The following is a 72,089-nucleotide window of genomic DNA, read 5'->3' on the forward strand; positions in this document are numbered from 1 at the left end:
TCCAGTGTTCTGAATCTAGGCAGTGGCTCCTGCCCCACCCAACAGGAAAAGTAGTTCCAAACAGAAGAGGATCAGAGGCTCAACTGGCAGGCAAGTAAGCAGCATGGTCTGCTGCAGGTAAGTCCACCCAAGCATTATGAGCCCGGCGCTTCCAGCGCTGGGACTGGGCATATTTATGAGCCTGGTGCCACTGGCGCCAGGACTGGGTCCAAAAGGTCCCAATTGGGACTGGTTGGCACTCGGAACCTGGGTTATGGATCTGCTTCCAAGGGAGTTGGGAAAACCCTGACCTTTTGGAAGCAGAGATCATGAAAGTACCCCCCTCAAGGCCCCTCCCAAACCGGGCTTCTCCGGGGGTTTTGGCTTGTCAGGAAATGTTCGGTGAAATCTTTTGATTAGGCGAGGAGCGTGGACATATTCAGCAGGTTCCCAGGATCTCTCTTGGGGGCCGTAGCCTTTCCAGTCAATTAGGTAAAATAGTTTAGATTTGGAGATCTTGGAGTCCAGAATGCTTTTGACTTCAAACTCGAGTTCTCCATCAACTAGGATAGGTTTTGGAGATTTAGTTAGTCGGGTTTGAGGTTGCACGGGTTTTAATAGAGAGACGTGGAAGACCGGATGTATCTTCATGTGCGGGGGCAAGTCCAACTTGACCGCTACTGGGTTTACTATGGTAGTGATGGAATAGGGACCAAGGTATCTTGGGTTGAATGTGCGTGGCCCTTTTAGAGGTAGATATTTGGTGGATAACCAGACTTGATCCCCTACTTGATATTGAGGGGCTTCCTTCCGATGTTGATCTGCTCCTTTCTTGTATTGTTCTTTAGCCCTTTGAAGGTGAGAAACAGCTTCCTTAAAGGCTTGGGTGATTGTAGAATGCAGGTAGTCTACTGCTGGTGTTTCAAGATCTTGGAGGGGATCCAACTCCGAGGTTCGAGGGTGACTGCCGTACAAAAGAAAAAACGGGGTTTTCCCAGTTCCCGAATGGACAGAGTTATTGTAGGCATATTCGGCTATCCAAAGGATGTCTTTCCAAGTTTTTTCAGTTTGTTGCAGCATGCAGCGTAAATACTGTTCCAGAGTTTGATTGGTCCTCTCGGTTTGTCCGTCGGTCTGAGGGTGGTGACTGGTCGATAGTCTCACATCAATTTGAGCCGACCGACAGCAACTTCGCCAAAAATGAGAAATAAATTGACTACCTCGATCCGAAATTAGAACCGAAGGAAAACCGTGCAGTCGGACGATGTTTTCGAGAAATTCTCAGGACAGAGTTGCTGCTGTTGGCAAGCCTTTGAGCGGAATGAAATGCGCCATCTTGGAGAATAAGTCCACGATTACTAGAATCGTACTGTATCCGGAGCATGGAGGTAGATCGGTGATGAAGTCCATAGAAAGCGTATGCCAAGGGCGAGGTGGGATGTCAATAGGGCGTAAGAGGCCTGCTGGTCTTTCCTTTTGACTCTTGTTTTGGGCGCATACTCCACAGGACATTATAAAGTCTCTGATATCTTTTTTCCAAGACGGCCACCAGAAGTAGCGCTTGATCTTTTCTGAGGTCTTGGCCATACCGGGATGTCCTTCCATTAAAGAATCGTGATAACAAGAGATTACTTTTTTCTGTAAATCTGTGCTGGGTAGGTATAATCGTTCTTGGAAATACAATAAGTTGTCCTTTACTGCAAAGTCCTTTCCCTGCAGATGCCAATTCTGTATGTCTGCTGGAGTTACAAGTTGCCTGGCCTTATCCTTAACTTCCTCTATGGATTCTGTGGCGATTACACCCAGAATTCTTTGTTCGGGAATGATTGGTACAGGTTTAGGGTTGATCAAGTGTTCTTCCACTCCCATCCGAGAAAGGGCATCAGCTTTACCGTTCTTTGTACCAGGTCGATAGGTAATTATGAAGTCAAACTCTGCAAAGAATAATGCCCAACGGAGTTGTCTAGAGGATTGGGCTTTTGCGGTTTTCAAATATTGCAGGTTTCGGTGATCCGTAATCACAGTAACGGTGTGTCGGGCCCCCAGCAGATAATGCCGCCAAGCCTTAAAGGCAGACTTGATAGCCAGAAGTTCCTTGTCAGTAATCGTGTAATTGATTTCAGGAGGCGAGAATTTGCGGGACCAAAATGCCACGGGATGCAACTGATTGGTTACCGGGTCCTTTTGTGATAGAACTGCCCCCATGGCAAGGCTTGAAGCATCAGTTTCCACGATGTAGGGGAGTTCGGGGCGAGGGTGTTTTAAGATTGGTGCAGAGATAAATTTAGTCTTCAAATCCTGGAAAGCTTGTTCCGCCTCGGTAGACCATTCAAAACGTTTGTTTTTCTTTAACAAGGCAGTGATGGGCTGGACTATTCGAGAGAATTCGGGGATAAACCTGCGGTAAAAGTTAGCGAAGCCTAACATGCTTTGCACACCTTTTACTGAGGATGGTGATGGCCATTTGAGAACTGCATCGACCTTCTTTGAATCCATACGCACTCCGCCAGGTGATAATATGAATCCCAAGAATTCAACTTCAGTTACGTTGAAAACACATTTTTCCAACTTAGCGAAAAGTTTGTGTGGACGCAATCTTTCGAGGACCATTTTCACGTGTTTCCGATGTTCAGATTCCGATGAAGAATAAACGAGGATGTCGTCAATGTAAACAACAACACACACATCTATGAGCTCTCTGAGGACATCGTTCATAAAATATTGAAAGGCGGCCGGGGCATTGCAAAGTCCGAAGGGCATGACCTGATATTCAAATAGTCCATACTTGGTGCGGAAGGCCGTCTTCCATTCATCGCCCTCTTTTACTCGTACCAAGTGGTAAGCTCCTCTAAGATCCAGCTTTGTATATATGCATGCTTTTCTGACTTGGTCCAGGAGTTCAGGGATCAAAGGTAACGGATATCTATTCTTAACGGTGATCTGGTTCAGGGAGCGATAATCTATACAAGTTCTAAGGTCTCCTTCCTTTTTTGGAACGAAGAACAAAGCTGAAGAAGCAGGGGACTTGGAAGGACGAATAAACCCATTTGCCAGGTATTGATCCAGGTATTGTCGAAGGTGAAGGTTCTCAGGCTCGGTGAGGGCATAAATTCTACTACAAGGAGGAGTAGATCCAGGTATCAGGTCTATCTGGCAGTCATAAGACCTATGAGGAGGTAGAGAGTTAGCCTGATCCTTCCGGAAAACATCTTGGTATTCTAGGTATTCGGGAGGTAACTGGGGAGTCTCTGAAGAAATTGCTGCCAGTGCAACACCAGGTGGAGGGTGACAAGTAGAGACACATTCTGGAAACTGGACCGTTCTTGCTCGCCAATCGATCAGAGGATTGTGTTTCTCTAACCAAGGTATTCCTAGAATAATCTGAAACTGAGGGGCCTTGATCACATCGAACACGATCTTCTCATGGTGTCCATCTTGACTTACTAGCGTCACCTCTTGAGTGGTATGCGTACCATCCACCGTAGTAATGACGTCCTTTACAGCCTTGGGACAAAGAGTTAGATTCATCCTCAAAACCATTTCATGATCCACATAATTGCCGATGGCACCGCTGTCGACGTAAGCTTCAATTGCATGTAATCGATCCGGATTATCAGGGCTAATGAGGACCATAGGTATCACGAAATGCGAGGTCACGGAACTGGTTTTCACGCTCGGCAAGAGGACCTCTATTCTTGTCGGGCGAGGTTGTTTCCCTGCTCAGAGTTTGTAACTCTGGTAACTGCAGCTCCTACTGCCTTCTTGGCAGGTTTCACCGGACAGTCTCGAAGAAAGTGCCCTGAGTTTCCGCAATAGAGGCATAATTGCAACTGTTTTCTCCTTTCCCGCTCCTTTTGTGTTGGAGGACCTTTCAGACCCCCTATTCGCATGGGTTCCCCGGGGTCTACTCCTTTGGAAGGAGTTGGCGGTTTGGAAAATACTCGAGCATCAAACTTGGAACGATCGGCCTTCCTGTTCTGCAGTCTGTGATCTATTTGAACGACTAAGTCTATATAGTCCGAACAATCTTGTGGGGGATTCACTACTTGGGCTAACACATCTTTGAGCTCTCCACGTAGACCTCTATAAAACAGCGTAATCCTTTTGTCCTCAGGCCATTGAGTTTCCACTATCAGTCTGTTGAAAGACGCAATATAAGCCAAAAGGTCTTGATTACCTTGTCGCAACGAAAGGAGCTCATTGTCCAAGGCCTGCCCCTGTGAATGTCTTGCGAACAGTTTTTCCATACTGAGCTGAAAAGCTTGAAAATCATGGAGGACCGGATCATCTTGATTTACTAGAGGGATCGACCAGTCTGCCGCATTGCCACTAAGGTACGAAAGCACGAAAGCTACTTTAGCTTGATCAGTTGGAAAGGCTGCTGGCCGGCATAAGAAATGCAACCGGCACTGATTGATAAATACTGCAAACCTCTTTGGGTCACCAGAAAATCGTTCGGGCGGAGCCAGAAGTACATTCCCAGGTAGGTTGATCTGCACTGGATTCATAGAGGATGTAGAAGGAAGATTTCCCCCAGATGCGGGTAACGGGGTCTGTCCGGCTTGTGACTGTAGCAATTGTCTAGCGAGATCATCTGTTCGCTCCTTGGAAATAATCAGTTCCCTTCTTAGAGCGTTCGTTTCCTGACGGGCTGCATGCACTTCTGCCCTTAGTTCCCCAAGTAACTGGGCTAGCTGGTCGGTATCCGAGGTTTCCATAGCGCCTGGACGGGAGTTTTGTGGTAGGCTTTGCGTTCTGTAACGCTCACCTGATTCCCGTAGAGGCGCCGGTCTTGACTGGGCGTATACCGTATCTGCAAAGGTGATGTGTAACACACGGCTGGCTCTTTGGGCTGGACCTCTGTGCACTGTATGTCTGACTTGAAGGGTAAGATGTCTGCAGATAGAAAATATGGGATTAAGGAACTGGGTTATTGAATGTCTCTCTCTTCTTCTCTTTCTCTTCTCCTGTAGAACCCCAAAGGTTAACGCTCTCACCTTAGGTAAGTGAACGCCGTGCTCTCCATCTGCCTCGGGGCAGGGTGCTGTAACCAGTTTCTTCACTGGATAAGGGGAGCAGGCCTCTTGACTTCAGAGGACTGCTGTCCGTCGTTTACTGCACGAACGGTAAGTTTCGAGTAATTCTAATGTCTTTAAAGTCTTTAGTAATGATGTTTCTTGTTTTGCAGGGTTCCGGCGATGGCGGATGACGGGCTGAAGTGAGTTGAAGATGGAGCCCGTGTGATGAATAGAAGCGCCTGGAAGCAGGTAAGTAAGCGCTTGTTGCCTGCTTCACGATGCGCTCTAACTGTCTTTTTATTTTGCAGGTACAAGTTCGGAGCGGCTGCAGGGTGCCGGAATACCCACTGGGTTAGATGTGGAAAGGAGTAATGGCACGTGAGTATTAAAGTTCCCCAATGTCTTTAAACGCACCTTGTTTTGTCTTTCAGATGCGGGATGCAGCGCCGAAGGCCTCCGGAGCGTGCGAAGAGTTGGTAAGCTTTTGTCTTTCAGATGCCGGAATGCAGTGTGAAGACCTCCGGAGCGCACGAAGAGTAGGTAAGCCTTTGTCTTTCAGATGCCGGAATGCAGCGCGAGGCGTTGGTGACAGCCGATGGACCAGGTAAGTGAAGAGCTGTCACTGAAGACCGTAATGCTAACCTGTTCTTTCTTGTCTTTATAGGTGTTGCTGAAGACTGGATTCAGGATGGTAAGCCTTTTTCCTTAGGCCCAGGATCAGATGCAGAAGACACGATGAGCGTTCTGCTGCAGAGGATGCAGAATAACGCAAAGCAAGATTCATCCATCGGGTGTGGTTTAAATAGCCTCCTGTAGTGCTTAGGTGTCTCCTTCCACAGCCACGCCTAGGTAAGAAAAGAGTTCCTGCTTTCCAGAAGAGTTCCAGTGTTCTGAATCTAGGGAGTGGCTCCTGCCCCATCCAACAGGAAAAGTAGTTCCAAACAGAAGAGGATCAGAGGCTCAACTGGCAGGCAAGTAAGCAGCATGGTCTGCTGCAGGTAAGTCCACCCAAGCATTATGAGCCCGGCGCTTCCAGCGCTGGGACTGGGCATATTTATGAGCCTGGTGCCACTGGCGCCAGGACTGGGTCCAAAAGGTCCCAATTGGGACTGGTTGGCACTCGGAACCTGGGTTATGGATCTGCTTCCAAGGGAGTTGGGAAAACCCTGACCTTTTGGAAGCAGAGATCATGACACACACACAGATACCTTAGGCCAGTTAATTTCCTTACCTGTCCCGGGCCTATGAAAGACAGGCAGAAGAGAGTACACATGCCCCCAGACATAGGCATATGCCCCTAGATATATTTTGCTGAGAAATAAATAAACCCTAGATCAAATTTAAAAGTATTCTGGAAGCCCTGTTTAAGAATTATATCCCTGAAAATGTGAATGTAGTGCAGGGTGTGTGTGCTTTGTCATTTATAATTAACAACTAAAAACCCTAGCTAGCACCATCATATTAGCACTTTAAACTGCAATTTAGGATCTCTGGAAGTTTGGACATCTCATATTGAATGTGGAATAAAATGTTCTATGATTGGTGTCTGCTGTAGTCAACAAAGTGATTGAAATCTATTTCTTAATGAACACATTTAACTGTGCGTTGTGAGGGTGATGCTAATCCATTGAAAAGTATTCCAAAAGTAACAGAAATCCTGAGAAACCCAAACCTTTACAATTGTTTGCAACCAGTCTGACAGCATAGAGGATAGTGGCTAAGCCCAAGCACATTTTATCAACTTTTTTGTACCTTAATAGTTTTCTCAAAAGAACATGATTTCCATTGAGACTTTCCTAGAAATAATTCACTCTGTTGCCCTCCATGTCTCATAATTGTACACTTTTGATTTCCAAAACCCTGTCACACACCTTGGCCTTATGCTGTATACATTTTAAAGATCGCAACATGTAACTGCAAGTGTTTCACTGTGTAAGGCTGAACGAATGTATTGACATGTTCATGAATGCGCAGTAGATGGCAGAGGGATGACCGAAATGAAACCGGTATCACTGAACTGACGCAAACATGGATCAAATGTTCAGCTAGATCAGCGGCTCAAAAGGAATGAAGTGACACACGTCTCAGCTCCTACAATCATCTGCAGCAGCCAACACATGCACACATGTACACGCATATATGCCATCACTGCACCACATCAGAGAAACAAATTACTGGCCGCCCTCTGTCCCATAGTCCCATCTCACCAGTGCATACAGAAAAACAAAAACATGTATAAACATTGTGAAAGCCAACATTCAAGTTTAACCTATGATGAAACAATTAACATAACAAAAAGCTAAGACTAAACATAACATAACAGCACATTAAAACCAATATTGTTAAAACTTGACTTACCATCACAAAAAACATGTAAAAAAAAATAACATTACCACATGAGTATACCTTTACAGCGCACACTGGCATGCACAGCTAACATAAACATATGTTCTAAAAACACCATTTAAACAACATGTACTGTTACAGATCCTCACACCACGGCACACAAAACAATAACAGTCACATGCTTAGTGCAAACGAGCACATATACAACAAACATGTATAAACAACACACTATTAGCACATTAACAACAATCCAAGGCAAAAGGGTGAGTTAAGGTTTCATCAATGTTGTTTTTATTTCATAGTATGTTTGGTGTTAACATTGATTTTATTTTGTTTAATAATTCATAATAACTTAAATTTTAATGTTACCATTCCCAACATTTATATATTTTAAGTTTTTTTTGTGTAGCTAGCAGCCTTAACTTTTATTCATATGTATATATGTTTTCAATTAAAAAATGAAATATATTCTTGCAGTTTCGAAATTGGTCTTTGCTCCAATATGAAAAGCGACATCATGATTTAAGACTTGAAAGCGTTTCTTGAAAAAAGAAGAAATAAGAAAGATATATTGGTGTTGCCTTGCACAGGACTGATGGTTACTTCCAAAGGGATGGATCAGAAACCTGTTTCCTATTCAGTCTTCAATTTAGGGTTCGATTACAAGTGAAGTGCCTGGAAAATGTCAAGCGGAACCTTTCCCACTCGCTTCAGTTTGCAAATCACCCGAAAGCTGTTTCCACTTGGGATCCACATGCAGGGCGCCAGAGTGCAGAGCCACGGGAAAGGGCACGCGGCAATATCTCGCAAGTCCAGAAGACAGAGCGCCCTGGCGCATGCGGCGAGCCAGCCACTCGCATCCGCCTGTCTGCTTGGCCGTTGCAAAACCCGGTGACTCCCGCCAGCCCAGGCGGCTGTGGCCTGTCGCTCGGGGCACGCGGCTGCGATGGGGCGCGTGCGTAAATCCCCCTGGTGAAAATTAGATGGTGTGGGATCCCTGACCTGCCGCATAGCCCCTGCCTGTCTTCCATAGAAGCCAGACTTGGCAAGGCTCAGGCTCTCTGGCCCTTTAACCTATTCGCTGCCAAGAGTTTCAGTTCTCAGCACTGGAAATTAGGATCTGCATATACATGTCGCAAGGGCAGTGCGAGGGTTAAAGACACTCCGTTGCAGTCACTTGGAGGCCAAAAGATGTTTTCGTTTTTAACTGAAAAGTTATACTTGCTTTGCATAGTTCCAAATGGATGCCGGCCGTGCAGCTCGTTTGCAGGGGCCACTCTGTGGAAAGTGCACTTGCAGTGCCCCCGGCGTTGGCACTCTGTGGGAAGTGCACTTGCAGAGCCCCCGGCGTTGGCACTCTGCGGGAAGTGCACTTGCAGTGCCTCTGGCCTTGCGGCCCGTTCTCTTCCACATCACAGAACACGGCGCAGCACTTTCTGTTCAATGCAATGTGAGTGCTTTGATTTGCTCACTCACCCAATGCTCCAGCATGAAATTGAGCTCATCCGGTGTCCCTCTTTCGTCTGCTGCATGTGCTCAGGATCCACGGACTTGATGTCCTTAGCAGTCGCTAAGGGATTCTGCCCTTCCCATGTTCATTTGCCGCATTCCTTTTGCCCCCCTATTCTGCCCGGGGGCCCTTTTAACCACAGTGCATTATTGGGCGAGCATGTCTTAGAGTCGTATGTAAGCTGTACTGTAACAATGTGGCTTGTAAGTGTTAGGTTGAGGTGCTTGGTGGTTTGCCTGGTCGGGGGGAGAGGGGGTTGTTCGGGGCTGTCGGTTGGCCCGTGTGTGCCTCTGCCTGTGTGTGCCCATCTTTTCTCGGTATGCAAGCCGGCAAAGAACCCCCATGGAGGAACGCTGAATCTGTTGTGCAGTGCAAGGCTCTTGAGGACCTTCCTCCTCACCCTACAGCCACAGAGTGCACCCGCACGCTGCGCCGGGTGTCACGCCACACATGCGTGCTCCCAGGGCAGTTTCTAGTCTATTTGTTGCCCAGGGCGAAACATTAGGAATGCGCCTCCCACACCCTATCCCGCGCGCCACTCCCAGCGCACCACTCCCACTTCACCCAGCGCACCACTCCCACTGCAAACTGCGTGCCACTCCCACTGCACCCCGCGCGCCTCTACCAAACTACACCGTTAAGGGACTCCTACCCAAAGTCAAACAGTCCGTCACATAAGGAATCCATTTCCATTTGCAACGGTGGGCCACTTTTTCATTGGTGCCCAAGACAATTGTATGCCCCAGTCCCACTTAGGTTGCAGATAATGAGGACTGGGCACACCAAGAGACCATGAATATGGCACAGGATGCAGTATATACAACCAACAAAGAACACAAGATGCTGAAGGGTGTTTGGAGGCAACCTAAGCCAAAAGGGCAATGACAAGGAGACACCTGAACCCAATAAACAATCACCTTAAAATGATTTCAATGGGAATCAAGTGTATGCTTTGATACAGTAAAGTCTGGCTGTTGACTTGTTATAAGGATACACGGACCCGGATTATTTATTTATTCATGCAATGTTTGTCACATGTATATTTATTTATTTATGCAATGTTTGTCGGATAAAAGTATCTGACAAACATTGGATAAATAAATAAATAAACCGGGTTGTGGCTTAAAGAATATTTACTCAGCAACACTGATCAAAACTATTATCACCATAATGAAGTAACTCATCACCAGTGCCATGGAAGTGTTTTAAAGTGTAATTGATATATAGTTTGGAAAAGAAGCAGTATGAAAGAAATAGCGCTGCTTTAAACTATTATGTTGGCCATTTTCTGGGCTTGAGGGACAGTCCATGGGCCCAAACGTGTCTCAGTTTGTACAGTGTGTTGGGGCCCACGGTGCATCCCTGCAAGCATGCCCACTGCCCACAGCTCTCTGCACCTCCCCTCCCATCACAATGCCAGCACGAAACCGTTCAGTGACTAATGGGCCACCATTAGCAGTTTCCTGCCGGTATTGTGATGGGAGAGGCTGATCCTAGCTGCAGGGGGACCTGAAATGTTTTAATTGGTGTGCTTATGCCCCCACCACCAGTGGAACGAAAGTGGTCAGAGGGAGCATCTGACTTCTGTAATGTCACGTAGTACTTTTGTACTATGTGACATTACAGTTGGAAGGGGCAGCGTGTTGGGTGTCCTGACCCACGTTTGAGCTATCATGCTGCAACATTTGGTGCTGTGGGCTTAGAAAATCCAGGTTGGCCAAAAAGCCCACATGTACGCCAGAATAGGAAAACTGTGCAGTACTGGCATGGAAAACATCATGATGGACAGAACTTCCCAGAAAATGCACAGGGAAATGGATGAAGAATAGGCTGCCACCCATTTTTGCCTATGTTGTGAGCACAGGAGGGCACTGCCTAAAACCACCATTGGGCTACCCACGCAATAGCCTGAAACCATTGGGAATGGAAATGCTGATTGCCAAAAGCAACCTAGAACTGTGGGGAATTCATTTTCTTAAATCCCAAAAATGGTTGCATTACCAGTACTCACCACTATCAGAAAGCCGGCGTTTTAAAACCACCAGACTTTTGTTGTGTAAAACTGAACAAATGAAACAAAACCAGACCAAGGAAAGACTTGCTAAGAGGTGGATACAATGTAAAACTATATTCTGAAATGACTTGAAGGAAGTAATTATTTAATGTGTATGTAAAAATCGTAAGTGATTTAAATTGGGAACAAAAAATTGACATGTAGCTAAAAACTGGCTTAAAGATATTCCAATTCTGCCTGACATCTACTCCCACAGGAGTTAAAACCTGCTCAGCCACTCTTCCCCTTGCCAAAAGGAGTTGTCACCTCACTAATTAGATTAGGGGTGGAGCAGCTACAGGGAGTTGAACAAAGGCCTGTCCTGGACTCAGGCAAATGTTATATTGGGGGCGTCGTAAAAGTGGCTTCCTCTTGGCAGAAAAGGGGAGGGTCAGCCCCCTCTGAGGACAGGCTGAGCTTAAAGAAAGTGGATAGACTGGTTTCTCCACCATGTGACCTGGGAAGACACATCCCTGTTGGCCAGAATATGATTTTAAGAAAGATGTATAACTCATGGTGCGGACTTGTCAAAATTATCTAAATGATACCATAATTCTTGTAATTTTTCTGTGAACATTTTGAGATGCGTTAGGACCCTGTGGTGTATTCTGGGGGGTTGCTAGCGGAAAATAGGGTCTCACTCCAAATGTCTGCATGTTAAAAATCTGACACTTCATCAATTAATGTCCATACTCCTTGCGCACATGTGTGTAAATTTGGGTAAATGTCCGATATTGCAAAACCAGTTAAAAAGCGCAAAATGTTGCCATTTCTGAATGCAAGTCCCCAGGAAGAGCAGCGTTTGAACAGAGTATACCTCATGTGATATGTGATGGGTGCATGTAATTTTAAACAACTGTGTATCTGTGCAATATGTATTTGAATCAAATATAGATTTGTGGGCAAACTGACCTTGGGAGGATCCTCTGACCCATAAAACCTACAGCATCACTCTGACTCACATTTCCTTCCCCCAATCATGGGAGAGGGGAGAATTGGGCCAATGACAAGTAGAGTGGGGCAGGCTTAGCTAGGCCCAGGCGCACACCCATTTGCAAAACACATAAAAAGAGACTGCTGGGACAGGAGTCATTCAAATCCAGCGTTTTGCTGGACCACACAACATCCAGAAGATACCAGTTCCAGACTGACTCCAGCTACATACTCCAGAACCTAGAACTTATACTTTAGAACCTAAATCAGAGGCCTAAAACCACAAGCTGAGTTCTCTGCAGCAGGCCTCAAATCATTGCAAGCTACTCACAGCCGGGCGAGCTGCTTGAATCCCTTGCCAAGAACTTTTGCCAGGACCAGTGCAGAGATCCAGGAGCCGTGCAGAGACCGCTGTATCCGGACAGACCAGACCAGTGCCAGACCGGACCAGACCAGACCGTGCAGAACCGCAGACCCAGAGACCAGATCGCTGTGAAGTGCCGCTAGCCTGATTGATCAGATCCGTGACGAGACCCAGTCCTTCCAAATATATTGTGAGTACAGCTAGGACGGGGCAAAAAACCAAATCTCTTAGTTTAAAGTAATATAATTCAATCTATTTAACCTAAGTAGAACTGCCTCCTAACTGTCACCTGTCATTTGTAAAGCTGCACCACTGTCACTTGTCAATTCTGCAGCTGCAAAGCTGTCACCTGTCATTTTGAGTTTACTTTAAATCCGAAAAAACGACCTTTACAAAATCACTCATATCTCTGGAACCGTTTGGGCTACGAACTGCATTTTATTCCTCATTGCTTTTCCCTTGAAATCATAAAAGTAGTTTTGCTACTTTATCCATCCTATACTAACTCCTCATTGATTGTAAAGAAGTGTGCTAGTGCCAGATTACCCATTGTTGATCAACATCATATGTCTAAGTGTACTATCAGATATTAATTTATTATAAAGTGTGATATATATATATTGTTTAAATTCTCAAATAAACCTTTTAAACTTGCAAAACATAACTACTTCTTGGCTCAGTGGGGTCAGGGGGATTCTAAGAGAGGGGTGTTATATAGGGATAGTCATCCAGAACTCATGAACTGGACATAAAGATATATCAATAAGGGTTTCCATTCAGTATCGCAGACTAGGCATTGACTTAGCTGTAGTGTTGAATTGAATCTTCTTACAAGCACCAGCACCTGACCTGCAGAACTTTCCCCACGGCAATGCGCCGCCCCACAAACTGGGGAATTTCATCCCCTCCAGAGGCTCCAGGGACCGGGGCAATTGCGCCCCCCCCGGGGCTATTGCAATATTTGGTTGGGTACAGCGAGTTTCTGCTTAGGAAATCCCAGCCTCACACACGATCAATAATAATACTGACCAAGATTCACCCCTGCCTATGCCCCCCCACTTAAACCCCATTGAGATGGGTGCCATCTCATGCAATGCATTTCATTGGCATCCCGGCTGGGAAGTGGTGTCCTCTCCTGGAGAGGGTTAGTCTCTCCAGGACAGAGCTCTGCATTCTTTTATGACGCTCATCTATGAGATCTTGTTGCTTCCGCAAGGCTTTGGTCATCACGGTGCACCGTGTTATCCACAAGGCTTTGGTCATCACAGTGCCCCGTGTTATCCACAAGGCTTTGGTCATCACGGTGCCCTGTGTTATCCACAAGGCTTTGGTCATAATCTCTGCCCGGTTCCACATTCCAGAACTGCACTCGTCAGAGTAGGGCAGGAGCCCTCTCCCCCTAGCATTGCCACTCTGCTGGGACACAGCACGACATCCTGCGTGACGACTAGGAGGCTCGGCTCGCTTTGTGCGCTCATCAGGTGAAGCTCGTTTGCCCTGCTTGTGCATGTATTTTGCAGCCATATCCACCATTTGCCCATTTATCCCTATTTCACCATCGTCTCTCACAGAGATAAGAGGAGCCTGCGGCTTCATTAAAATGGCCACTGCAACGCTGTTACTTGGTTGCTAGGCAACCCTGTATCTGATCACCCACCAGATTTGCTCCTGCGACCTTCTTCCCTACAACAGCCCACCGGAAGGCAAGAGCCGGCATCAGGAAGGGCCGCATAGAAAGGGTCAGGCCTGCCTGCACCTGTCCGCACCTGTCCGCGCAGGTACACGGTCGGTTGAGGGGGCCCCCCGCTCATCACTCATCTCTGTAAGTACTTCTAAGAAATTGTCCACGAAAGACTTATCTGTTTGTGGACAATCACCTTACGATTACCACGGACAGTATATTATGCCCTGCTCCTCTCCGCTCACGCCGATCCCGTATGACTTATGGACTCAAGCACATATGCAGCCGTACCACGGTACATGCAACCTGCGACTCCCTATGCATATATCCTTGTGCTATGAACTGTAAGCTCAATTGAAAGTTAAATACTCACGCCTCATACTAGTTCAGGGCTTTGTAATGAGCATATTGAATTTTGCACCCAGAATCTCCAAGTAATGAGAATTAGCCCACTTCTGATCTGCTGTACCCTGTGACTAGCCTGCAAATGATTTGTTTAACCCTGTGACTAGCCTACAACTGATTCTGCACCCTGTGACTAGCCCGCTACTGATCTGCTCTACCCTGTGACTAGCCTTCAGTTGATTTGTTTAACCCTGTGACTAGCCTGCAGTTGATTTGTTTAACCCTGTGACTAGCCTGCAAATGATTTGTTTAACCCTGTGACTAGCCTACAACTGATTCTACACCCCGTGACTAGCCCCCTACTGATCTGCTGTACCCCGTGATTAGCCTGCAGTTGATTTGTTTAACCCTGTGAATAGCCTGCAGTTGATTTGTTTAACTCTGTGACTAGCCTACAACTGATTCTGCACCCTGTGACTAGCCCGCTACTGATCTGCTGTACCCTGTGACTAGCCTGCAGTTGATTTGTTTAACCCTGTGACTAGCCTACAATTGATTTGTTTAACCCTGTGACTAGCCTACAACTGATTCTGCACCCTGTGACTAGCCCACTACTGCTCTGCTGCCCCTGTGACTAGCCTACAACTGATTCTGCACCCTGTGATTAGCCTGCAATTGATCTGCTGTACCCTGGGACTAGCCTACAATTGGTGTGTTGCACTGTGTACTCAATGCTTACTGCCTGAATCACCCACACAATCTAGAAACTCCCTCTCTAAAACATGGCATCTACACTCCCATGCCCCTACAATGTACCACCTACACCATTCCTACCTGCACTATCCATAGGCAGACCCAACCTAAGTCCTAACTTGGCCTGTCATCGCACCGTGCCTAAACCACTCCACAAACCACAAACTCACACACACCCCATGCCTCTCCACTTGAGAAATCAGAGGCTAGGCTGCCGCTCTCCCAGTTTCTTAGCCCCCACTAGGACTCTCTCTGAAAAGCAGTCCCCTTACCAACCATCACCGACTGCTACCTCTACGCCAAAAACGTCCAGCAAAACTGACACTGCCTGCAACAACCAAATCAGGGGACATCAAGAAGACACAGTTCCAATGTGCTCTTATCAACGCTCGCTCCCTGCCAGCACATGCCGTTGAGATTCATGATCTCATACGGATCTAGAACTAGCCGTACTAGCCATTACCGAGACCTTACATGAAGCTTCCGGTCCAGCCATCTGCCAAACCCTACCACCAGGGTACATCATCCTTCAGCAAAAGTCAGAACTTCTAGCAAAGGAGGAGGGGTTGCCTTAATTATCAAGAAAACCCTCAACAGTAGGCAACTAAAGACCACTGAGGCTGACAACTTTGACACACTATGAGCTAAATGATCTCCTTCACCAAACAACACCATAACAGTACACATTGTCTACCGCCCACCAGGCCCAACTCTCGACTTCCAAGCTAACATCACTCACATCTTAGGGGACAACCTTAAATCAAATTCAAGAGTCATTTTCCTAGGAGATCTCAACTTGTGTTTCAAGGATCCAAAAGACAAGAAAAGCAAAGCCCTCGCCAAAGCTCTCCAAGACCTAGCTAGGATTCACCCAACTAGTGAACGATCCGACCCACGCCAAAGGTCGTATATTAGAGCTGATGTCGGCCGCACAGTTGTGGTACGCAATTCAGTCTAACACCCCTCGCCCATGGGCTGACCACCATCTACTGCACTTCTTCATACCCTTAAAAACAGGACGGAACCCAAACCCACCTGTGCCAGCCACTATGACAAGATCCAAAAAACTGCCTACTGTGGACAGGATGCTACCCCTTCTCGAAACGTCTGCACTGGCCCATCCCACATCTAACGACCCTACTATACTAGTCGAGATGTACAACACCACTCTTAAAAATGTATTAGATGTTGTAGCTCCACTAGAAAGGAAAAAATCCAAACTTACACTCCATGCAAACTCCTGTATCACACAAGAACTCCAAGATGCCCAAACCGCAAAACGAGCAGCATTAACCTCTTGGCAAACTAAGCCCTCCACCACCACAAGAGACACCTACCTTACAGTCGCTAAACAGCTGCCACATACAACTCCAGAATTGAGAAAGCTAAATCTCAATCCAAAGAGCTATTTGCCATCTACAATGAGCTGACAATCCCCCCACCTCCACACAACCTACCGAGAAAAACGAAACATATAACAACATCCAACATGCCATGTTAGACAAAATTAAAACACTCCAGCACAAAATTAAAATTCAATTCAATAAACTGCCTAAAACCAACTCACCGCTATCTGAACCCCCAGTCAACCTGCTAGATGGAGGCACTCCTCACAGCAAAAACACACCCAAACCCTTCGCATTTAGGGATGTAACACTTCCTGAAGTCCTTCTTATCATGAAGCATTTAAAACCATCGTTATGCAAAGGAGACATCTGCCCAGCCAACCTAGTCAAAGACTATGCGACAGCCCTTACCCCTTTCGTCACCACCTTCATCAATGCCTCCTTCGCCACCAACACTTTCCCGCTCACCCTTAAGGAAGCTTTGGTTCGGCCTCTACTAAAAACACCTACCCTTGACCCTAACTACCCAAACAACTACCGTCCAATCGCCACTGTGCCATTCCTTTTGAAAATTCTGGACAAGGCTGCATATCTGCAGATTCAGGCCTACATATAAGCACACAACATCCTTGGAAAAAGGAAATCTGGCTTCCACCCTCGGCACTGCACAGAGTCAGCCCTCCTTGACCTCAAGAACCAACTACTCGAAGCCACGGACAAAGGCAAGTACTCACTCCTCCTACTGTTAGATCTCTCGGCGACCTTTGACTTGTTTGACCACAAGATCCTATTTAAACATCTTACTGATACAGCCCGTTTCTCCCAAGAAGCCACCGCTTGGATCACAGCCTTCCTGGATGGTCGAGATATGAGAGTCTTCTCTGACCAGGCTTCCACCTCTCCATCACCCATTGGTTGTGGAGCCCCAAGGGTTTGTGCACATCCCCCAACCTCTATAATCTATTCACTCTCCCCTTATTCAGCGAACTAGAAGATTTTGGCGTAGCCTTTACTAACTATGCCGACGACACACATTCTTCTCCCGCTAACAGGAAACCATGAGCAAGACCTTAACACCCTACAAGACACATATGCACGCATCCAGGGCTGGATGGCAGCCAATGGCTTATGTCTAAACGGGGAAAAAAAAGAAATACTACTGGTAGGCCCCAAAGAATCCCAAAAAAACTGACGACAAATACAGCTCCTTCAGCTTTGAGAACACTGTCATTACTACCTCTGCTGCAGTGAAAACGCTTGGTTTCTATCTGGACTCCACCCTGTCAATGGATAGGCAAGTCAGCGCCATATCATCATCATCAGCAGCACTCACCTCAAAAATGATAAATGCTGTGAACCCCTACCTATCACCAGAGAACTGCCTCAACATTGCTAGAGCCACTATTGATGCAATATCCTAGGCACCTCTGCAAATAACATCAACAGACTGCAAATTGCACAAAACAGCGCCCTTAGAGCTGCACTCAGCATCCCCAGGAGAGAGCAGATTTCCCAGGCAAGAAAGGATGCCCGCTGGTTCCCTGTCAAAGAGCACATAACATTCAAGGCCCTCACAATCACGCAGAGATGCCTTGCCCAGACCGCCCCAGCCTACCTAGCGGAAAGAATACACCAGGCTCCTGTCCATAGGCCAACATGTGACCAATACTCACACCGACTCTTAGTCCCAACGTTCAACAGAGCTAAAGTGGGCAGAATCTGCTTTGATGTACTATCCCCTAAAACTTGGAACTCGTTTCCTCTTAGCTTAAGAAATGAAGAATCCCTCACAACTTTCAGAAAAGTACTGAAAACAAAGTTGTTTAACTAAACCGTGACCATACTGCACTGCCTCCGTCATTGTTCCTCTGTAACCTCGGAACAACGCAACACTGTCATTGAATGTCTATAATTGCTTTTGTAACAAACATCATAACATGCATCAAGTGAATATTCTGTAACAACGCCACAATGCCTCTGGGCCGCTGGGTGCTTTATAAATCCAAATAAATAAAAATTCTGCTCACCCTGTTATCTCAGCAATGCATCTGGGCCACATACAAAACTATTCTGCAATACTCTAGCTAGTTATGTCCCTTTTGGACAAAGTGAACGTTCTAGTGGTCAGAACCAATCTAAGGACCATTGCTTACCAATACCTTGTTTGGCTTGTTTCCATGCCTTCCCGTACCATCAGTCTCTGGGAGAAGTGGGGAATAGGCATAGAGCAGTAAGAATTCCTGATGGGTACCCGCTGTCAGTAGAGTTTGGTGGACACTGGACAGGCACAACCGTGGTCCCTCGTGGTTCACTTCTTCTAAGGGAATAAGTGTCTGAATGGAAGAGAGAAGAATGAGCTCCCACATTGTTTTTTTTGCTACTGTACCCCATAGGCTAAGTCGCTGGTACCATAGTTGTGTTTTCAGTGTTCAGGGTGTGGCAACAGCTCCTAATGCTTATCTGATATGTTCTGTGCATGTTAGATCATCTTTCAATGCATATTTGAAGCAATATTTTGCCCATTTTGAAAATAGTTTTAAGGTTTGATTTGTGTAACTGCACAGTTGTGAGGGACCGCCCTATTCTTTTTGAATCAGTATGCTTTGGTTAAAAAATGAATTTTGATACCACAGGGCCACCGTACACACTTCATTAATCTGATGGTGGTATTTATGGACTTCTTTAGTGAAGAAAGATGATTGATTGTGCATATTCTTGGTAGATCACTTGCATTGCTATGTTGATAGTTGTGTGATGCAATCTATATGGAATGCATGCTTCCATGGTAGTATCCCTTAGGTCTATGTATGATGTGTCCTGCAGATACAAACAATAGAACCCTGCATGGACCTTCTATTTCTAAGCTGATATTTTAGTTGCAGGTATTTGGTGTTAAGGTCCACTGGTTTTTATAGATGAGCACATTTCATTTGTTAAAGATTGTGTGGGGTTCAATTGTGAGTGATTTTCTGTATTTTTTATTGTCTTTACATATATTTCTTTCTATTATGTGCTCATGTGAAGTGCTTCTATATTCCATCTGTATTGTCGGTGGTAGACCTACTGGATAACATGTTCCGTATTACAGACCAATTCTTGGCTGCCTGTGTGGACGGCATATTGTATTGTATTGTTTATTTATATAGCGCCTATACACAAGAAAGTGTTTCAAAGCGCTCATGTGGATAGAATGGGATTACAGCTGCCTGATTAACTGCCTGCCGGCTTCTTGGGCCTGGTTAGAAATGTCTATGCTGGGCATGGGTGCACTGTGGGGAAACCCTTATATGTAATGGGTCCTTTGTGGCCGACGCCAGGCAGTGGGAGCAGGGCCAGCCTTAGGGGCAGCAGCGCCCTGGACGAATTGGCGCCTGCCCTCGCCTCCTGCGTGCCCTTGGTCAACAGGGGTCAGGGCAGGGGGGCGGGTCCAGGATGTGAGACTTTATTTTTTCCCCTCCTCACTCTGGCAAGGAGGTAATGATATGAATAGGGCACATCAGCACCCTAGTGTTACTACGCCAGCTCGGGGAGCCCTTGAAAGACTCCCCTGAGTTGACCTGGTGGGCGGGCTAATGGTGGCTTTTGTTATTAAAAGCGCCCGCGGTGGAGGGCGCATTTAATGACAATAGGGTGCTGACGACAGCACCCTATTGTCATTAAATGCGCCCGCCGCCGCGGGCACATTTACTAGCAAAAGCCCGGCAGCCACGCGTTCTCCCACTACGCCTGCTCGGAGGAGCCCTTGAAAAACTCCCCGAGCTGGCATGGTGTGGGCTAATGGCGCCCTGGGGGGCGTGGTGCCCTGGGCGGTTGCCCGGCTCGCCCCCCCCCCTAAGGCCGGGTCTGAGTGGGAGGAATAACCTGGATTCCTCCTTGATTCTGCAGTCCTGTTGCAGACCCACAGATGTTGCCCACAATAACACCTGCAAACAGGGCAGCAGAAAACCAACACTTGTTTGTTATTTGCTTAATGGTCGAGACTACTCCCATTCTAGAGTTAGGGCCAGTTAGGAATTCTACCAACCCAACCAAAATAACAAAATAAAGGTTTTCGAAACCTGCATCTATTGTGTCTGTCTACTGTTGAAACCATGCTTTCCTCACAGTGGAAAGAAACGTGGGGAGGGGAGTAATTTCCCCAGTAGTGGATTGCGACACCAAGAGGAGGGAGCTATCCTTTTGGTTTACAAAGAACTTGATCGTTATTTTTTAACTTTTGTTTTGGAGGAGCAAAACCTGAGGAAGGGAGTCGTTCCCTGGAACAGTGAATATCAACCAGTTGAGACTTTTGTTGGATTTTTTTTTGGGGGGGATTTTAACATTTTGTTCACTTTCAAGGCCAAAGACACTATCCAATACACCTTAGAGTTAATTTATAGAATGTGAGGGCTAGGATAGGATTTCAGATGCAGGACATGTTTGATTTAGACATCTTGACATAGGATAGACGTCTAGTTTTAGTTGAGGTAGGGAAAACGACTCCTAGATTAGGAATAGTGAGGCATTTTCCAACCCCTTTATTATTTAATAGAAGTCTGTAACCAAAAAACATGAGTCCTTTGTGTCTGCATCCCATTCCTGGCTCCTTACTCCTCGATCGCTTGAAAAGGCACAAATATGAGATGGAGCTCAAAACGAAATCAGAAAGTCATTTTTCTGCTTTCATCTTGCAATACACTCAATGCAAAATGGCTCCAAAAAGCAGCTCATTTTGAATTGTGGCATAACGTGAATAAAAGCTCTAAAAGCCCTGAGTAAGGCTTTTACGCCTTCCTTTAATGTCACAACCCATTTTCAATCATGTGTATGGCGGAGAGGCAGGTCGGAACACAACTTGGGTATATGCCACCTTTCTTCCTCTCTGCCATACAAATAGTCCATCATTTGCATCGGCATGGATTTTCATGCTGGCGCAAATGTTGGCGATCCCGATGTGGTCCGCTAGATGCACCAGCATAAAGCAGGCGGACCCCATAGGTATCCATTGTGCATGCTGGCATGGCAGGCTACGTGTTAAAGTCCAATGAATTAAAGACTGCCCGACAAGCTTGCATGTCCGGCAGCATGTAATTGTACATGCTGCCTGCCATGCCAGCACAGCAGCCAGCGTGTACGATTAAAAGTAAACACTTCCTGGTACGCTTGCAAGCCAGGCAGCATTTACTCACTTTGCATGATGGAGGGCAAAAGTGCTGGGCAAAAGGCGGTCTACACGTGTGTACGCCGACTTTTGTCCTGCACATTTGCACTCTGCCGTGCACATAATGAACATTTGGCAGCAGGAACCTGGCTACACCTGAGTGCAAAACGTACAAGGCCCACAGCATCAAATTAAGTACTGGAGCAAAATTAGCTCCAAGGTGTTAATATCTTTTTTGGCTTTAATTGGCGAATTAACTGTGTTATGCCTTATGAGTGAGTGTAAACGTGTGAACAAAAAGTAAAAGCAATTGGTTCGGTATTTTGAAACTTAAACAGGCCGTGTTTGCAGCGATTAAAAGTGGGAGCATTTCAGCTAGAGCCTCGCAGGATTACTGCCACTGCCGCTTCTGCCTCAGCACTGCACTTTTGTTTGGCCTGCTCTGCTGGGCTAGCCTCTGGCCCCTGCCTGCAGCCCGCCTCGCATTGATTCTTGGCCCATCAGAGGTGATGGATTTGTATTATGTGCTGAGCAGGGAATGGGATGTACGATTACAGGAGAGATCTGCGCTTTTAAATACTGCAACGGGTCATCCTCAAGACCCAGACACCAAATCCATCGTTTTTTCATCATTTCTCCAGTTCTCACAAATCATGTGTTCTTTGCAGCCGTACATTATATGATAGGAATTGCGAGGGGAACGTGCAATAATTGCAAGCATTCGTTGCTTGTTGCTGTGGGTTCTGCACTTCTTCCTGCGACCTAAGTGTGTTTCTTAGTTGCTAGCTGAATCTTGCACGTGCCAACACTCACGGTGTGTTTGCATAGTACAATTTTACCAGCGGTTTCTTCATTATTTAACAAATTTCCCGCCAATTCTGGTCAGCGCCTTCGGGTTGTACACCACTTTTGCCTAATTTCTTGCCCAATACATATTCAATACCATACATGGTTGGACACATTTTATTCGCCAGGCCTCGAGATTTATATTTTATTTTATTTTATTTTATATGGTTTCTTAATAAAAAAATAATAATAATTCAGTTGCAGTTTTTTCCGAATGCAGCTTCTCCTTGAGGTATTTGGTAGACAGTTGTAGAGTAAAAAAGCCTTCCTTGTTTGCTTCTCTGTGTTTTGCAAGGCTCTTTCACCAGTTATTGCAGAAAATTAGCTGCTTAACATGTATTGACAAACCCAATAGGCCCGGCTTTATTTAATAACACAGGCACACTCATATGCCCAGGGATATTGTCAACTATTTTCGTGATGCCATTATTTGCGAGGCGCATCCTCATAGGGTTAGGCACTGCCATCCTAAGAGAGGCACAGTCACAATTGCCCAGTGTAGCCACATTCACAAATTTAGAACCATACTGAGCCCCAGGAGCAAGAGGAGGGGACCTGTCTCCGGTTTGTAGTCTGTGTCTGACAACGTTTTCCCCCTACAGTTCATAATAGAGGGGGCAGCCTGATCAGTGGAGTTCAATTTGTCCAAAGGTCTGTTGCTAAGCAGGAGAATCCATGTTTTCTACTTTTCTTTTTCTTGCACCTCTGAGTTTGCAGCCTATTCATTTGTGTACCACAGAAGACAGGTCCCAATAACACTACATACGACAGAATGCCACACACACGCACACACTCACTGAGAGCATGCACACACTTATTGATAAACTGACTTGTGTGGCGTGCTGGAGGAAGTAGTCGGACAAAGGGATATTGTGATATGAATCCATTTTTATTAAGCAATCAGGAAAACGGCCTAACTCTCCATATTCAAACTTGTATTCCCTGTCTAACTAAGGAAAACTCGGGTGGTCGTCGTCAGGGTGGTTGTTAAAATGAAAAATTCCTGTCCGCTGTCTAAAACTACCTAACGCTAGCCCTACCGCTAAATACACAAGCAACATGAAAATCACCATAAGAATGACTCCCTTCTTCTGGATCTCTGGTATCCACCTTGGGGATTGTGTTTTAAAGTCTTAACTAAGAGTTCAAGTTCCACAAAGATACAGAAAGCCAGGGGAATGACTTCCTTCTCCTGGTCCAGTGGTTAGGCTTCTTGACAATATGTTTGGCAACCATTGCCCTAGTTTCTGAATAAATAAAGCTGCACTGGGATGCCAGGAGAATGTCTTCATTTTCCTGGTTCACTTGACTTTTGCGGACAATGTTTCTTAACAATTGTTATTAGGTTTTGCACATTTCTACATGCTTCTTCTAGAGGTAATGCAAATGTCCCCCAATCTTCTACTTTCCGTGGTTCAATCACTTTTGGGTCCACTTTGTAAGAATTTCTGAGATGAGAAAGATTCTTCCCAAGGCTTACTTTACTTGGCTTACTGTTAGAGTAATTATTGCAATGAGGGAGGCTACACCCGAGTCTTTGGATATCTTCGCCAGTATTACTGAGCTGAGGGAGATCTCTTCCAAGGCATTGTTCAGCATTGCAACAATTACTAAGGTAAGGGATATCACTCCTGATGCTTATTCCAATTTGGTTCCTCTTCAAACAAGTACTGCGACGAGTGAGATCACTCCCAAGTTTTAGTCCATCTTGGTTTCTTTTAAAACCATTACTGAGATGAGGGAGACTCTTCCCGAAGCTTTCTTCCCTTTGATTGTTTTTAGCACACTTACTGAGACGAGGGAGATCACTCCCAATATCTTGATTAGGTTTGCAAGAATGACTGAGATGAGGGAGATCATGTCCAAAAGTGCTTTGGTCAGCTTTACAACAATTACTAAGATGAGGAAATTCACTCCCAATGCTTTGGTCAGTTTTGCAACAATTACTCAGATGAGGAAGATCCCTCCCAATGCTTTGATCAGCTTTACAACAACTACTGAGATGACGGAGATCCCTACCCGTGCTTTGATTCGCTTTGCAACAATTACTGAGACGAGGGAGATCCCTTCCGATGCTTTGATAAGTTGGCCAACAATTACTCAGAGGAAGAAGATCCCTCCTGATGCATTCATTATTCTCTCCTAAGCCTGTACCGGGCCTACCGTGGATCCCGTTACCTCTTTATTCCGTGGCCCACATTGCCAGTTCTCGCTGGGATCTCTCTTTTGCTTTGCCCGTTAGCTGCCGCTCTCGCTTCTGTTGGCCCTACTTTGGTTCTGCAGGGCCTCCGGTTCACTGGTATCAGCGTTGTTAAGGGACTACCTAGTCCATGTTGCTGAGGTCACGCCACTGTTAGCCGGATCCTCTCTTCTGCTTTGGTTCTGGCCTCCTAGTTCTTGAGGCTTCCTCCGACCTTTCAGCCGTGTCCTCTCAACCAAGGCCTTGCTTCTCTGTCTTGCATCTTAGTTCCCAGGTTTGAACTTCCAGCGCAAGTGCGTCTTCACGCTGGCTTCTCTCTGGTTTCCCTGGTTCCCTTGATCTCCTTTTGAGCAGTCCTTTGTCTGTTTTTATGGCTGGTAGCTGGGTCCTCCCTTGTCAATGTCTCTTGTCTGTATCCATGATGTATTCTTTAGGCCTCTTTGGGGTCATCTCTTCCCAATACTTTTGATATCACATGAAGGAGTACTTTGTATGACTCTTGTAATCTTCTTCTTCACAGTATGTTCATAAGACAATGAATTACATTTTAAAGGAAGAAAGGGATGAGTGTCACAATAACATACAGTGGTACTATCAGTGGCTTTTCTTTCAGACCTCAAGAATTTTGCGAACTCAAAGGTAAGGGGGTAGGGAGTTCCACCTTGGAACGGGAGTCGCCATCCCCATGAGGGAAGTTCCTCCCTGTCAGGTCCTCCTGCTCTTTACCAACCCTAGGGGGAATATCGGGTTGCTGCCTCACATCCCTAGCCTCACAAACTTGATGCAACCACACATCTGCTCTGTGCGTGGGTTAACAGAGAAACTCAAATATAGACACACACACATTGCAGACTCATTCAAACTTGCACACAGGCCACACACGCTATGGCCTACAGTATGCATAGTTGTGCACTGATTCCAACACATATACACAGCCACAAAGATAGTTTTCAATACATATAGGCCAACCAAGGTAATTACATATGCACACAATCTCCGGGATACTCTCACATTGCACGCAAGCAATCACAGGCTACACCATTTCAGGCATCAACCCAGTGCTGTTTTTTCTTTGTCTCCTGATAGTTGTAGATTAGCTGTTCCTAATATAATGGTTAATGTACAAGTATTGGAATATAAAGAGATACAGCACTAATTGAGCCACTCATCACTGCCATCTGAAAACTGTGGACAGGGTAAACAATACCTCAAAAATACATTATTTGTTCCATAAATTATCTGGGGAACTCCCACCAAATCGAACTTATGTTTCATCCAAATAATATCAAACATCACTAGGAATCACAATTTTGCAGTTTGGCAACGCTATGAATAATATCCCAGCTGAGATTAGAACATGTGACTGACAGTTGAAAAACATGTCTAAGCAGTGAGTAATTAACTCACTAAGCAATCTTAATCTACTCTTTAAGGTCTGCTCCATAACCCCCTGATACTCTCTCCAAATCATCAAGATGCACCCTGAAAATCTCCATGATGCATTCACCAAATGTTCTTGATGTACCATCAAAATGTGTCCACAATTTCTTCCTGATGTTCTTTCAAGATAGTGTTAATGTTCCTTCAGCTTTGCTGGATGTTCCATCCAAATCTCCCCAATGTACTCTGTAAATCTCTCTAATCATCCCTGAATAAAATCCCTAATATTCACTATAATCTACCCTGTTAGTCCATGCAAATCATTCTGTTGTGTGGCTATTTGCTTACTCAGCACTGCTGTGACATGTCTTACTGAAGTGAAAATTCATAATAGAGGGCTACAGGGATGGCATCAGATGTTGACTTTACTTGCACCGATTACAGGTGCCTGATTAGGGCACATGTGGACTGGTGTGAGTAGGATGAACAGTACAGATTTTAGGACTTTTAGAGGATCAGTGGAGTTCATTGTTGGAGATGTAGTCTTTTGTTGCAGGGTATTGTGAAGGCATCATGAAGCAAGACACAGACAACAGATCCAAATGTGCACTTAGAAATCATGGGGGATAAGGCCTAACTTGCCCTGTGCTACGGTGGGATTTCCCTACCTAAAGAAAACTAGAGACAGTCGGGATGTTTAAATCAAGTAACTCTGTGTGTCCAAAACCTATACTTGCCCTCACGACTAGCTGTATACAATGTGTAGGGATGTCAGATTCAAAATGAATAGTGTTTGAAAGTTCGAAAACAAGTGTAGAGCCTCTTCTGGCTCTTGGCGTATGATCATCACCCCCTTCCCTAAGTTCAAAACAGTTCACAAAAGACTGGGGTTCCCTTCCCCAAGAGTTCAAGTCTTCCAGCTTTGCAACACAATACAGTTCTTTGGGACACTTCCCAACTTTCTTGTCATTAGTACTCTTCACTGGTTCACAAAACAAGTCTGTTTCTTGACTTCAAAATCATATAAGCAGCTGTTGCACAACACAAGCTTCTGTAGGAATTCATTGGCTTTTTTCACAAAAGGCATTCTGTCTAGGCGCAGTTGTCGGACCACATGGTCCACCCATTACAGGTCACGCAACTGATACCCCTTCTTATCTGCTTTCCATTAACGACTGCCCATTGCTCTCCTTGAACAATTAAAGTTGTTTCTTTCCTCAGTGTTACTCTTCCAAGACTTTGTCGTGACCTGGTTTGCCACCATACACTTTATTACACCTTGTGTATTATTCAGGCTCTTGCCAATATAGGTTTTCCTATAAACTGCAATTCTTGAACTATTTTAACTGTGCTCAACATTTGGCTTCCGCTTTCATACCCTTCTATGGTTTTCCTCGGCTTTGCCAACACTTGTGATTCCAACAATGCACTCTGTGGTATCTCTCAATTGCACCACCTTGTTTCCATTCCACTTGTAAATACTCATAACTTGTTTCTGCTTTATGCAGCATTCAAAATGAATCACAATGTCTTTCAATTTGTTCAGTATTTAAAATACCTGACTTCTGCTTAATGCGGCATTCCAAATGGTTCACAATGTCTTTCAATTTGTTCGTATTCAAAATACCTTGCTTTGGTTTTATGCAGCATTACAAATAGCTTTGTATCACTTTCCATTCATTCACTTTTCCAAAAGTACTTGTTTCAGCACTCCTAAAGTGCGTATAACAATGTCCCTATAATTCAGTAACTAAGAGTGTGTATGTCAAGCTCCCGGAGCGCCCCGGTACCAGTGCTTCCCTTGTATCACTCACCGGCTACGTATGGCGGCTCACTTTGGCTTGTCGCCTGCTTCTCTCAGTGTTATCTGGATTCTCGTGTCTCCGCTTGATCTCTATCACTCCTTTCCTGGGCAAACCCCTGGAAAAGCTGGCCATCTCACAGCTTACTCTATATACTGAATCAGTTGGCTGTCTCCATGACCACCAGTTGGAAACTGCTCTCCTGTACACCCGTCAAGACCTGCTCTCTAATCTCGACTCTAACCTTCCTTCCGTCCTCATTCTCCTTGATATATCCTCTGCTTTCAATACGGTCAACCACGCCATCCTGATCAATCATCTCCAAGACAAACTGAGCATCTCCGGTCAGGCCCTAGAATAGTTTACCTCCTTTTTCTCCAATTGACACTCCGAGGTCCAACGTGGGTCCTTTCTCTCTCCCACCTTTCTCTCTACTTGTGGTGTTCCCCTTGGCTGGGTATGGCCTTGAAACTGTGGCCTCTTATCGGGAAAAGTTATGGCAACCTCGGGTCCTGGATGACATCAGGCGGTGGTACTTCTTTGCGCCTGGCTGATCACGTGTTAGTTCACCATGAATCTGCTTCAGTTTTCAGCTTTTAGTGCATTTAATTCTGTTTCATCCTTGCCACCTGCATGGGCCCCCCTTATCTTGACCTTCATGGGGCAGGCTGGTATGCTCTGAAATTTGAGTCTTGTTAGCTGACGCTCTCCTCCCTTTCTCTGGTTGACCTCGATTTCCTAGGCATGAGCCGCTCTTTGTTGAGTTTCAATTTCGCTCCTTTTCTTGCCTTTGGCTGGGTTACAAAACTTGGCCTGTCAGGCCTCTGGCAGCCTGGGTACATTTCTGCTTTTACAAAATGGAGTCACACTTGTATAATGTGCCTTATTGAGGTAGATATATGGTTGGTGCTTGCCGCTCTAATCTTCTACTAAGCATTGCAAGCAGTATCGTTTCTTTTGCCTCTTGTGTTCCAAGCCTATTTACACACGTTTGACAGGTCAGTTGCTTCCATCTTGTCTCGTAGCAACGTTTCCTCGCGTTTTAACATCGTCTCTTCTCTGTGTCCATTACATTTATTTTCGTAGTTCCTCGCACTGGCGTGCTATCTTTGATAGCCACTTTTGTTCATTCACAAGTCTGTTCAGGCCCTTGTGTCATTTCCACTGGCCTTCCATTAGGGCTCTTTGGGTCTCTTCATGGACCGTCTGTAGGTACTCTTCGTTTTGTATCAGTGGCTTATACGGCTGTCTGATAGGGTACCGTGCTGCCCAGTGTTGTCTGGTTATGGGTGCTTCAACAGGTATGGATCTTCTGATGTATACTGGGCAGAGTCCCAGTGCAGCTCTTTGTTGGGTTATTTGCTCCTCATACGTCACATACCTTGGCGAGTGCGCTCCTGGTACCTCGAAATGAGGGGATGGGGTGCAGGCCATGTCTGGGACCTCCTCTACACCCCAGTTCAGGAATGGTCTGCCTCCAATGATCTCTGCCTTAATGCCAGTAACACTGAGAACCTTCTCATTTCGACCCCTGCACCCACTTTCCCTTTTGTATTCTGGCCACCCACCCTGGGCCCTCCAAACGCATCTTCTTGCGAGGCAAAGAACCTTGTGGTCATCTTCGAATCCACTCTCTCCTTCTCTCCTCACATCTCAGAAATCTCTTAAGAAGTCACACTACAAGCTGCACCTGCTCAGAGGTATTCTTCCTTTTCTCACTTTCCCCCACAAGCTCACTGTCTCCAGAACCCTGGTTCTCTCTAGGCTTGACTACTGCAACAGCCTTTTTCTAAATCTGTCTGCCTCTACTCTTTGCCCTTTGCAACTAATCCAGAACAGGACTGCAAGACTTGTCCTTGGCCTCAAGCCCAGGAATCATATCTCTCCGATGCTGAAAACTCTCCACTGGCTCCCAGGGACTGCAAGGCTCAAGTTCAAGACCCTCTGCATCGGCACAAGTCTTTCTGGGGCCAGGGATCACACTACATTCAACTCTCTCTTCCTAAGCATCTTCCTTCTCGAGCCCTCTGCTCACCCACTCTAACTCTCTAAGGGTCAGGCCCTTCTCCAGGCAGCGAGTGGGGGGTAGATTTCTGTCCTTGGCTGGGGCCTCCCTCTGGAACAGCCTCCCTGCCTCTCTCAAACTTGAACAGGACCACCCAAGGTTCCGGAAGCAACTCAAGACCTTCCTTTTTGCTGCCGCTATCTCTCTCTCTCTCTCCCTTGCTGATGCTCCTGTCTACTTTGCTAACTGGTTACCTGGCCACCCACTGAACCTCACGGGCACCAGGCTCCTGCGCTACCTCCAACCAGTAGCCCCTTACACTGCCTCCGGACCTCCCACCCACTTTGGGACTGTATCTGCAACCCACAGTCCCCTAACTCTCTGCACTTACTGAGCCACCACTCATGGCAGCACTTAATGTGTTCTTGCCACTGCAATCCTCCCCCCTCTCCTCTACCCCTAGCAGTTGCACAATCTGAATGACACAAGGCCTAGTAAGATCATTTTTTTGTCCTCCATCCGTTTACCCTTCCTTGTCTTGTCGCGCCTTAAAACATCCCAACGAGGAGGGTTGGCAGGTCTTCCAGACCCTCTTGTGGCAGGTGTCTGCCACAGTGTCCTTCTGTCCTGCGTGACACTGCTTTTGGCTTCCGCGCCTCTCGCTCTCCAGCCAGCTTCTCTCCCGCGCGTGTCTGATCTTCTGGGTTCCTTTCCGTGCTCTCCCTTTTGCTATACAGCCAGGCTTCTTATACCTAGTGAGAATGTCAAAGGCCCACAGGTGTGGGTCATTTAGTTTAATTTCCTGACCTTGAGGAAACCTATTAGCTGGACATGCCTGGCTATTCCAATGGTATACTTCCATTGCCCTCTTCCTAGTCTCAGTACCAAAGTCGCGTTTGGGGAGGTTTGAAAGGGAAGTGTGCGTTACTCTATGCTGTCTCCTACTCGTCTTGGTTCTTGACTGATGTGTGTCTGCATAAACATAAGGTGAATATGATCTCTCACCTGTATGAGGATATGTCCTCCTAGATGGTCTCTTCCTTGTCCCAGTATGAAGGTGATCATTTTTGGGGACATTTCGGAAGGAAGAAAAGGGAAAGGGCTGACAGTAGCCTATGAAGGCTTGGGGGATAGAATTATCATTTTGGAAAGGGAATGGGGGCTTCCATGTCTCACCTAAGGACATCCTCTCCCCACTCCCCAGGTTCCCTCCACCCAGGTGATCCTCCCTCGTATATCCATCCACAGGGTTGGGATCCAAAGGTAATGGCCTTTCCCCGGCCACCTGAGAGGAGGATTCTGGGGGAAAAGAAGTGAGGACGCCCTCAGGTTCCTTGCAGTATACTAGTAGGTCAACGTGCTGCATCATTAGAAATGAAAACTGCATATGCCAATCTCAGATTGTGCAGTAGTCTGACACATCTCACTGTGTCAAATGTAGTGTGCAAAAAACAAGTTCTTGTTCCTGGTCTTCCAGTAGACCAGCAAAGGGCATTATAGTGGATGTTCTCCTGAAAAGTGGAGATTGCGCTGCCAGGGGAATGTTGCAAAAAAGAAAATAGCAGATTTTGTTGCAATTCTTGTGTAGATCAGTGCAATTCTTTGTGGCAAATGCAGTGTTTTTGTGTTGTGTATGATAAATTGAATAGATTATTGACATACACTTTTTGGAAGAAAGTAACTTCACTGTCCACATACACAAATCCAGACACATTTGTTTACTTGTACCAAACGTCACTCAATCCGTAGACCTATCCCTCATAACTGCAAGTGCCACAGTGCACCTTGCTTCGAGGAGAGGATATTGAACCTCAGACAAAAAATAAAATCTGTATCCCTCCCTACCTGTCCTCCCCATGAGCTTGACCACCCAGCCTTCCGTTGGTTGAAGACTGTGACATGGTCTAATGACAAGCAGGAGATGGCGATAGAAGAGCAGAACCAACCAGAGAAGGTGGGTCAGCCTTTGCCGAGGGAGCTGGCTGGCTTCCTACTTCTGCGTTCACTAGCTTGCCGCACTGAACTATTCATGGAAGGAGACATATGGAACAGCCGATGACAACTGGCGTGCCTTGTCCTGGCACCGTATATAACCCCTTAACTTTTTGCCACTGGAGTCTTTTTCTATTTTTTTTCTTTTTTTCTTTTCTTCTGCTACAATACAATATCAGGCCGATTTAAAAAAAAGAATGTGTTTTGGGATTGTGAAGGAGCTCACCTGCTGGGGCGTGGCATGTTGCAGCTTGTGTGCATTCTTGGCCATGCTTATTTTCATAACTTCACCAAACGCTCATGGGAAGGCAACAAGCACTTGTTATCGATCCATAACATTAGCATTAAGATGGAGCTGAGCACTGCAGAGCACAATTGTTAATTGCCTTTACAATGCAGCCGAATGCTGCCCATCACTCCTCGCTCTTGGCGGCAGCAGTGCAGGTTTCCAGTAAATAAGCGCGGCACGCCAACAAACAGCATCTTATCCTTCAGTTTATGCATTCTGCACAATCACTTCTACTATTAGTGCACTGCACAATCCCGAGGCTGCCCATCTGGCTAACCTGCCCGGCTGGTAGCAACAGGGGTGGACGGGGCACCAAAAAAGGCCTTGGAAATCATTTTCAAAGTGGCCCCGTATTACACGTTTTCAGCAAGCCCAACACCTTTTCCTATGAGAACATTTTAAAATAAAATAGGTTACCACACAAAAGAGGCCCAGGGTGCAGAGGCCTACCGGGAAATCTCCAGAGTTCCCTACAGGCCAGTCCACTCCTGGGTACCAACCACAAAGAACATAGAGTTTCATATCGACACCAAAGTTTTCTCCATCTGCCTTCCCACTACCCGAGTAACACACCCTGCCCTCCTTTCTTACAGACCCAAGCTCAGCGATGCCAACATTATTGGCATTAGGGCGTTATATAAGAGCACTCGACATTGCACTACATGTACACTGTACTCGTAGTGCAAGGGCGTTGCCACTGAATGCCCTCCCTCCCCCGGGTCCTTAGCTAAGGGCAGGTCTTACTTTTAGAGACTGGCAGCTTGCGGAGTCTCTGGAGACCCTTTAAGTCACAGCTTTCTTGCACTCCCCCCTGTATATATTGCAAGCCAGCTGGCCTCTCTTTTCTCTGAGCCGCAGGGCATCTGGCGGCGTGCATCCGTCAGTGCCATTGTGGAAGATCATGTGACCACACCACAGTATGGCTGACGCAAGCTTTTAGGAACTGACGACTCTGTTTATCAGCTGCTCTTTTGTGCAGTGAGCTGTTGAAGATTAAAATCCATTTTTTAAAGATTTGGATAATGGACATAGAAGACATCCTTCCAGCCGAACACTATGCCCAGTGGGCGTAGCAGACACGCGCGCTGGTCCTTCGCTGATGAAGCTTGCTGGCTTCCTCCTAGGTTTTGGTTTGCAGTGCAGCGCCTGGTGGTGAGGTGCCATGTTTTGCGCTTCACCTTTTGATTATGGCAACTTGGAGCAACCCACGCGAACCAATGAACACGTTTGTGTGTTTACCATAGTATTTCTGTTTATATAATGCTCATGTGTCTCAGGAGGATAGCTCAGGCGCAAATTTCTCGCCTTGGAAGCAAGACGGCACACAGCAACACAAGTTCGATCTCTGGGTCCGCACTTAGAAACCTCTGGGCATTAAGCGCGTTATAAGACGGCACACAGCAACACAAGTTCCATCTCTGGGTCCGCACTTAGAAACCTCTGGGCATTAAGCGCGTTATAAATATCTTATCATATTATAACATATGTAGACAATCATGGAAACTCCTTTTGAGCAGTTATGCACTGCAGTTACATATACTGATGTGATGGCCTTAATATATTTATTTTTAAATGTATGTCTGAAATTTGTTTTCAGGGGAAACAACAAAAAGGAAAATACACCCCCATTTCCATAGCACAACCCTCCACCCCCAGAACTATTGTTCATACATCTTTTACAAGCACTGACCACAAAGCGTGGAGCATGACAAACATGATACAATACCAATCACACCCAGTGCAGGTGCTTGGCATGCTTTGGAGAGCTTTCTACATGTGTGCCATAACAACAGCAACTCGGGGCAGCAGGGGACCAGACGGATAGCAAACCAAGAGGAGAGGCTCCTCCCATATGGAGTCTAAGGAATCCGCGCCAACAGCCCTTAATCTTGCGCTAGGAAACACATTTTTGGCAATAGCCTCTTGGCAAAATTCTTTCGCCTTGTCTCCAATGTGGGGGCAATAGCATCTTTCAAACGTTGCCCTTTGAGGAGCGCCAGGAAAAATGGCACAGAGTGCATTGAATTTACCCACTGATTTGACTTTGTTGCAGGAAAGCTGTTCAGCCGACATTCAACTAGGCCCAGTGCAATGATTGAAGCCACTTATTTGACTTTCTTGCGGGAAAGCACTTTGGCTGACATACAAGTAGGCCCAGTGCAATGATTGTAGCCACTGATTTGACTTTGTTGTGGGAAAGCACTTTGGCCGATAGGCAAGTAGGCCCAGTGCAATGATTGTAGCCACTGATTTGCCTTTCTTGCGGGAAAGCACTTTGGCTGACATGCAACTAGGCCCAGTACAATGACTGTAGCCACTGATTTTACTTTCTTGCGGGAAAGCACTTTGGCTGACATGCAAGTAGGCCCAGCACAATGATTGTAGCCACTGATTTGACTTTCTTGTGGTAAAGCACTTTGGCTGGCATGCAACTAGGCCCAATGCAATGACAATAGCCACTGATTTGACTTTCTTGCGGGAAAGCACTTTGGCTGATAGGCAACTGGGCCCATTGCAATGACTATAGCCACTGATTTCACTTTGTTGCGGGAAAGCACTTTGGCCGATAGGCAAGTAGGCCCAGTGCAATGATTGTAGCCACTGATTTGACCTTCTTGTGGTAAAGCACTTTGGCTGACATGCAACTAGGCCCAGTACAATGACTGTAGCCACTGATTTTACTTTCTTGCGGGAAAGCACTTTGGCTGACATGCAAGTAGGCCCAGCACAATGATTGTAGCCACTGATTTGACTTTCTTGTGGTAAAGCACTTTGGCTGGCATGCAACTAGGCCCAATGCAATGACAATAGCCACTGATTTGACTTTCTTGCGGGAAAGCACTTTGGCTGATAGGCAACTAGGCCCAGTGCAATGATTGTAGCCACTGATTTGACATTCTTGCGGGAAAGCTCTTCAAGCAACATGCAACAAGGCCCGGTGCAATGATTGTAGCCACTGATTTGACTTTCTTGTGGGAAAGAACTTTGGCTGATAGCCAAGTAGGCCCAGTGCAATGATTGTAGCCACTGATTTGACCTTCTTGTAGGAAAGCACTTTGGCTGACATACAAGTAGGCCCAGTGCAATGAATGAAGCCACTGATTTGACTTTGTTGCGGGAAAGCGCTTTGGCTGATAGGCAAGTAGGCCCAGTGCAATGATTGTAGCCACTGATTTGACCTTCTTGTGGGAAAACACTTTGGCTGACATGCCACTAGGCCCAGTACAATGACTGTAGCCACTGATTTGGCTCTGTTGCGGGAAAGCACTTTGGCTGATAGGCAACTAGGCCCAGTGCAATGATTGTAGCCACTGATTTGACCTTCTTGTGGGAAAGCACTTTGGCTGACATACAAGTAGGCCCAGTGCAATGATTGTAGCCACTGATTTGACTTTGTTGTGGGAAAGCACTTTGGCCGATAGGCAAGTAGGCCCAGTGCAATGATTGTAGCCACTGATTTGACCTTCTTGTGGTAAAGCACTTTGGCTGACATGCAACTAGGCCCAGTACAATGACTGTAGCCACTGATTTTACTTTCTTGCGGGAAAGCACTTTGGCTGACATGCAAGTAGGCCCAGCGCAATGATTGTAGCCATTGATTTGACTTTCTTGTAGGAAAGCACTTTGGCTGATAGGCAACTGGGCCCATTGCAATGACTATAGCCACTGATTTCACTTTGTTGCGGGAAAGCACTTTGGCTGATAGGCAAGTAGGCCCAGTGCAATGATTGTAGCCACTGATTTGACCTTCTTGTGGGAAAGCACTTTGGCTGACATGCAACTAGGCCCAGTACAATGACTGAAGCCACTGATTTGACTCTGTTGCGGGAAAGCACTTTGGCTGATAGGCAAGTAGGCCCAGTGCAATGATTGTAGCCACTTATTTGACTTTCTTGCAGGAAAGCACTTTGGCTGACATGCAACTAGGCCCAGTGCAATGATTGTAGCCACTGATTTGACCTTCTTGTAGGAAAGCACTTTGGCTGACATACAAGTAGGCCCAGTGCAATGATTGTAGCCACTGATTTGACTTTGTTGTGGGAAAGCACTTTGGCCGATAGGCAAGTAGGCCCAGTGCAATGATTGTAGCCACTGATTTGCCTTTCTTGCGGGAAAGCACTTTGGCTGACATGCAACTAGGCCCAGTACAATGACTGTAGCCACTGATTTTACTTTCTTGCGGGAAAGCACTTTGGCTGACATGCAAGTAGGCCCAGCGCAATGATTGTAGCCACTGATTTGACTTTCTTGTGGTAAAGCACTTTGGCTGGCATGCAACTAGGCCCAATGCAATGACAATAGCCACTGATTTGACTTTCTTGCGGGAAAGCACTTTGGCTGATAGGCAACTAGGCCCAGTGCAATGATTGTAGCCACTGATTTGACTTTGTTGTGGGAAAGCACTTTGGCCGATAGGCAAGTAGGCCCAGTGCAATGATTGTAGCCACTGATTTGACCTTCTTGTGGTAAAGCACTTTGGCTGACATGCAACTAGGCCCAGTACAATGACTGTAGCCACTGATTTTACTTTCTTGCGGGAAAGCACTTTGGCTGACATGCAAGTAGGCCCAACGCAATGATTGTAGCCATTGATTTGACTTTCTTGTGGGAAAGCACTTTGGCTGATAGGCAACTGGGCCCATTGCAATGACTATAGCCACTGATTTCACTTTGTTGCGGGAAAGCACTTTGGCTGATAGGCAAGTAGGCCCAGTGCAATGATTGTAGCCACTGATTTGACCTTCTTGTGGGAAAGCACTTTGGCTGACATGCAACTGGGCCCAGTACAATGACTGTAGCCACTGATTTGACTCTGTTGCGGGAAAGCACTTTAGCTGATAGGCAACTAGGCCCAGTGCAATGATTGTAGCTACTGATTTGACCTTCTTGTGGGAAAGCACTTTGGCTGACATATAAGTAGGCCCAGTGCAATGATTGTAGCCACTGATTTGACTTTGTTGTGGGAAAGCACTTTGGCCGATAGGCAAGTAGGCCCAGTGCAATGATTGTAGCCACTGATTTGACCTTCTTGTGGGAAAGCACTTTGGCTGACATGCAACTAGGCCCAGTACAATGACTGTAGCCACTGATTTTACTTTCTTGCGGGAAAGCACTTTGGCTGACATGCAAGTAGGCCCAGCGCAATGATTGTAGCCATTGATTTGACTTTCTTGTCGGAAAGCACTTTGGCTGATAGGCAACTGGGCCCATTGCAATGACTATAGCCACTGATTTGACTTTCTTGCGGGAAAGCACTTCGGCTGATAGGCAACTAGGCCCAGTGCAATGATTGTAGCCACTGATTTGACTTTCTTGCGGGAAAGCACTTTGGCTTGATAGGCAACTAGGCCCAGTGCAATGATTGTAGCCACTGATTTGACTTTCTTGCGGGAAAGCTCTTCAAGCAACATGCAACAAGGCCCAGTGCAATGATTGTAGCCACTGATTTGACTTTATTGTGGGAAAGAACTTTGGCTGATAGCCAAGTAGGCCCAGTGCATTGATTGTAGCCACTGATTTGATCTGCTTGCGGGAAAGCCCTTTGGGCAACATGCAGTGGTGTTGCTAGGTCTGGAAAAGATCCAGTACTAAGCTAATGTTGGGACTGTCAGAACTCTGGGCTAGCTAGCCTTTTGGCTGTAGCCCCTGAGCTTCTTTCCAGGGCTAAAACTAAAAGTCACAGGGCTATAGCCCCCTCAGCCCCCTAGCAACGCCTCTGCCAACATGCAACTAGGTCCAGTGCAATGATTGTAGCCACTGATTTGACTTTCTTGCGGGAAGGCACTTTGGCCAACATGAACTCTTCAAGGCAAAATCCTACCTCTTATTCCATTGCTATACATGAATAAGTTGTCGCACAGAGCCACATGGCATTACACATGCCACGATCCCAAGATTAAAAGTAGTTCAGGCAAAGTTACACCTGGGGCACTTTCAGGAGTACGTTTTTTCCAGAAATATTTAAGAAACACATTTGAATCAAGGGTTCATTGACACAACCCTAGTATGTCGCCAGATGCGTAGCACTCTTTCCTCTAGCGGGCCCTCAATATCCTTCTCGCGTGTATTCCTATTTTCAGCTTCACCTCACCTGGGTCTGGGGTACTGACTTCATCAGGACCAGTCATCTTTTTACCACCACTACCCCGAATCCTCTAGGCAACATCCATTGTATTTCACACAGGGAAATTGCAAACGCCAGTCTGCCTCTCACAAAGTACTGGAAGAGTGGCAATGCACACTATGCATTGAGGTCTATGGACACCCCATTCTAGACAGAATTCCTGAAACGGTATCAATTTAGCATCCTTGTGCAGATTGCCGGCTGACATCCAGCACCTAAAGGGGTGCTCAAGGGACCCCCGGAAATGAAGTTACCCCATAGAGGAATATTGAATGCAAAGAGCGAAATTAGACTTCTTCTCATACCTAAACCATTCCTCCATAAAGTCTGAGCCAAAATGGAAAACTGATGACACTAGCAGTGTTGGTTCACAACATATTCGCATGGGTAGATGGATGCACCATATGTTGAAGCATCCTGCTGGGCATATCCAGCTCACCACTGCACCACAAAGACACCACTTGCTGGATCACAGTGGCCTGATACTACTTAAAAGACTACTAGTTCCCTAACCCACCATACATTAGGTCAGGGTCATGATTATGACCATGTCAGGGAAGGCTGAGGACCCCTTTCAACGTGGGGTAGGTGGCCTTTCAGGGCAATGCCACAGCCAACCCCACCCCAGAGGTGGTGTGCGAGCGTTGAGAGGGACCCCTGTTCCTGGTGCCCCTGCATGCTTGATGTCATTTGTGTGCTTTGATGCCTCCTTCTCTGTCTTAGTGCCTATTAGCCTCTGTCATGGCCAGGTCTCTTGCTCTAATCTTTCAGATAGTGCCCAAGAGACTCGGATAGGAGAGCGGCCAGGTATATTGAGGCAAGATCCAGAGACATTAGCTATGAGCATTCACCTCTCTCCTTATACTGCTGGAATGAATAGTGAACCCCATTGACAAGCACCTTCTAGAAACCAACAACAAGAACTGTATCCATTAGAGGTAAGAGAGACACTAAAACTGGGACACTATCCCCAGAAATGGAAGAAGTGAACCAGCCAATACCATCCTGGATAAGATTACTTGTAGGGAACGTGGCATCATACCACTGTGACTTCAGTAAAGGATCAGCTCGGCACTATATCCTTAAGGCTCTGTTAGGAAATGGATCTAAGCACTATATCCCCAAAACGTTTACAAATAGCAAACCTAAGGAAGAGCAGTATCGCCATTAGATTGAGAATCCAACCCACCTTGATACCTTTTGCTTAGAATGTGTAAACAGGGGAACTATTTGTTTAGTTGTAGATCAACTCCTAGACCGTACAGGCCAACGCCCTTCTGTTTATTAATAATTCCAGTTTGAAACCTCAGTCAGCCCTACAGATAAGGGGTGTATCGGCCAATTTTACTCCCTAAAAATAGTCAAATGCTCCCAAAAAAAATACAACCGGGAGTAAAAATACCCACAACAAAAATAGGAACTAGACACACAGAAGCCTCTACACCAGTTTACGTCCACGCACCCCCATGGATATGGTTGGACCAGTAGTACAAAGAGTGCCAGAGGAAGAAACTGCTGTTGCTGCTGCCTGATCCATAGTGATATAAATGTGCATCAGAGGCGTCGCTAGGGGGGTCAAGGGGGCTATAGCCCCTGATCTTTTGGTTGTAGCCCCGGATAGAATCTCAGGAGCTACAACCAAAAGGCTAGCTAGCCCCCAGTCCCGACAGTTCCGACATCAGCATAGCCCCGGGTCTTTTCCAGACCTAGCAACACCCCTGATGTGCATCAATAACGCAAAGAAGTGTTTATTACAAAACATTACTGTTTTACTGTTAAAACACATTTTTGCTCAATTATTAAATGCTCCCATTGGGAATGGCACTTAATTTTTATTCGCTAAAAAATCATTTTACTCACAACTTTAAAAAATAGGGAGTAAAATACTCCTACTGCAAAATCTTATCTGGAGCACTGACCTCACGTCTTGTGCCACTTGTTTTTTTCATTCCTTCACTTAAATATGGGCCACTTCCAGCCACAGTAATGACCAACACACTGGTGATGTCCCACTGCTTGTCTACACTGAAGGAGAGTCTGCGTAGTGCAAGTGACCTGCACAGCAGCCACCACCAGGTGTTCACGTGCATGATGTGATCCAGATACAGGTATCTCGACCCCGTTCAGATCCGCGAAGTAGTGATGGGGAGAGTTCAACATCTGTAGCTGTGGAATCCAGCACTCAAGGCATCACAGAGATGCCTCCAAGTGGTCTTGGAATCACAACTGCGCAACTAATCTCCACACAATCTCCACACACATGACGGGCACACTCGCACTTCAGTCTTCTTCAATGATACTGGGCGCGGGAGTTGAGGCTCCATGTCCTTCTCACAGTACTGGGTAAGGCGTGCCAACTATCTAGTAGAGGTTGTGCCAGTGGATGGTGCCATGAAGCTCCATAATAGTACCCCGTGCAGTGAGGGCAGACACTCTTGCTGATTAGGTGTTATCATGGGACAGGGCATTGGGTGGAATGTGTAAGCGCCTTATCCAGCGCTATCGAGGGATCTACCTTGGTGACCAATTGATGCTCCTACTATACCTTGCGGTTACGTCAGGAGAAATATCGGCAGGTGAATCCCCTGGGCTATGGCTGTTCCCTTCAGTTGTGGATGCTGTGGTTGTGGTTTTCTTTGCACGGCTCTGCCAATCCAGAGTTGCTCAGTGCCACCTCTAGGATTGGCCATCTGCGCTCTTCGAGTCTGGGTAGGTTGGCATCTGTGACCATGTAGTATAGAATGAGATGAAGTGGGTGTCTAGTCTTAAAAGGAGTGACATGGCTTTGGCATAATGCTTGGTGCAGCCACATAGGGCCTCATTACACGGAAGGCGGTGGTCCAGGGTGCTATTAGCACCCTGGACCATGCCGGTAAAATACCGGCGCCGCCTTGGCGGAAAGGGGATTTACCGCCCCATTCCAAGGTTGGAGGGGCGGTAAATCCCCTTTCCGCCATTGCCCTTCCCCATTCCCATTTCTGCCCCATAGGGCTCTATGGGACTGGGGAAGGCGCTAATTACGGCACCGCAATTTTGCGGTGCCGTAATTAGCTCCGAGGTCCCTTAGCGGGTTGGTATTTAACGCCTGCAAAAAGCAGGCGTTAAAACTCCAACTCGCTAAGGGACCTCGTAGTACGGCGGTAAGGGTTAACGGTCACCGTTGCCATTAACGGTGACCGTTAACCCTTACCGCCATCCGTGTAATGAGGCCCATAGTGTTGCTTTAGGATGCCAGTGGCTACTCAATGGTGTATCTGTTAGGCATGTGGGCCCTATTGTAATGCTTCATCTCTCTTGTTCTGGGGTTGTTGTATGGAGCCATGAGCAATGTCTTCAATGGAGATCATCTGTCTGTGAGTGGAAGAGGAAGGTGGGCTTACTTGACAGCACAGGTCTGGTATACCTAAAGGTAGGCATCTATGGATGGAGGAGCGAGTTGGCAGCAGTGCCCTTCACATATGTGTTTGTACTGCAAATTGCCTAATAGGACACAGACCTTCCATTAATCTTTCTGCATGCATCTGCACACCTGACTGGCCTGCCATGTGCCACTGTCATACCATGATGATGGGAATCATTTTGAGTAGGCAATGGACCATAGGTGGGCCTCACATACCAGCTGTATGTTGAGGTTAATGCAGCTTTTGCAGTTGGAGTAGGTGAATGTGTGCATGACAGGTTTTGATGGCTAGGTGTGTGCCATCAGTGGCACCAATGAAAATGAGGAACTTGGCAATGTCATACACGTCCACGTTCGTGGCATGGATGTCCATTGGGGAATGCAGAAGCATTATAGGTCATCGTCTCCTTCCCCCTTCCCTTAATTGTCCCACCCCCCTCCAGCACTATCTGAAATGTCATCAGGCCTAGTACGATAGCCGCTTGTTTTGTTCCTTCTGCCCTTTCTGCACCCCTCGCCCTCACCTTTTATTTTTTCCGGCTCTACCAGAAATGTCGTCAGGCCTAGTACGGTAGTCGCCTGTCTGTTTCCATTTCCTTCCCACTCTCCCCCCCCTTCCTTATCTATGTCTTAGCTCTTGCACTATCTGAAATGTCGTCAGGCCGAGTATGATAGTTAATTTCACATCCTTACTGTTCATGGCCTGTAAGAATGTCATTGTATTTTCCCTTGTTCCCTCCCTTGCCTTGAACCGCTTTGAAACACATTGTGTATAGGCGCTATATCAATAAACTATCATATCATGTCACTTGTGTTCTAAGCCCCTGTGTGACTTTCCTACTCTGCTGTGGGATGTTGGGGAAATGTCTCGGGTGTCACCTATGACTCGATGTGGTGACCCTATCACAAAATAGCGTAGTCTGGTAGACCAGTTAGCTCTGTTGACATGGCATGTGCTGTTCTCTTTTTGGGTCTTATGTCATGTATTAAGTGCCGGAGGTTTTGTAATAATAATAATAATAATAATAATAATAATTTAGCGCTATGAACCCTCAGGCATCTGAGCGCTGCTTATTATTACCCACGGTGTGTGGTGCTCATTTATCGACCTCGGAAGGATGAAAGGCTGAGTTTGGCCCTGCCGGGATTCGAACCTGCATCAGCAGGATCTGCACAGATGTCAAAGCGGGCGCTCTACTCGCTGGGCTATCGGACCTGCTTGTACAAGCTCCTTACTGATGCGACATTTCTATATGCATGTGTTTGTGGTCAGTGTATGGTGCCCTCAAGTCCCTGACCGAGATGGAGAATCAGTACAACTGCTCTGAGCACAGGATATCATTTGGCTGTTTGGAAAGGTAGTATGGTGGTGTTCTGTGTGCAACAGTTCAGGATGGTGCGATGTTCATAGTTTGATGATTTGTGAGGGCGGAGATTGGTGCATGGGTCAGACAGTACATGTTTGCAGTTGTTTTTGCTATGTGCATCAGGTAAAGACATTCCCGGTGAGAGTCGTGCATTGTCTTTCCCATGGGGGTCATGGACAAGGGCACATTTACTGTTGGATTCTCTCCTGTCCCTCTGTTTATACCAATGCTTTTCAGTGTGTCCTGCTCTTTTCCTTGTATGAATTCAAGATGTCATTTATTTCAATTGCTTGTTCTGTTGCATTAGTACTGGCCTGTATTTCCTTTTGTAGTAAAGTACTTGTACCGTTCATTTGTGGTATAGTGGGATCCTTGAGGGATGCTTGTATATGGCTTTGCACGTTTGGTATTTGTTCCAGTTCGTGTATGTTTGGTAAATGCGCTGAGAGCAGGATTACTGTTTGTGGTTTGGGATTGTGCCAAGTGTTGGTGACGATATTCACTGTTTGCCATTTTTGTGTGCAGTTGCTTTTGCCCGATTGGTGTAGAGGTATGGGGCAATCACAGGATGCTAAGTCTGTGGATATTTGGCGATTACTGCGTTAGTAATAATTTGGGAAGCCTAAAATATATGGACTTAAACTGTGGCACACAGACGATGATTCTATGGAGCCCCTGGGTTCCGTCCTTCCCATCCACAAGATAGGCATTCTCCAGTATGCAGATGATATTCAACTCTGCCTCCAATCATCTTCCCTCAAAGAAATCCACCATTGGAGGCAATACTTGCCTAACCTAGATCCAAACCTAGATGTTCAACATATACCTCAAAGCGAACCGCAAAAACACAGCATTCCTCCGCCACTCCCATAACACAGGACACGCCCACATCCAGACCTGGCTGTCCACCACGAAGCTAGATAGCTCCACCCCATAGCTGACACCATGTGCCAAGTCCCTGGGAGTCCACATTGACAGTCTCAATACCCACATATCAAAGGAACCCCTGCAGGAGAACGTGTTGGTACCAACTAGCTCGCTTGCAGAAAAACAAGCACTTCCTTACAAAACATAATTTCCCATCCACAGCGCAGGTGCTTCTCTTGTCTCACCTGGATGCTTGACATTCTCTGTTCAACGACCTACCCACCTCCATCCTGGCACCAATGAGAAATAGCCTCCATATTGCATTGTGCCTCATCAAAGGCCTCTACAAATTTGACCATATTATGCCTGCACTCATTACCTGCATTGTTTCCTCTAGAAATCATGTATTGCCATCCAGACCAGCTGCACCATTTACAAAGCTGTCACCCTGCAGGTTCCCTTTACTTTGCCAACACGTTCACCATCTCTGGCAGCCGATGTTCCACAGGAAGGCAGGACCTGGTAAGATTAGGGCAGCCAGAATTCAAAAAAGGGAAACATGCCTTCATGATCTATGTTCCCAGGCCGTGGAACTTCATAGCCGTCCCCATTAGGCTGCACCCCCCCTCAAGCAATACATAAAGGAGCCCAAAACCCTCTTTACCAGATGCACCTTCTTCACGCCTCGTAAAACGGCAATCCCATCCCCAGCGGACCCCATCACACCCATAATGACATCTCCTGTTGCTTAACTGTGATGCAGCACAGTCCTATTTTAACTGTTCCCACTACCATGTGCTACTAGTCCTCTCTGAGATACAGCGCTCCGCTGCTTCACGAAGCTGGGTCTATGCTCAATCAATACTTCAAATTAAACAAATACAAATAATATATGGTCACAATGCTCACGAATGCTGGTGTCCTCGATCCGGCCCTTTACATTTTCTACGTGCCGTGCCTTTCATTAACTACTTTGTCTGGGGCTGGCTCTCATTGGACTGAATTGTTAAAAAGAACTGAAAGTCAAGGTGCTTTTACCAAAAATATTAGCAACGCTATTTTGTAATTCTCCATCTGGGTTGTCTCATTGCAATGCGATTTCATGCCTTTTATCTATACAGTTGCTAAATGAAAGGCATATTCTTTTCTTTTCCCGGTATGGTGTCGTTGGGCCTGATTTACAAAAGCCTTTTTGATTGGGAACACCTGACTGAAAAACGCTTTGTAAATCAGGCCCAGAGACTTTACAACACATTAGAAAATATCTCTCTGTTTGTAACTGCAGAGGGTTGGGTTTTGGGTTTGGAGCACTCCAGTTGACCTCACAATTGTAATCTTTGGAAACCGCAACTTCCCCTATGCTACAGGCTTTAAGTCCTTACTTGGCAAATTGCCCTTAATGTGCTCCATCTAGAGGAAAGGATCTGGGTTTTTTGTTGAGCCGACGTTTGGGCAGGGTTTTGAGTTGTTGCGTTGTCTTGATTGCTAGTAGTGCGCATGTGCTGCATCTCAGCTGGAAGTATGGGCCTCATCAAGTGCTTCCTAAATATAGAATTCAGCGAGCAGTGCAGCCAGACCCATTTGAAAATAAGAGGTGACCAGATTGACCAAATCACACATATCGTAACACTCCCTTTGCGTAATGGAGGGATTGCAATTGAGAAACGTCACAACACAAAGTAGTTTGCTTAAATTAAAATGTAGAGGTATGTGCTCCAAAGTTTGAATCACAATTGCATGTTCTGTTTTCCCACATAACTGAGTGCCATGCCACAGAGCACACTGCAGATGATTATATGGAGCTGAATTGTCCACAAATGTATTAAATACTTTTGGAGATTTACATATGTCAACCATTTCTCTAGCTTTATGGCTACTAAATTCATGCATATACTTCTCCAATGGCCCCTTAATGTATTTCCAAGACTTGTAACATACTGTATTAAAGAGGGGGTGAGAGCACCGGGAACATGTGGCTACCATGCTGAACTTGTCTATTTCAGAATATTACGTAGGAGCAGCCAGTTACAGGAGTCCGATGGGGCAGTGCTCCAGTGTCCCAGGCGAAGAGTTGGAGAGTGAGTGTTGGACTCCCACAGTATTGGCGCTGCATACACTCTTCTTAAGCAATTTTAGTTGAAAGATCTGTTGATTTATTAAGTTACAATTCATTGAAAAAGGAGCCTATCAGCTCTACAATTGTGCCATCAGGTCTTTATTGTTACTGAAGGTGCTGACAGTTTCGACCACTCAAGGGTCTTTATCAAGGCAAGCTTGGATATTTCCGAGATATGGAATTGTTGAGGCGTCATGCCTGGCGTAATTCTGTGCACTGGTGAGTGCCTCTTTGGAAACCAAATTGCCTCAATCTGCTGTCTACTCACTGGTTAGTAATCTGTGTGAGTATAAAACGAGATACTAACAGCAACATTTCAATTGGTAATTTCATCGTAGGCCTTTCTATGGCGTGAACAGCCCTGAGAAAGGTTAGGCTTATGCCAAAGTAGCAGAATTCGTTTCATCGCTCTATGATCTGCACAAGGGAGACCTAACTTTATTTGAATTGCCACCTTAGGGATACATTTTCTAAGCACAGAACCCTGTGCTAGATGTTTGCCTCAAACTTGTGGATTTTACCTACGACCTATGTACCCTAAACTGGGATTACATATAAAAGAGTAGGAACAACCTTGGCACCATTCCATTTAATCAGCAATTTTTGCAGAAAATGTATATTTTATTTTTATGATTGATCTTTAATCTGTTCACTTAAGACATAAAGATTGTACTTTTCCACCGGAGTCCAATATCATGACATCAACAAAAACAAGATTCACAACAGCTTAACATCATCTATACAAGACTGGCCTGCATGGGGTGCAACCGAACACCATTTATTCTTTATTCAAAATGGCCTCCCTTAAGACGGGGAATAGACCTGTTGCGCAAGCTCATGTGGCTCTGGTCCTGGGACCCAAGTAGGCTGGCTAGCCTGAGCTTCAGAAACTCCTGGGGTCTTCTGATGAAGGTGGTGACTCGACTTGGCCAAAACTCGCTCTTAAATTTCAATTTATAAGCTAAGCGATCATCATCAAACCATTATGTTCGGATACTATTGTTAGCGGAATTAAGTGGCATGAGACGAAGGCAGGAGCGGTCACTTATAAGAAAGATTATAATTCCTACCTGGTAACTGTAACTGAGTAGCAAGAGGAGCATAAGAGGCCGCTTATTTGCAACTCTCAGAATAGTCGTTGCTCATAAAGAAGCCACCTGTTAATCAGTAGAGTTAAGAAGAGGAAGAGAATACACTGAGAAGAGTGAAAGCATACCGGTTCATCATTCGGGGAAAGCGTTCTCTACCCACATACTGCACAGTTTTAAAATGAGCACTCAACCCCCAGTGCTAATGTGACAGAATCACATTGTCTACTCTCTGGAGACAGTTGACAGCAAAGTAAAAGGAACAGGCTGCACCATCATCCAGAGACAGACTGTTTGGAGTCGCCAGCCAATCGGCTGTTAGTATGGAGAGCAGCCTCTTGAGACTGTGACCCCAGAAAGGCCGGTGCAAAGCAGCGGAACAGTTTTCGTTTCAGGATCTGTTTTTTTCGGGGCTTTGCAGCGAAGGAGGTTGGGACATGTTTATTTAGGGGAGTTTTGTAATGCACTACATTGTAGTGAACCCTGGAAGGGGGTGGTTCTACTATTAGGGAAGAAGAAAGCGCAGCCTCCAGAATTGAGGAACAGAGTAGAGACTGTTCATGAGGAGCCGAGGTTTCTGAGCGGCAATAATGCTACAGTTACGATGTGATGAAAGGTGGCCCAAAGTTGTTGAAAGTTCTGCGTGAAACATAATTTGCATGTGCTGCACGTAAGCCAGTAGGGAGTGCAACATAGTCATTTGCATGTGCTGCACGTAAGCCAGTAGGGAGTGCAACACAGTCATTTGCAGTAGGAAGTGCAACATAGTCATTTGCACGTGCTGCACATAAGCCAGTAGGGAGTGCAACACTGTTATTTGCATGTGCTGCACGTAAGCCAGTAGGGAGTGCAACACAGTAATTTGCATGTGCTGTACGTAAGCCAGTAGGGAGTGCAACAGAGTCATTTGCATGAGCTGCACATAAGCCAGTAGGGAATGCAACACAGTCATTTGCATGTGCTGCACGTAAGCCAGTAGGGAGTGCAACAGAGTCATTTGCATGTGCTGCACGTAAGCCAGCAGGGAGTGCAACACAGACATTTGCATGTGCTGCACGTAAGCCAGTAGGGAGTGCAACAGTCATTTGCATGTGCTGAACGTAAGCCAGTAGGGAGTGCAACATAGTCATTGGCATGTGCAGCACGTAAGCCAGTAGGGAGTGCAACACAGTCATTTGCATGTGCAGCACGTAAGCCAGTAGGGAGTGCAACACAGTCATTTGCATGTGCTGCACGTAAGCCAGTAGGGAGTGCAACAGTCATTTGCATGTGCTGCACGTAAGCCAGTAGGGGGGAGTGCAACATAGTCATTTGCATGTGCTGCATGTACGCCAGTAGGGAGTGCAACACAGTCATTTGCATGTGCTGCATGTAAGCCAGTGGGGAGTGCAACATAGTCATTTGCATGTGCTGCACGTAAGCCAGCAGGGAGTGCAACACAGACATTTGCATGTGCTGCACGTAAGCCAGTAGGGAGTGCAACACAGTCATTTGAATGTGCTGCACGTAAGCCAGTAGGGAGTGCAGAAGTCATTTGCATGTGCTGCACGTAAGCCAGTAGGGAGTGCAACATAGTCATTTGCATGTGCTGCATGTAAGCCAGTAGGGAGTGCAACACAGTAATTTGCATGTGCTGCACGTAAACCAGTAGGAAGTGCAACAGTCATGTGCATGTGCTGCACGTAAGCCAGTAGGGGGGAGTGCAACATAGTCATTTGCATGTGCTGCATGTACGCCAGTAGGGAGTGCAACACAGTCATTTGCATGTGCTGCATGTAAGCCAGTAGGGAGTGCAACACAGTCATTTGCATGTGCTGCACGTAAGCCAGTAGGGAGTGCAACATAGTCATTTGCATGTGCTGCACGTAAGCTAGTAGGGAGTGCAACACAGTCATTTGCATGTGCTGCACGTAAGCCAGTAGGGAGTGCAACATAGTCATTCGCATGTGCTGCACGTAAGCCAGTAGGGAGTGCAATACAGTAATTTGCATGTGCAAGCCAGTGGAGAGTGGGAAGGTCTGATGTTATATAGCCACATGTCTTGGGGCTGAGAAGGAGATGGGTTGTTGCCTTCTGGCTCTTTGGACCTAGTGAATGAGAAAGGAAGGGAGGTCAAGATATACAGTGTAACCATAATGGTGTCTTGATGTGGGAGCATTCAGCACAGTGAGGTTTTGTAGGAATGTACTGTAATAGAAGATTTTTCCGAGGGTGTGCAGATGGGTCTGACTACTACCGGCTTTATCTGGGGGATGAGTGAATGGTCAGTGTGATGTTTAAAGTTTTTGGTCGAATTATGGTGATGGGGTTGTAGCAGTGACATGTGGAGGCTCGATAGATAGTCATTAATATTAGGGGTTGTGGTTGATGAGGATCTCTGTTTTGCTGCTGTTGAGTTTGAGACAATTCTCAAACATCCGATTGTTGATGGCGGTATGACGGGATGGAAATTGTTAGAGGCAGGTTAAAACTCTTTATCTAATATGGTCAGGAACTGGAACCAATGGAGTAGTACTATGAAGTGAGACCGGAAGAGCCAATGGGAGAAGCCAAGGGGTAGAAGTAGATGTTGAAGTAAGGGGGAGAATAAAAGGATCTCTGGGAATGCTGCAAGTGAGGTAAGAAATACTGGATTGGAAACAGGTTAGAGCAAGGACCTGGGATCTTTTGGACAGTCTTCAGGTGATGACCATAAAAGTGATATGTGGAAGGTTTTGAATAAATATGAATCACTGGCACTGCTCTGGGCATCCTTACACACCACCGTTTATTAGGCTGTCTGCACCAGTGCAAAAGGGGTCCAGCCCTATGCAAATCAGTCAGGCACTGCCACCAATGGGAGCAGCCGTGCCTAAACTGCTAGGCCAGGTCCCCTCTGCACAGAAACACAAGCAACACCAGACAGGTTTCGGTCTTGTTAAGCCTCCTCGGCGAGGTGCAGCTTGGTTCCCTACGGTGCAGAGAGCAAGGGACCCATGTCTGGGCATATCCTCTCTCACATAGGGAGACAAACTATAACCAAAAAAATGATAGGTCATCAGGTGATCCAGAAAAATGAAAGAAAGCAGCAGAATGGAGGTGATAGAGGACAATACTGTGGGAAACTATGTCAAAATAAAACATGACTCTGAGGCCAATGTCATCCTTCAGTACCCACATTTTTTCCACAATCTGGTCATCAGAGAGTAGATTCGACATAAGGGGCAGAAAATGGTTGTTATCTTGGAGGTATGACTGGATTTGGAGGGTCACTGTATTTTCCTGGTTTCAACGGAAAGGAAGTTGAGACATTGGGCAGAAGAAATGGTTGTACTTAGGGGTCAAAGGAGGTCTTTTTCAGGAGGATTGTGATGATAGACCTGCATGAATGAAGAGGCTACTGTGCTAGAGGAAAATGGAAAGTTGAGAAGGAGACGCGGCCCTTTGGGGTGGACGAATGGGATCTTTTGTAGATGGCAAATGTTGGGTCAAATGGAGATCATTGGCGATCTGGAGGTTTTGACAGGAAGTGTAGTTTGAGGAGCTCATCTTCTGGGAAAAGTTCAAAGGAGAAGAATGTGGAGACATGTACTGAATGTAGGCAGTGGAAAGGTCTGGCCTGGGAGTGTGAGGAGTGGACTTAGTTTGGGTGATGTCACAGCAAATGGTGAACATTTTTTGGTGAAGAATGCAAAGTGCTCCTCACAGAAGTGGTCTAAGGGGAGAGGTTCAGAGTGGATTGTGAGAGATGTTGAGAGTTTGGACAATATTAGAAAAGTTCTTAAATGTGGTGAGGGAATCACAGATCCTCAATGTGAAGTAGGCCTTCTTGGCTTGGAACTTATGAAATGTTCATCAGCTGTCAAGTGGGAGAGGTAAGCAAGTTTTTCTGAGGTGTTCTATGAGTGGTGACATGTTCATTCAAGAGTGTGAAGCAGATGGGTGGAGTGGAGGATTTCGGGGGTATCTATGTGATAGGGCAATGGCAGCCAAATCTGTGGTGTGGGGGTTGCTGGAGGTGGACCGTTAAGAGCCCGGTGAGATAGGAAGTGTGTCAGCAGCACAATCAGAAAGGAGTGGAACTAGAGAAAAAGCTTTTTCCCCCGAGACCTGGATGAGATGAACATAGGGGAAGGGTGCTGGGGGTGCTGAGGAGGGATTGGCTACTGGGAGGGTGAAGTGTGGAGCGCCTTTATAAAGTAAGAACTGTAATGAGGGAGAGGGAGGTGGAGGTACTGCTATGGGCTTTCTTCCCGTTGTACGGCCAAGTTTGATCACAAACTTTGAACAGGGCATGTCCTATCCCACACACTTCACTTATTAACTCGTCAATGTTGTTTAATAGTTAATTTCCTTGGAAATGTATTCATTTAGTATATTTTAGTTCTCGGAGTACCCGAGGGGCACTTTCTATGCAGCCAGTCCATTTTTAAACTAGGTTTTCCGAGGTGATCATAACGGACGTGCGCGCCCGCATATTAAACTGGCATAAATGAATGGGAAATGCAGCCTGTATCTCTAGAAGTCAGCGGCATGCATTCTGCACACTGCCTGCGGTGCGCGTGCGTTCATTCTATGCTCTTAAAAGCACGCCAGCGTACTTTGGTGCTGTGTCCGTTGTATTTTTTCCCTAACACCCGCCCACCGCCAAAATGTTGCCTGTTCTGCTAATATGTAATTTTCACTACAGTTCGCCTACTTGGGAATCACTCTTACATTTCCCACTCCATCTTCGATATTTAAACAGATTGAAACCGTTGAAAAGACTAATAACATTATTTGAAAATGTCACTCCGTCAGGGGCGGTGGCGGGGAGACTTAACCAACAAACAACAGAATCGCATGACGCGCGGTTTCCCTTGCCTGCAATTTGCCGCAGCGTGAAGCCGCATTGTGGAGTGTTGCAGGCAGGGTTCGACTCCGAAAATGAGTAATGGGAGAGCTGGCAGGGTGCGATGCAAATGTAAGTCTGAATTTCCAAATGACGTTTTCAAATACGCATTCCAGCGCGCGCTGAAAGGAGGCGCCACTAGAACGTCTGTACCAATGCCACGGCGGTGGAACAGGAGGCAGCGGGCAAAACCCCCAACCAACAATACCCGCGTCTCGTGACATCCATTGCTGTATTAAGATGAGGACTGCTGTAAAATGCAGCACGTGGATTCACAAACCCACACACACAGCGGAAAGAGCGTGGTTCCTGGAGGCGCTGCCATGGGCCTGTAGGGGCGGGGCCATTAGGGGCTGCCTCGTGGGCCATGGCGGGGTGCTCAGTGTTCACTGGGGGCTGCTTCTGGTAGTGAAAAGGGGACGGGGGTATGGCGGCAGCAGTTGGGGGCAGCTTCCCTGCATCCAGCCCAGGGTCAAGGTATTTAACCAAGGCAGGCCCAGACATCCTCCTCTTTCTTTCTCTTAATCTGTATGAAGGGATTTGGGAGAGGTTTCTGGAGCTGGCATAATCATACATCGTGTTCTGTTTTCCTGGCCTGTTTGTTTTGTTGTATTGTATAAACTCTAATAAAAATCTGAATTGAAAAAAAGACAGCTTACGAGATAAAACCTTATTTTAGATAGAGATATTGTAGTGGCGAGTGAATTAGCTGTGATGTAATAATGCCTGATGTCACTGTTGGGATGCTGTGGCGCATCGTCTGAGTGAGAGTTCTGTAGTGACAGTTACTGGAGAAGGTGAGCTGAGAGCAGCCGGGTTGGTGGGCACCAGTCATTTCCTGATAAAGGTAGTCATGTCCTAGCCTGTACCAGAGGAGTAGGAGAATAAAGAACCACAACCTACACCGGAACAGAGTGGCCTCCTTTCTTGACTCCGGCCTGCTTTTCATGAATGGCACACAAAGGTACAGCCCGGGTACAAGACATAACATATGGCTGCGAGTCGGTAAATAACCCAAACTACTGTGGGGGGAGTAGCAGCATCAGGATACTGCCCCCCCCCCCCCTCACCCCTGAGAGAAGAGACTCCCCACCAAGGGCCCTGCTGCCTGCCTTGCATGTATTCTAGGGGATTGCAAACAGCTATTTGGGCACCTGCTGTTTATACAGCCAAGCGAGGCAGAGAGGTTACTGCTGCTTTTGAGGTTGCCCTTCGATAAAGTGTTATCTGGACAGGGATTGAAGATCACCCAAGGCACCCCTAACACTAGGCGAATAGCTGTTTTCCGTCTGAGTGTTTAACAGCTGGGTGAGTGCCTTCGATGCTGCCTGCACTGTCATGTGTTCAGAGACGGTGCGTTTTGCGGCACCGAATGGAAGCATGCTAACTATGGCGCCTTTTTATGGTCCTGGTGCGTCAGAGACAACCTTACAGCAACGTTGTGGAGAGCCTGGTTGAGCCATGGTGTGGACGTGGACGAAGCTCTGTTTACATCCTGCTCCAGAGTTGAACTGATGAGGTTGGCGAACGTCCAGTAAGGAGAAAGAACTTGGAGCGTAGTGAGTTATGGGCATGCTCTAGTTCTGTACAGGTGCTGGAAAAGACATTGGAAAATGTCAGGCAGAGGAGACATGACAGGGCGCTGTTGAGCGGCCAGCAGGCATGGCCGCTTAGCTTCACGCTCCACAACACAACAGAACATTCTACAGAATGGTGGCAGACCCAGACTCTTGTATAGGAAATATTTCTGACAATACGTTCCGGTACCTCAGTGGAACAATCGACCGGACTCTTGACCACGGAGGACCCTTCCTCGCCGAGCCCCGGCCGACTGGTCTGCGTGGGCGCCTCGGGGGAGCGGAGGCTTGCTGAGGCCTGGCTGCGAACATCACTGTGGCACGGAAACACAGCCGAACTCGCCAGAGCCCCGCCTGTGCAGATCCCGCGACCTATGCCCGGGTTGGTCTACCCTCCCATCTGTGGGATGCCCCGGCACGCACCCCTGGACCGGGGGCCTCCCGGGAGGCAAGAGGGAACTCCTATGCAGCAGCGCCTGACTATCCCAGACCTTGACTGCTCCGGCTCCTCCATCGGGCCTTCCTCCCCTTCTGCCGGGATTTGCCTGACCACGGATCCCTGGTTCGACTAAGGCCACCAAGTTACTGAGCCGAGGGCCCCATACCGGGCGCGCGTCCTTGCCGCATCACCAACTGCGACCTGCTCACATCTAACTCGACCCAGAAGACTCGCCTGCTTCCTCTAGGGCGGGAAGAGGACACCGCCTGCAAAGACTTCTCGCCCGGGCCAGTGACCCAGCCGGGTGCGGCCGCCCCACCCTCCGCCCTCCCTTGGGGGCGTTGCTTCCTCCTCCTCACTGATAATGCAACCCCCCGGGGGTCACTGCGCCTTCCCTCACACACCAACCGAAGCCCTGCGGTCCCGACCACGCTGGAACTGCGGGGTGCTGGGTGCTTGCCTCCGTTGCCTACCCAGCCCCCATCATCCGCTTCGATATCCAGCACTCTGAACCCTAATCACTGCTCCATAGGGTGAAATGGAGTGGGACAGCTCTGAGCATGTCATCGATATGGCAGCACTTTGAGCCAGCCCAGGGTCACAGCTACTCCGTGCAACTTCACCCTCCGTGGAAGATCCATGACTACTCATTCTGCCACATCGCTTCAGGGACCCAGTGCACCCACACGCACACCTCAGCACCTGCTGCTGGAGCGGAGTAATGTGAGCCCCCCGACCCCTGCAGGCATCCCACAGCTCAGCTCATATACAAGACCCTTGGTTCTCCTGGCCTGCATACGGGCGGTGGAGCCCCGGCCCAACACTCTCCCTACCGTTGAGGCCCAGCGCTATAACCCACTTCATGCACAAGCCTGCCCTCCATAACGGACCCCCTTTTCTACCTGCCCAACTGCTGATGGTCCGTATCCCCCAGGCTACATTTCTTCCCATGCTTGTGGAACCCTGGTGTGGGGAACCCCTACACTGCAGCAACACGACTGGTCAAGTGGCATACCCATCCCCACTACAGATGAGGCTACAAAATAACCAGGCCCACTCTTCATAAGTTACAGGCACGGGAATTGGCCCTCACGACGCTGTCACCCAAAAAAATACCCATACCTAAGAGAATATGGGAAGTGAAGTACCCATTGAGAAAACCATACCTACATCCAAGACAATATGATGGCCATTTGAATGCGATTCCTGATGAAACAAAGAAACTGAATGACCAGGATGAATGGTGACATCATACGAAACTGAATTGACTCCATATAGAAGATAACCAGACCAGAGAGGCAGACGATTTATGAAGAACAAAGAAGTACTAAGGATAAGTGACATCTTGTGATGAAGATAGAGACATATGCCATAAGCATGAAAAAAATTATATGTTTAGACGTATACAGATGCTATGAAACACAAGCAGTAGAGCAATCGTGAAGCTAGCCACATGCTTATAGTAAATAGATTGTGGCAAGCGCCAACATATACATATAAAGCATGGACCTACGTGATCCGACCGTGGCTGATTTTGCCACGGCTGGAAAGTTTGCATGAGAAAGGTGCGAACCACCAAAAGATTGCACCTTTCTCATGCGAAAACACGTATATACCCACACCCACAACACACCCATGACACACCCCCCACCCACACCCTGACACACCCCCAACATAAACCACACTTACCATTTTCTTCACGCTGAGTCCCTGCTTCGCCAGTTCCCTTTAGCCTCCGTGATCGGGAACCGGTGCCGCAGGTTCCTCTTCTTTTTTTATTTTTTTACATGGGCTGCAGGGGTTTCCCCTGCATCTCCCACTCACTATACTGCAAAGTATAGTGAGCGGGGTGTTACGGGGGACACCTCCGCAATCCTTTTTTAAACATTTTATTTTTACTTACCTGCAATGCTACCAGAAAAGTTTCGAACTTTTGATGTTTCGAAACTTTGGTGGTAGCATTTTTTGAACTTTTTGTTCATGCAACCGTTAAGATAGTCTTTTTGTACAATACCTAAAGCACATAGATACATATGGATTAAATAAAGAATGAATGTTCCACTACGCATATAGCAGCCTTGAACAACAAGGAAGGGCTCAATTTAGTGTTGCAGTTACAAAAGCAATTGAATTTAACTGAATATATTTCAGCTAAAGAGTTGGATGAGCCAAGAGAGCCAAGGTTTTATCAGAACTAGAATTGGCTGACATTGGATACAATTAATGTGAAAGAACAGAAGCTCCTGTTCAAGAAGGTCATGTAAAAACAAAAGACGTCAGAAGACTATTAGAGAATAAAATCAAATACACGAAAAGGCTCAGATCGCGGTGTCCATTCACATGATGGAAGAAAGTTGGACGCATGAGGAGATCACGCCTACGCACGGAAGCCAGACAGTACCCATACTCCTTAAAAGAATATCAGAGAACAGTACAAACTCAAGGCCAACTTCAGACACTAATTGACAATGAACCATTGAGGTGATGATGGAGTGTACTTTTAATTGGTGAGAAGCTGGTATAGAGACAAGCTCACCCGCACCTGGTTGTTCAGTCTACATGCTGCTCACGTAGGTGGAAAGTTATTGACGGGGGTTAGTAGCCAACCAATCATAGAGGACCACGTAGTTGGGGTCCTACAGTTGTGTAGCCAATGGGATGTCATACATTTAGTGACGTTCATATTGCCCATTTTGAAGGGAGGGCCTAGTTGCCCCATCTGTAGTTGACTATTCAATTATTTCTCTCTGTTACTCTATACAGATTTACACCTATACTTAGTAGTTCACTTAGAGCCAATCCCGCTTCCAGATAGGTTTTAGAGGTTTGCCTTGCAGGATCACGTTGGTAATGACACGGGTCAACACGTCAGCGATGACCAATTTAGGGTTTAATAACCCAGCTTTTTTATGAAATGATTGAGAGTTGAGTATCGAGCGATTGCTGATGTTCGTTGTACTCCCTGTTTTACTTATTTACATTAAAACAGACAAACTTTTTGCCAAGCTATTTGTGTCGTCTGAATTATTGAATGTTGATTAAAATCTGCATCCCCATCCATCTCCAGGTTATTGCTAGTCATCCTAAAGGGCTGGAAGTCTCCAGTTCAGAGGGAAGAAGGTGGGTGCGATAGACTAATTTGCAAAGGCAACCCTGCGAGAAGACTCAAACCGACCTTGACAATCACCATCAGATCCATCCACCTCTGCTCCGTCCCGCACACCGGTCCCAGACATCACGGGCATGATGGAGGCCATGGCGAAGGGCTTTGTAGCCGTGCATAAAAAACTGGACGACATCGACGCCAGTGTCGTCTCGATACGTTCTCAGCTGGCACAGGAGGGAGCCCGAATAACCGAAGCAGAGGACAGAATGGGACCAACGAAGATAGCATTCGCTCACTGCAGGATATGGTGGCCACCCTCTCCAGAGACATGAAACAAGACTTTGGCAAATTTGATGACCTTGAATCGTGTTCCAGCAGAAATGTTAGGATAGTGGGGTCCCGGACCTACTGGATCAACCCTCCCTCTCTCTGTTCTTTGCAGTGGAGCGAGCACACTGTGCCCTAGCACTCAAGATGAAGCCTGGAGACTTTCTCAGGCCTATTATAGCAAAAATCTTGAGCTATCGAGACAGAGACACACCTCTCTGCTTAGCCTGGGAAAAGAAGGAACTGAGACTCGGATCCCAAATTGTCTGTATATTCCCGGACTTCTCTATTCCTGTACAGCGAGAGGGGCGCCAATTTATTGGAGTCAAGAAGATGCTCCGAGAACAAAATGTACAATATGCAATGTTATTCCCAGCCCACCTAAAACTACAGTTCTGGGGCAAGCTGTACTTCTTCACGGTACCCGGGGAGGCAGTGAAGTTTATTGAAGTGCAAATCCCGATCCATGGCCCTCTGGAGGAACCGGCAGAGGAATACTGACCATCCTATTGCTTACTCTGGACTAAGATCAATGCCTATATTTCATGCAATATTATGTGCTGCTTGTAACCTTCCTTAAGCTCGCCACCTGAAGGCTTGCTATGGTTAGGACGTAATGTCCTTTTTGTCGATGTTTGTGCGGCAACGGCACTCCCATTTGCAGTTGCTAGTTGGAAGTATGCTGCTCTCAATCCTTATGCCCTGTTGGCATGTAGGGATAGTTGGAGTGATGGTAGGTGTAGGGATCGACACTGCTCCATTGGGGGAGGCAGTGTGGATGCGGGGGTGGGCATACCAAAAAGGGTCGCAACCCGACTCCGAGGCTATTCAATAGGCCAGTTGTGTAAGTTGTTACCAGTGCGCTTGTTGTGCTTACCCACCAGTACAACGGGAGGAAATTATTAAAAAACGGGAGACTGGGTTCAGAGGCACACAGGATTCTTACAGACATTACACTGTAGCCTCACAGACAGACAGGGATACACAGGACCTACTGAATGAGCAATGGCACAACAGGTAAAGATACTAAGCTGGAAAATCTGGGGCCTGGGGAACTTCACCAAGTCCTGCAAAATAATTTCCCACGCACATAGGCAGAAAGCCGATATACTATTCCTACAAGAAACTCATGCTAAAGAAAACATTTGGCGCAACATAGCTACCTCATGATGGGGACATAAATACTTCACCTCCTTCTCTACGCAATCCAGAGGGATCATGGTACTGGTTCATAAATCCCTGAAATTCGTAGCCAAACACACCCATGTGGATCCTGACGGTAGATTCCTTGTAATACACGGTGTCCTGGAAGGGCTAGAACTCATTCTCATAAACACTTACAGGCCGATTCATGGAATTAATGTGCGCTGAAAATATCAGCACAAGCGTGCAAAAACGTGCGATTCGCAGTGAAAGAGTAAAAATCGCAGTGCAAGTGCGAATATCGCAGGGAAACCAGCGCACATCTATTCATGGAAGTCCGTGCACGAGTAAAATCTGGGATGTGCGCTGAAAAAGTGCGCGGTGCACGCCGGCGCACAGGTCATTTAACGGCTTGCGCTAAGGCCACAGCAAAAGCGCACATAGCGCGGCGCACATAACAAAAGTAGGTGGAACACGGGGTGTGACACACGGAATGGGGAACAACTCGTGAAAATGTGGGCGTCACGGGGGAAGTACAGGAGGCAAGTGCGCGGAACGCCCACACGCTCACCTACAACACGCATTCATGGAATCGAATAGGGGGAAAACAGCGCACGGGCAAAGACGCGCACAGGCCTAAACACGTCTGCCACACGAAGGCAGGCGGTCGGGTCCCTGCGCATGAAAAAAATGTGCGCCAAAATGTGCGCCCACAAAAAGCAGGTATATACAGCTATGTAGAATGTCCCATACTGTGGGCCTCTAGGAAAAATGACGTGCAAAGGGGTACGCGATAAACACGGACACCTGCTGTGTGAAAAATAGCGTGTGCGTGTATTTCGGGGGTGCGCGGGAAATTCTACATGCTATTTGCCCTGGGGGAGCGGGGTAGGTGTATTACAGGGGTTCGCGTGAAGTTTCACACGTGATAGGCCTTGGTCGAGCAGGGTACGTGTAAATCTGGGGTTCGCAGGAAGTTTCACACGCAATAGGCCTGGGTACGTGTATTTCAGGGGTGCGCGTGAAGTTTCACACATGATTGGCCTGGGTACGTGTATTTCAGGGGTGCGCGTGAAGTTTCACACGCGATTGGGCCTGGGCGAGCGGGGTACCACTCACCGTCTGCCTTGCGTGTAGAAGAACGCGTAACCAACACCCACCCGCTGTGAAGTAACAGCGTGTGAACCCCAACGCCTGGAAAACACACGCACCGCACCCCACAAAAAGCACATACAGTCCCGTGCGCGATACGTCACAGACGCGCTTATGGGCTGAGGGCCTTTGGTCCAATGAAATCGCGTATGCGTGCTGACGCGCCTACACGCTAATGGACTTTCCTCGAATTACACGCTGACGTGTAAGAATTTCACGTGCCAAATCACTCCGTATCAAGCTAGCCACGCGAAAACACACGGAAGACCACGCTCCTGCCCAAAAGGCCAAATTACTGCCCCCCAGAGCCCCGACCAGCCTCCCACGAGCCTTCTGCTACTGCCTGCCTGCCTGCTGCCATCGTGCCCTGCCATTTTGTGCCTGCACATCTGCCATCTGCAGGGGTCCAGTTGCTGTGTCCACCCCTGCTGGAACAGAAGACTCCCGACTGGTATACCATCACTCCACAGCCCAGCCCCAGGACCCAGTTGCCCACCCACGCCTGCCTCGGGGGTCGCCATGTCGGGGCAAACACCATCTGAGACCACTGGCGACCCCCAGTCAGAGGGGCAGAGGGCCACCAGCTTCAGTCAGAAGGAAGTTGGTGTCCTGGTGGAGTTTGTCCTGGGGCATTATGATGCCCTCTTCGGATCATCACGCACCCAACAAGGAAGGACGGGACAGGATCTGGGACGACTTTGTGGTTGCCATAAACGCGGAGGGGGAGGCAACCCGCAACATCAAGCAAGTCAAGAAGCGCTGGGAGGACTTGAGGTCCAGGACCTTCTTAAAGGTCCGGCGCCTCGTGGAGGGGGACCGGGGCCGCATGAGTACAATCCAGCTGAGGGTCCTGGAACGCGTACGCCCAGCGCTCTACACCCAGATCCTTGAGGGGCAGACCCGCCTGGAGTTGAGCGGTAAGTGGCCAAGCATTGCTGTGTGAGACAGGGCATGTCGCAGTGTGCTGGTTGTCTGATACTTGCCTGTATGTGTGACATAGACCATGTATGCATGTGTGTGTGCAGGGACGTCATGCATGTGAGACCAGTAATGTGTGAACCACATGGTTGGTGCATGTGTTTAAATGCAACATGGGGAGCTCTATGCAGAATGGACACATGAGAGCATGCCAGTCTCCGTTCCTGGATATGGGTGGGGGTGAGGGATGGGTGCTGATGCCATGTACATGTATGGTGTCCATGTCTGTGTGTCTGACCTGCGTGTCTGTGACTTGTGAATGCCATGGATGCATGACACATGTCTGTGAGGATGTTCAGATTCACTGATGCAGCCTAGTCATCCTTGTATCCACTGTGTCTGGGGTGTACGAGGCCAGATGGATGAAACTACGGTGAAGTTTGTGCATGTGATAGGCATGACCCATGATGCATGGAAGTTTCAAATCAACATTGTATGTTTCAAGAGTGTCTTGGACATGTATGCTAATGTCCATAGCATGCGCCATGCCTGTTACTGAATGTGTTTTGCCTGCACTGACCCATGTGTTGTGGAGGGACTTGATGGAAGTGATGTTTGACAGTGCCACTCATCTGCCATTGCTTCCTGTCTAGGGGACCATTGTACAGTACCCTGATGCTTGTGTTCTATGTCTCCCTCTACACAGCAGCAAGTGAAGAAGAGGGCGGAGAAGGCGCTGTGGAGCAAAGCGGCAGAGATGCCCCCAAGGCTGCAGCGGAAGGGTTGGGTGAGCCCCCACAGGGGCTTGCAACGGCGGAAGATGGTGTGGAGCCATCCAGGTTGGTGGTTTCCACAGAGGAGGAGGAGGCCACTACTGAGCTGCACATGGGGCCTGGTGGGGGTGGTACCACTGGTGCAAGTGGTGCAGTCCAGGGGCAGGGGCAGGAGGCAGCACAGGTCACTGTGGAGGGGCCTGTGCATGTCACTGTCCCTGACACTGTGACTGCACCACCATGCACCAGCAGAGATGCCCCATCCCAGGCCCGTCCGCAGGTAGGGGGGATGTCCATGTCATCTGACACTCCTCTTCCTGCGGACGAGGGGACCCCTGGCCGTATGGAGACGGTCCTGATTGGTGTTGCGTTGCGCACGGGTGTCATTCGTGATGACGTGCGTGCTTTCCGGGGGGAGCACGCACGTCATCACGAAGAGCAGCGTGCCAACGTGGCCCAGTTGGGAGCGACCATGGTCGGGGGTTTCGTACATGTGTCGGCCACTCTGGCGACCCTCTCCTCCTCTGTGGAGGCTATGCGCCAGTCGTTCTCCATGCCGTCTTCCGGCCCAGATGCCACCAGGGCCCCCTGTGGACTTGCCCCGACCAACGCAGCCAGCTCGGTGGGGCTCCCATCCCTGCCACAGTCGGTTTTCAGAGGTCCAGCAGGGGTGGACACACCAGCAACTGGACCCCAGCAGATGGAGGATGTGCCGGCATCATCGGGCAGGGCACGTGCACGACGGCGTCGGTGGATTCCATCAACCTGGATGCCGTCGTGCTGGCAGAGTCAGTTGTGTCGGAGGCAGCGGCAGGCTCGACGTAGGAGGCATCATGGCTCGGGGCCATCTACATCAGAGGGGCAGGCATCGGCCGGAGGGCAGGAGAACCCTGGAATGGGAGTGTCTTCCGTGTGGCAGCGGTTGGGCCAGCAGATAGGTGTGGAGCGGCGGCGGGCGGAGGAGGAACGGCTCACAATGGTCAGGGCGGAGAACTCCATGCACAGGGCGCTGAGGCAGGCTGAGTGCCTCGAGGGTATTCACAGGGAGTTCGAGCTGGACACCGCATTATCCCTGGGAGACCTCGGGGCCAGTGAACATGCCCGCCTCCAAGTCATTGAACAGGAGTTCAATGATGCGCTGGCCCATGACATCAACCAGTGAGCCATTGGACTTGCCCGCCGCCATTGTATATAGTTCATTAGTGTTAAGTTTCCTTTCTTTTTTTCTTCCCTTTGGGGCGCATGGACTATGCCCCACATTTTTGTATATAGTTGTTTATTCTGTAGGCTTTTTTGTAGGTTTCCTTTGGACAGTTGGGCTCATGGACCCAGGATTTCATCCTTGTAAATAGTTGGAGTGTGCATTTGTCGGCTTTTTCTTTTTTGATTTTTCCATGGAGCAATGGATTTTACTTTTTCATTTCAATTTGGATTTGCTTTGTTGGAAGGAGACTTTGGAGACATTTTTGACTTCATATATTTTTGATTCTGATTTCCTTTTTTTATCATTATGTGACATTCTGCATTGTTTTCCTTATGTCCATTGTTTGGTATTTGATTTTATTCACCACATTTTTTGTTCAATACATTTGTTCCCGTACTTCAATGTGTGGTATTCTCTCATTGGTTTCATGCATGTGACGATGTGGGTGTTCACATGCACTGGCACCCATTGTGTGTGTGTGACGGACATGTGCTGATGTAGATACATGCCATTTGGGTTGTTTTATGTAATGGGCATTTCAATGTGGGGTGTATGTTATGCTTGGTTGGTTATTTGGGCAGGGGTGGCGTGCCGTGGGATTTTGGTGGACATGAGGGCCATGATAGTGGGTCATGTTGACATGTTGGGGGGGACATGCGTGGGACATGAGTGGGGGCCTGCTGGCAGGTGCCCCTGACTGCTGGGGGGTGCGGGTACTGGGGGACATGAGTGGGACATGAGTGGGGGCCTGCTGGGGGGTGGGGGTGCTGGGGGACATGAGTGGGGGCCTGCTGGCAGGTGCCCCTGACTGCTGGGGGGTGGGAGTGCTGGGAGACATGAGTTGGTGATCATATTGCAACGTGACATGTGGCTTGGCTGAAGGGCATGCCCATGGTGGATGGGCTGCCTGCGGGACATGACCAGGGGTACAGGGTAGTCCCCTGTGGTGTGGGCTGCCTGCAGGGGCCGTGGAGGGGGTGGAGGGGACACCTGGGAGGACCCACACTGCCAATTCACGTGTAAAACCTCCCGCGCACCCCTGAAATACACGTACCCAGGCCAGTCGCGTGTGAAACTTCCCGCGCACCCCTGAAATACACGTACCCAGGCCAATTGCGTCTGAAACTTCCCGTGCACCCCTGAAATACACGTACCCAGGCCAATCACATGTGAAACTTCCCGCGCACCCCTGAAATACACGTACTCGGGCCAATCGCATGTGAAACTTCCCGCGCACCCCTGAAATACACGTACCCAGGCCAATCGCGTGTGAAATTACCCGCGCACCCCTGAAATACACGTACCACACTCCCCCAGGCCCAATCGCTTGGGAAACTACCCGCGAGCCTCTGAAATACATGTACCCAGGCCAATCATGTGTGAAACTTCCCGCGCACCCCTGGAATACACGTACCCAGGCCAATCGCATGTGAAACTACCCACGCGCCCCTGAAATACACGTACCCCGCTCCCCCAGGCCCAATCGCATGTGAAACTTCCCGCGCACCCCTGAAATACACGTACCCAGGCCAATCGCATGTGAAACTTCCCGCGCACCCCTGAAATACACGTACCCAGGCCAATCGCATGTTAAACTACCCGCGCACCCCTGAAATACACGTACCCCGCTCCCCCAGGCCCAATCGCGTGGGAAATTACCCGCGAGCCCCTGAAATACACGTACCCAGGCCAAACACGTGTGAAACCTGCCGCGCTCCCCTAAAATACACATACCCCGCTCCTCCTGGCCCGATCGCGTGTGAAACTTCCCGCGCACCCCTGGAATACACGTGCCCAGGCCAATAGCGTGTAAAAATTCACGCGAACAACAGTTATACACGTACCCCACTCACACAGGCCCTTTCGCGTGTGGAAGTTACCGCGAAACCCGAAATACACGTTCCCCACTTGGCGTTTGCTGTTTGGCAGTCCGGTAAACTGATCCAGGGTTGGCGCAGCCCTTTGCGCTGGATTGGGGATTTTGATGGCTTTTCCTTGCGCGAGGGCGTCCTTGGGGGCGTAACTGGCGCTGCTGCAGGGTCGCTGCACCACTCTGCGCCACGGCTGCTTTTGGAGGCTAAAATCCATGAATACGCTGAGCGCGGTAATCGATTTTAGCGCACGCGGCTGGCACAGACATTCGCACGGGAACACTGTGCGCGTGCACATTTCTATGAATTACCCTGTTACTCTCCCAACACAGATTCACCAGAATTCTTTGCCCAGCTCAATGACAATCTTGCCACATACCTCAGCCCACCCTTGATATGGGGAGAGGACAGCAATCTCATCCTGCACCACACACTAGACAGGACAAACAAAGCCCCCCATCCCCAAACACGGGAGGCTCGCCAACTGTTGTCCGTCATGCAGGCACTTTTGATATTGTTTTCAAGGTGGACATTAAGTCTCATATCAATACTTTCTTTGAGTCCAATACAGCTGAGGACACTTCCAACAGCGTCAGATGGCAAGCCTTCAAGGTATACATCAGAGGCAAGGCTACGTGGAGGAAGGCAGGGGCCCTTAAATGCATCAGGAGGGAGCTTGAGAAGTCTGAGAGTATGCTCAAGAACCTCGAGCAGGAACACTCTAGAACATCTGACCCCTCACTGCTGGTGCAAATCCGCTCCAAACTGGAGAGGTTTGAGGCCCTCACCATAAGAGAAACCCAGTACTTCTCTCGCCCGACTGCGGCCAAGAACTACGGTGAAGGCGATAGGCGAGGGGGGACACTGGCTAGAGTGGTCCGATCCGAGCGTGGAAGTGACCAGATCGACTGCATTTTGGACATGAATGGGGACAATAAATGGTCAGATGCCCACGTGCTCGAGGTGTTCTGCACATTCTAGCACACTTTATATACTGCACCAAAACCAAACGATGAACAAGCCATCCAAACCTTCCTCCAGAATACCCCATTGCCCTCCTTGAATGCCCCCCTCAGAGAGGAACTGGAACTTCCGATCACCCTTGAGGAGATTGTAGCGGTTATCCCTTCCCTACCGAAAAGCAACTCCGAGACCCCGACGGCCTCACGGCTGAATTTTATCAAGAATACGCTGCGACACTGGCCCCGATCCTCCTCACGGACTGGGAAGAATACCTTCATCTCCATGTTCTTTCAGAATCCTTGAGGAAATCCCTAATCACAGTAATGCTGAAACCAGACAAGCCTAGCAATAACTGCGGCTTGTACAGACCCCTATCCCTCATCAACTGCGATGCCAAAATATATGCAAAAACCCTAGCCAACTGCTTTCTTCCACTGATGCCACACCTGGTCCACCCCGACCAGAGTGGGCTACATCCCAGAAAGATCCACCACTCTCAAAATCAGGAGGTTACTTAATTAGTGGCTAGGATCGACCCCCGGTACACAAGCTGTTGCGATAACGATAGATGCCCAAAAAGCATTCGATATGGTCGCCTGGGATTACTTATTTTGAGCCCATAGCAGAACACATCAAGATACACCATGGCCGCTGTGGAATTTGGCTGACCGCCGAACCCCCCCCCCGAGATTGTCTCCCTCTACGCAGACAATGTGGTATTGTACGTCTGAGATCCCATAACCAACTTGACCCCAATCCTTGAGGTTATCACACGCATTGGGAGACTCTCGGGCTTCACAATTAACTTTTCGAAGTCTGAAATATTCCCCCTCACTGATGCCACTGCTGACTGCTGAGGTACTTCATCTTTAAGATGGTCACCAGACTTGGGAGTAACACTCTTGCACTACCTTCCATCCATGCTACAGGACAACTACACCTTTCTCAATTCATATACAGTGTCCACATTACATAAATGGAAGACCCTCCCGCTCTCAACTGCTGCTACACGTTTGCTAATCAAGATGGTAATACTCCGCAAGCTACTATACACCTTCACTAATGACCCAGTGTGGCCGGGGAAGCCATACTTGACCAAAATGCACTCCCTATTCACACAGTTTCTATGGCACTCTGGGGGCGGTCTGTAAGAAATGGGTAGAGATGTCATACCCTTATGACAAAGGGGGATTCACTGCCCCCAATCTGGAACTGTACTGGATAAAGGACCAGGCACAATTCGCCACATTCTGGTACCCCAGGACACCCCCCCCCCATGTAAAATTGGAGACACTCGCTGCTACTGATTCAGACCTAAAAACACTGATAATTGATCGGCGCTATAAAGACGACTGCCCCTATGACCCAGTTGCCTCCACTCTGCACGCATGGCGCCTCCAATCGCCCACACGGACACAGAGAGACCCTACTACCGCTGGCTCCAACTGTTGAGATTCACCAAAATAAACCCACATGGGACACAGCGATCCAGTCAACATGCGAACACTTAGCTGGCGAACCTCTTCCCAGAGGGCCAATTCATTACGCCTGCCACCTGGAAACCTGGTCACGGGAACTCAGGTATGAACACCTCCAATACTATAGGCGGCCGTGTCTGCCAGATGACCCTCTTATCCGATCGAACACCCGGAGACCGCTTCATTGCCTTTTATTGCAAATTCAGAGGATTGTAGATATAGTCTCTCCATACTATATAAGATACTAATAGACACTATTAACCCCCTTACCGCCCGAGCATGTAAGCCAATTTATGGTCCAGAGAAATTGGCTCCGAAATTACGGATAAACAGTGGGATTGCATGTGTATGAATTCCCAAAAAGTCTCACTTAATATTTGATTTAAATTTATGCAGTTCAAACTCCTGAATAGACTGTACCACACTCCGGCCAGACTCTCCAAGATGGCTCATACACAAACTCGGGCCTGTCCAAGATGCCAACACTCTCCTGCAGACCACCTACACATGTTCTGGGCTTGCCCTCGGTTAGGAGAATACTGGGACCGCATTCTGAACATAATCTCACAGGTATTGTCCATCCCACTTGATCGAGATGCCCTATGCACGCTCTTTGTCATTTGGCAGACTATTAGTTTGTGTATATGGCATGCAAGATCGCGAAAACGGCGATTTTATTGAAATAGAAGGCAGGAACTCCGGCAATGCAAAAGAATGGATGAGTGCACTGACATGGGCTCATGAGTGTGAAGACCTATATGTTTCCTCCCTCCCCTACCACTCCAGACCCTTTGAAGCCTGGGCAGCCTTCCGCTCTTACCTATTTCCAACAAATTGTAACTCAGTAATGCATTCCTGTCCTTCGTGCTGTCTGTGTGCATGGGTGTCTGTAATTAATATGCCGAGTCTTATAATGTAGAATGTAACCCTACTGTCCTGTACCTTATTGCCACTAATAAATAAAGGTTTTTAAAAAAAAAAGTAAAATGTCAGGCAGAGACTCTTGTATGAGGAGTTTCATCTCGGTAGTCGGGCGGAGTGGAGTTAATCACTGGAGAAACATGGCCATGCAGAATGACCCGTTCAAGCAGTGACACTCTGCAAAGGTCCTCCACCCTGTCAAACCTGGAGGGAAAGGTGGCATTCTTCCAATCTCGCAATATGATTTCTTTTGCAGAAAGTGATTCTGTAAAAAAACATTTTTGTGGATATGTCAAATCTTCCAGGACTCTATCCTCCCCCAGAACTATTGTCACAAAATCAAAATCAAGATTAGATGGCAAAACCTTGTTAATCATATCAGTGACTCTGAGCCAGAATGTTCTTACTTTACTACATTCCCAAATCATGTGCTCAAGGGAACCAGATATGTGACCACAGCCCCAACATACATCTGAGTCACAAGTAGCCCTTGCATACAATTTGGTTGGTGTCCAGTAGTCATGCTTCAATATTTCTATTTGCTGCACTCTCTCAAGAAGATTCAGCGAGCTCATGGTTACATTCCTACAAATGTTCTCACATCTCCCATCATAAACTGTCTTGAAAGGGTCTTCCCATGATCCCCAAACCTTCTCCCTCAGAAATGGGCTGGCTTTGCCCTGGCTTCTCTGAGGAAGTAGTACACACGTCTGACGAGGAGAATGCAGCTAAAATGATGTAATCACAGGTAAAGGATCTGATTCAACTGATTATGAACAGCACACCAAACTCGTCATAGTTTGTGTATGATTATCCTGGTGCAGTAAAATAATCGGACAGACCCCGTGAATAAGACCAAAAGATAATTTGCTCAATCTAAGCACAATGTACCCCCACAGCGCTATCTGACCTCTTCTAGTGCCTTCTATCTCAAACAACTCTGGCTGACAGGACACTCCGTTATATGGTTATCCCCAGCACAAACCCACATATTTCCTCTCTCTTTCTCGCCATTTTGATTGACGTCAGTTGGACTCGAGCAACCGATACTTATAATTTAAAACAATAGTGCGTCTTGTAATTAAGCTTCTGCTTCTCCTTTATATTCTCTTCTATCTCGCTCTTGCTAGGCCAAGTGGTTATGTCTATGTTTCTCGTCTGCTCCATTTTCCTATCGTCTCTCATTTCGCTCTCCCTGCAGCAACCTGTTGTCATGTGACCCTACTAAATCCTCCATCTTGGAATATGCAATTATTGTGCATCTTCTATGGACACTGGTACTTGCTCCCTTAACTCTCCTGGTGCCACTTTGGGGAGTGACTGGATACTCCTTCCCAGGAAACAGTTCACCTGGGTACTCTTGAGTCACCTCGCACCACCCACTTTGCCTGTTTCTCTCTTTCCCAGCACCTCATGTGCATAGAATTTCACTTTATTTTTTAGGCTTCTCAGCGTCACATGCTCTGTTTTGAGAAGTGTCAGAACAACTTCCAAAATAAATTAATTTGCTTTCTGTCTCTAAACACTGCCATTTGCCCCCCTCTTTGTGATTCTTACACTTTGGACTACAGCTCCCAACATGCACTTTTTGGGTTGGTTTCAACATCTCCATGCTGCTCAGGCCAATTGCTCTCTCAACATGTAGGTTTACGCTCTCTGGGTATTTCTCACTCTCTCTGCTTTGGTGTTCCATTGCCAGAGGTCTCTCACTCGTTTCATGGTTTGCTCACTGCATCTCTCCGTTTTCCAGTGCTCCAGCATCTGCTCACCAAGTCTCTCTCACTTTCAGAACTGCAGTTCTTTTTCACCATCCCAACTGACCTGGATACAGGTGCCGGGTCCAAGTTGTCAGATTCTGTCTACTCGTTCGTCTTCCCCCGTGGCCTTACTTCATTCATTCGCTTCGACTTCCATTCACAAGGTGCTTTCCCAGGATCATGCCACTTCCCTTTCCTCACATAGTCAGCTATCAGAGGAAGACCTCCGCGGAAAACGTTTTTCTGCCACACTGGAGACAGCAGAACTGCATAACAGCAGGCGACTCCCATTTTCTCAGCTCATGGCTTTGCAGCGTTTCTCCTCCATGTTTGCTCTGCCTTCTTTTCGGTGCAATGTGCACCCAATTTGCTGCAGGGGTGACTCTTCCACAACGGGCGAGGGGCGCCCACCCGCCAGTACCATCGCATATTGTGGAGGAGCTGCAGTGTAAACTGTCAAAGGGAAACTGGTTTCCCTTTGACAGTTTCTGTTCCCCAGCGCACATGTCGAATGGACTATGTACGGCTGGAGACGTTTTTTTCGTCCCCAACCTTGTATGGCCTATTGTAGATGCAGGCTGGGGAACCGCATGTCTCAATGTGTGAGGTGGCACGCCTGTTTTCTCCTCGTACATCCAGGCTCAATGGGGCATTTTGAAAGAGCTGGGCTTAGAGCCCTTTGGGTAACACGCATGCAGTGGATGGGATTCAGAATAACACTGACACCAAATAATCGAACCAACTCAGGAAGATTGCAAAGTTTTTTGTTTTAATATCAATTTTCTAAATCAGGGAGTTACAATGGACATCAACGGACGTTCACTCAAGCTCTCGTACATTTCACATAAAACACACTTATATACAAACAATTCGTCATATGTGATGTCATACTACGTGGCAAATGAGAATAACCTATGAGGGATTGTGATACGTCTAAGGGGAACATCTACGTATACTTTCTATACAGGGTTGGGTTCTGTTTGGATCTCTACTGTCAGATGGACAACCCTGCAAGCCATCTTCAACACTATTAAGTACACAGTATATCATTGGCTCTCAAACTATAAGGCCCTTCGTTATATGGCCCTCTACAATTGCTTGGCACGCTCGTGCCATGTCTGAAACATTCAGTTCACTTAGCAGCACGTAAGCTCATAACCAGGTGCCAGGAGGTGGGCTTGACTTAATTAGCCCAATGTCTCTCATCCCCCATACCTTCTGCCATGAAGATTGCCATTGATCTTGGCCTTGTAGCGTATTCTTGTCTGTCCCCTCACATCTTTGACGTCTCTAAGAAGTCACACTACCAGCTACACCTCCTCAGAGGTATTCTTCCTTTCCTCTCCTTCCCCCAGAAACTCACTGTCTCCAGAGCTCTGGTCCTCTCTAAGATGGACTACTGTAACAGCCTCTATCTAAATCTGCCTGCCTCTACTCGCCGCCCTCTGCAATTTATCCAGAACAGGACTGCGAGACTTGTCCTTGGCCTCAAGCCCATGGACCGTATCTCTCCAGGACTGAAATCTCTGCACTGGCTCCCAGTGGCTGTGAGGATTACATTCAAAACCCTCTGTATTGTACACAAGGCCTTCTGGGGTCTGGGGCCGCAATACCTTCAACTCTCTCTTCCTAAATATCTTCCTTCTCGAGCTCTTCGCTCATCCGCCTCCAACTCCCTCAGGGTCAGTCGCTTCTCCAAGCAACAAGTTGGTGGCAGATCACTCTCTTCGGCAGGGGCCTCTCTCTGGAACAGCCTTCCCGCCTCCCTGAAACTCGAGGAGAACCAACTCAGGTTCCGGAAGCACTTCAAAACCTTCCCCTTTGCTTCTGCTTTCTCTCCCCCTCTCCCCTGCTGAACTCTTTACTGTGACTACACTGGTTACCTGGCCAACCTTCTAATCTCTGGCCCAGGCCCCCGTCAATTGCCCACCTGCACTGCCCCCTGGCAACCCCTGCACCGGGGAATGTTTTCTGTACCCCTTCAGTTCCCCTACCAGCACTTACGCCTGCACTTCCTTGCACTTGCCACCACATGGCCGTTATTTATCTTATTTATTCCACTTTCCCATGTTCTGCACTTTTCTCTCTCCCTTCCCCCTCGCACTTTTTCCTTTCCCCCCCTTCCCATGCACTTGCACAATCTGAATGACGCCTGGCCTAGTAGGATCGTTGTCTGTCCCCCCATTTGTTCCCCCCCTTGCCTCGTCGCGCCTTGAAACACTTGTGTATAGGCGCGTTATAAATACCATATCATATCATATTATATCATATCTTAACAAGGGATGATTCAGCGTCTCAAGTTTGTCGCCTTCAAGAATAGATAACCCGTCTTGGCTGCCTTTGGCCTTGATACCAGGCCAGACAGCTTCGCCGTTCAAATCCGCGCTCTCAGCTAATGCTTACTGCAACACAGTTCTTGGCTTTTCGTCTCCATGGGTTTGGGCTTACTAAATTCATGACACCAATGTCCAGTTTCTATACAATAGTGGCTCAACTTGCAGTCTATTTACTACGTATAGCCAGCTTCTAAGATCACTTAGTCTACTTGCCTTGCTGCATCTGTACAGTTATTGAACTGCTTGCATTTTCTGCAGTGCGTCACACACGTGCACTCTTCTCCTTCGCATATGAAAGTTTACTTGATTC

The sequence above is a fragment of the Ambystoma mexicanum genome, chromosome 4q (assembly GCF_040938575.1).
Source record: "Ambystoma mexicanum isolate Mex_15411 chromosome 4q, UKY_AmexF1_1, whole genome shotgun sequence".
Classification (NCBI taxonomy): domain Eukaryota; kingdom Metazoa; phylum Chordata; class Amphibia; order Caudata; family Ambystomatidae; genus Ambystoma; species Ambystoma mexicanum.